Raw genomic sequence first — 71,841 nt, forward strand, 5'->3', positions numbered from 1 at the left:
TTGACTTAACAGAAAAAATAAGCAATAAAATCAAAATGAGAGTTTTGTGACCAAATATATGCTTTTATAATGTTCAGTCAGAGCATCTATATTGATGACTTATGTAGCACCGCACAGATTTTTGTCCAATCAAATGTTCTCTGCAGCTAATATTTTGATGTTGCAAACTTTATATAATATATTTGCAATAAACTTTTGATGTATTGACATAATCAACAACTTTTAAGGAATAGTTTTATATTTTGATTGTCATTTGCAATGCTTCATGGAGCTTTAGTTCTTTCCCTATCTAAAATCGTTAAGTTCACAGTTAAGTTCTTACCTTTGTGTTTTTGATACATTTTCAAATACTTTTTTTGCTTCAAATAAAAGTTTGTAATGTTGTGATTCACCTCATAACTGGTTGGTTTGGTTCATGGCTTATAATGCTTTTTTTTTATTATTATTATGTTCCCGTGAATGTATTATTTTATAAAGGTTGTATTGCATACTGTATTCCCTATGGGGAAAATGAATGGAAAAAATACTTCCGGAACCAATGCCATTGAAAAAGCATTGTATAAAAGCATTGTATCCAAGTCTTGTGCTGGGTACGCCCACTGGCCCAAAATCCTGCCTATGATAAAGTGCTGCAGGGATGACATATTTTTATAGGCCAAAACCCAGAAATGACTTAGCAATTTAGCACTTCTAGGTTCATTGTCCAGAAGTCAATTTTTGAATGGGTTTTTGGTTATGCCAGAAATAAGGTGGTTAACACAAGCTCAAGGTATATTCACGTTTTATTCTACAACATAAAATTCATCAGTAATACCCTCTTGTGATGTGTTTTTTTTTTTTAAAGCTTTATCTTGTCTTGAAAAAGACAGTTGCTAAATGGGACTAGAGAGGTTGTCGGGGACATTAAATGCCATCAGCCGAACAGGTAAACTCATCGGCAGCATCCAAAATCGCACACTTGAATACTGAATTCACAGTACTCATAATAGAGCAGGCACAAAGTACCCAAATGACTAACTACTTCTAGCGAGATTCTGAAGTGTGCATACAATGGACATTTTACTATTCCATGAGGCCACGGGAGAGGATTTGTGAATGGTTTTATTGGCGGTCGCCAAGTAATTTCTTGTTCAAAATAACTCAAGGGAGTATGTGATTTCAGACACAGCCATCTACTCACCAGTCCGCTTTCAAAGCCTCGTTGTCTTTAAAATCATGCTCTTGCAACCTATTATAGCTCGAACTGTGAAGTTGAAGTCATGCAGAGTAATTTGTTTATAGCCTACGTTTGGCCTTTGCCGATTGCATTTAGGTTTCAAAATTCATAAAAAAAATATTATTTGGGAAGATTATCATCAACATGAACAAAACATGTAAGAATCATTAACTATTGTTAGCCACAGAACTTATTTTCTGCAATAATCCAAAAGCCAATGGAAAAATCCTACTGGGTTTTTGTCAAGGGAACCAGGGTGATGCTAACTTCTGGGTTGGCCTACAAAAATACATAATCCCTTCAGTACTCTATTGTATGTTAAACATCAAATATGTTCTAATCCACTGCTTCACACTGCACATTGCTTTCACATTTCGTGTATAGACGGGCGAATTGCGTATCACTGGAAACTTGTTTAATCGTGAAAAGCTCATTCCCACAAAACCTGTTGTGTCACACGCAATGCCAACAATTTTAGGCCTACAGACCATGCATCTTTAACCTGAACGAAACGCAAAAGTGTTTGAGTTCACTTTTTCTTTCTCTTAGTTTCTGGCTAGTTCACCCCCTTTAGCATCACTGAGGCTGTCAAACTGACTGAGGGAGAGGAATGATGAAAGAGATGCGGGGGGAGGAGGGGCGGGAGAGAGAAAGAAATAAAAGCAACGCCAGGAGAGACACACAGGTGTCTGTGTCAGATCATTGGGCCCAGTGAGGGCTGGCAGAGGAGAGGAGGGGGGAGAGAGGCTGGTGTTAAATTACAGTGGGCCTGTGTGGAGGGATGATCTGGGTCACAGGGTTCCCAGCATCTCCACTGACACACACAAGGGAGGGAAGCTCATCACCACCATCCTGCTGTTCATTCTCGGTAGACAGAAATACAGGAGAAAATAGAGGAAACAGCACTGGCACGCAGGTACGGAATGAATAGAGCTCGCTCACAAAGCCATAAATATATTTGAAAAACATCTATAGTGACATAAGTGAGAAATTAAATGGAAAATTGCAGTACAGTCACTAATAGGCTAAAATGCATGTAGCTCAAAGTATAAAAACGTCCAATCTCTTTTGGAAATCTGTAAAATAGTGCAACCCTTCCATGTGCTGGAAATAACTACCGGTAATCCCTGTCTGTTCAAATCAAACAACAGTCACATTTATTACCATCTGAGAGGGAAAACAGCCTCCGTAAGCAATAGCCAGGACATTAATCCAGCCAGGGTCACAGATAAAAAGCAGAGATCTATTAAGTATTAATGACAGACTGAGTATTGCCAAATCCCTTCTTCCCAAAATGAGGCAAAAGCAACTGGCATTCTTCTATTTTCAACTGAAGCTTTAGTATTCATTGAGTCTTAAAGTCAATGTGAAATCAAAATGGACTCTATTTGCATTTTTAATATATGATTCATCTTTGCATGTTTTTTTCATTATATTTCATCAAAATTTAATAACTCGCTCCACCTCTGAAACGACTTTCCTTGGCCCTGTACCAAACGCGGTTCTCAGCCTGGTCCTCCTTCGAGTCCACACTTATTTGACGTAATGCTGTTGGGTAGCAGTCGGTTGTGGAGCCCTCATATTGTACAGGCAAGGAAAAAATATGTATTTTTAGGGATGTCAAAGTTAATGCTTAAAACAATAATACAATACTGTATGTTTAACAGTGTTATTAACATTCACATGATTGGTCAAAATCATAAGATTAATTGCAATTATGACAGCGCTATTTTGATTTTTAAAAATGTGCATATGGATTTGACAAAATGTTATGAAAAGTAAATGTTTTCATAATAATATTTAGTTGTTATTGTTAAAACAAAACGATTACAAATAATTTTCGTTAATTGAAATAAATGTGAAATGAAATAAAATATAAATATTAGATGAAAATTTTGGAAAACAATAAAATTGACAACTTGCAGAAATAAAATAACTTTTAAATGAAAGCTAAATAGAAATATAAAAAAAATCCTTAATTAAACCCTGCATTATAAAATTATAGTGCAATTACATTATAAAAGTTATTTTGGAAACAATTATTTATTTTGTTGTCTTTGTAATTGAATATATATATATATATATATATATATATATATATATATATATATATATATATATATATATATATACAGTGCTATGCATAAGTTTAGACACCCATGCTAAAGTTGACTAAAAAGAGGAATAAAAAATCATCTTTTGGAAATTGAACTTAATGCCTTAATTAAATTTTTTTGGAAAAATCCAACCTTTAAGGACACCAATTTTCTTTGTGAATGAATAATGTATCGTAAATAAATAAATGTTCTTCCTTAAAATACAGGGTGCATAAGTTTGGACACCCCTATGTTAAATTCCCATAGAGGCAGGCAGATTTTTTTTTTTAAAGGCCAGTTACTTCATGGATCCAGGATACTATGCATCCTGATAAAGTTCCCTTGGCCTTTGGAATTAAAATAGCCCCACATCATCACATAGCCTTCACCATACCTAGAGACTGGCATGGAGTATTTTCCATAAGATCATCTCTCAATGCAAATCAAACCAGCTATTAGGCTAACTGAAATAAAACCATGCCAGTCTCTAGGTATGGTGAAGGCTATGTGATGATGTGGGGCTATTTTAATTCCAAAGGCCAAGGGAACTTTATCAGGATGCATAGTATCCTGGATCCATGAAGTAACTGGCCTTTAAAAATAAAAATCTACCTGCCTCTATGGGAATTTAACATAGGGGTGTCCAGGGTATACATTATGGAAATAAAATGGCTTGTGAATGCTGGGTTCATCAAACAGTCAAAATGGTGAACTGAGTTTCATCTTCCATTCCTTGCGGCTGTTGGCCCCCTCCCTGCAGTAATGTTCAGCATTTTAACATTGCAGTATCATCACTGCACATTTATGACGAACCAAAAGCATCTTTTTGATTAATGTCGTTACCACTTCTATTAAAAAATGTCTTAAATCATTAGCTTCAATGGCTTAGACATCTGTCCTGGAGCTAGCAAATCACCAGTTAAGACATCTGGCAAACTCACTTTCATCAGATCCGCTGTCACGTCTGTGAGACATCAGAGCGGCTTTCTCAGCCTCTCTTGTCATGACAACCATCTCCCCCGTCATTCTTCCAGACTCCCATCAACACATTCCCAGCATAAGTGGGCAGACGGCAGACGTGGTGGCATGACAAGTTTGATCGTTCAGAAGGAAGCAACCAGCCTCTAACTAGCTTTTTTTTTCTGGAGACAAAACATTGACATGCACATTGATTCATTCATATGGAGAAACGCCCTGAGGTCGTAAAAATATATTTTGCTAATGTCCTTGCACACATATGCACTCAGACACACTGCAAGCAACTCACTGCAGGGGCTATAGGGGAATAATTTCACGGTGCCAGGAGAGACAGATTCCTCTGAAATATGACCAAAGGCATTTCAACAAGATATGACACACACTCCCTCCTTCAGCGCCGTTGAGGGCGCAAAAAGGGCACACAATGAAGAGGACTGTCTTGAGGCAGGAATCAGCAAAAAAAAGGCACACGCTGGAGGCCAGGGTCCACACGTCAACCTGAGCTCAGCTGGACTTTCAGGAAAACAACCTGTGCCTGCACTTTGAGACACTGTGAAAATAGCCCAGTGCACAAAGATATTCTTGGCTTTGTGGGTAAAGTTTCCTCCTGTAAAATTGTTTCAGGATTGTTTCTTTCTCGTAAGCACAGCTAAGGGAGCTTACAAGAACACTGAGAGCCAACACACACAAAAAATCACAGTGGCAGTGGACTGCTGAGATATTTTGGACTGTGAAAACCGGTTTAGAGAGAAAAGAGGGTATTATTGCCTAAGAGCAAAACTTTCCATTAATCTAATAGACATTCAGCTTCCTCTGAGACCTTCTAATAGAAGGTCTGGTTACAATAAGCCTCAAAAGCAGCTACTGAATATAAAACCATGAAACCATATGATAACTCTTACCAAAAGAGCGCAATGTCACTTGAGGCATTAAAACTGTTTGTGAAATATTTCAGAGTGCCACACCCAGGGAAAAAAGCTGTAGCCTATGATTAATCACTGCTAAGGGCCGTTCTTCACTCCAAGGATGATGACTATAACGATAACTATAAAGTTTTAATATTCATTCCAATTATGAACTCCACACCACAGCTATAATGATGACGACAAAGAAGAAAGAAATTAATGGAATTACCTTCAGAATTTTTTTTTTCCAGCTGGCAAACGATGAATCCACCCGATGTTGAAGAGCTTGAGCTTTTAAAGTGGCAGAAGACATAACTGCAGCTCCAGTTTATCAAAAAGAGGATGTTGTCGTGTGTTGGTTTGGAAGCTAATATAGTTATAAAATGATCAAATTAGCAACGATTTTTTTTTCTCCAGCTGATGTACGATTTAACACTCACAGCCAATCAGAATCCACCCAATCTCTAGAATTTAAAGTGGCAGACAACATTACTGTTGGTGTGAACAGGCCTTTGAAAAGTACATTCTAGTATGTACTTCTTAAGGCCTGTTTAAACCAAGAACGATAACTATAAGGATTTAACTGAGCTTTCAGTCACACTGACAACATAAAAAGGAGTTTTTTTTTTTTTTTAACTGTAGCTTCTTAAAGGATTAGTTCACCTCAAAATGAAAATTTCCTGATAATTTAGTCACCCCAATGCCATCCAAGATGTTCATGTCTTTCTTTCTTCAGTGGAAAAGAAATTAAGTTTTTTGAGGAAAACATTTCAGGATTTTTCTCCACACAATGGACTTCAACGGTAACCAAATTGTTGAAGTCCAAATCAATGCAGTTTCAAAGCATTGAGACAACGCACCAGGCATTACGTAATCACGTTGGGAAGGTCACGCTGGACATAGGCGGAAGTACCGCCCCATTGTTTACAAAGCGAACGTGTGAAGACTAATACAAACGCCCTTTAACAAAAAAAGGTAAAATAATGATGTCGGCCGATTTTGAAGTTGGAGGAGAAAATGAGATGTCACCTTTCCAACGTGATTACGCAATGCCTGGTGCGTCGCAGACCAGCACAAGACGTACAATTGTGGTTAAAAAGTATATACATTTTTATTTTTTTAGAAAATGACCGTTTGTTTCGCTAGATAAGACCCTATTCCTCAGCTGGGATCATGCAGAGCCCTTTGAAGCACTTCAAAGCCCTTTGAAACTGCATTGATTTGGACTTCAACAATTTGGTTACCGTTGAAGTCCATTGTGTGGAGAAAAATCCTGAAATGTTTTCCTCAAAAAACTTAATTTCTTTTCCACTGAAGAAAGACATGAACATCTTGGATGGCATTGGGGTGACTAAATTATCAGGAAATTTTCATTTTGAGGTGAACTAATCCTTTAAGATACAAGCTAAGTTACGGAAAGTTTGGTCAAGCTAACCATTTGAAAAATAAATACACTACAAGCTAGGCTACTAAAGAAAAGAAACTACACTGAAGCTATTTAACAACACTATCATAATAAATAGCAACATTGCTTTATGCATGTCATCTTAACTATGTAAATATAACAGTTAACATATTTTTAAATTGTCACTTATCATAGCCTACAAGTTATACATGGTCAAATTAAACATTTGTCATTTGCTAAAATCAGATCTATATAACATACTACTCTTAATATTTCTGCCATGTAAAAATATGGTAAGAGTAGTATGCTGTCCCGAACACAGTTTTCTTTCAGCCTATATTAACAAATATTAGCCAACCTTTACACAATATTAGCCGATTAGCCTGCTTGCTATGTTAACATACTAGGTGCATCCTAATTGACGTACTTATTCACTGTGCCATTTTGCATAGTGCGAGTAGTGTGTTCACAGTGAAAATACAAAAACATTCTGGGAGTTAATTATCAAAAAAAAAAAAAAAAAAAAAAAACGAAGTGTGGAATGTTGGACACTGTGAATTTATTTCAGATGCAGGACGACATCCGGATAACCTTAGAAACCTCACTCACTAGATGGTAGAGCACATATTGTGTAGTTTAAGTGCATAGTGTATAGTATGTAATTTGAAACACTGCTTATCACTTAGCCTGTTAGCTACAATTGCTATAAACGTCTTTTTTTGATCATCTACAATGATATAAAAACCTGAGAACTGTTACTATTACTGTTACTAACAGCTACACACCTATTTTTTGGATAAAAGTATTTTGTTACTGGACAAATATTTTGAAAACAGCTGTACTACTGTCATGCTGATAAAAATACAGCTAAATTAGAATAATAGGGCTACTTTTTGCTAATTGCTCCCCCTAAACTGATCAAATGTCATGATTATGCTATCGCTAACACTCACCAACACACTTGCATTAGATTGAGAAGTTCTGCATCGGTCTGACAGCTTTGGTCTTTGCGAGTAGCTAACAAAGTTATCTACAGTTTTTTCCAATAAGGAAATGAGGCAGTTTTGTGCAGTGCACTGATAAATTGTGCAGCCTTCAGAGAAGCCAGATGTTTTCTTATTCTTTTTTTTGTTTGTCTATTCTGTGCTTCAGCCTACAAATATATCTGCCTTTCTTTTTTGTTTGCCTTGTGATGCACTAAAAATGCTGAGCTGCTATTTAGAGTCAGGCATCTGACATTCTTTCAAGAAAGAAAAGCAGAGGAGGGGGAGACGGAATCCTGCTCACTCTCGGGTTATACAAACATCACCGAAGACTCATTCTTGCAGATACACACACACATACGCAGAGCACCTTGTTCCACATGTAGCCACATGCGAGCGGCAGGCATCCAATTCAGATTGCTCGGCTTTAGTCACACAGATTATTAATAAATCTTTGGTTTTTGTTCATGCACACACACACACACACACACACACACACACACACACACACACACACACACACACACACACCAGACTGAACAAGAGGCCTTCATTTTTGTCAGTTGCAACTTGCAAGATATACATGAATTATTTCCACTGGTTTAGCAGAATCAGCAAATGTCAGCATATGCAGATTACACCCATGCTTTTCACTATTTGCCTCACTATATATATTTCACAAGCCATTGTGAACACCCTGAAAGTGTGGCAGTGTCTATATTATGCTAAAGCTTGTGAATTTGCATAAAATCTCACATTTAGCATACAAAGCATAGCAAAAACATTAATAGGAAGAAAAAAAGGCTCTTATTGAAGTGCTCAAGTCATATCAAGACTGAGTGGGTCACTGTCAGTTGAGAGATGAAAACAATGAGAATCTAACCACCGTTGACCTAAATTTCTTGTCTAGAAATCAGTAAATGAGGCAAAGGGCATTTTCACAGAACATTTGCATGTTTCCACTTTCGTTTTGTTTGATTGGTTATAGATTTAACCCATAGATCCTATTCACCACAACCTCTGTGCATTGAAAATGGCTTGACTCTCTTTTTTTAAACAAACAAACAAAATGTGCATGTTTCTCAAAGTGTTTCTCAAATGTTTCTTAAGTCTGGTCTAGGCTGAGTGTTCACGTGTATGATTTGGTTTACACAGACAAGAATTGAGTGTTAAATTTAAGTGTCACCATAGTGATGTTTGCAGTATGGTCTATTTTAATGCTACATGAAGAAATAACCCCCGGTTTCACAGACAAGGGTTAAAACTAGTCTCAGACTAAAATGCATGTTTGAGCCATTTAAATTGAAAGTACCTTGCACTGACAAATCTTAAAATATGTCAAATGCCATTGTTTTGTCTCAAGATGCACACCAGTAATGTTTTTTTCTAAGGCTTCTTAAATGTCCTAATTGCACCAAGGCCTAATCCTGGCTTAGTCGAAGACCTGTCTGTGAAACCAGACCTTAAGATTGAGATTTTTATGATACAGCCTAAATAAAAGAAACAACAGAAAGAAAAACTTCTTAAACTTGAAATTAGCATTTATTTGAACAAGGTTCTTTCCAAATTACAAGTCTGTATTTTTCATTTCACAAAATATTTACAACAGAAAATCCCTCCATTTTATCCCAAGTGTTCAGTTAGTTTCGTAACGTTCATTGGTCAATGTTTCTTTTACTTAAGTAGTTCAAAAAAAAAAAAAAAGGAAAATAAAATAAAATAATAATAAAACAAACCAAAAACTTCATTCCCTGTTTCAAAAGTCATTTTTTAACTGCTAGAAGTTTTATTATTTTTCTACGAGTGCTCATAAACTCTTTTCCACATGCACTCAGTAACAAACAGGAAGCCAGAGGCTCCGTTGCTTGGAGCCGGAAATGGCATGAAACACAAGGAAGAACAATTACAGCATGACAGTAAATGCAGAGGCATCAAGTGCACCATGACCCTCTGAACACAGGCCATTTAGTCTTCGGCTGACACTTTGCGCAAAAGCCACCGTTGAGTAAGATATAATGAGAGGCCACGGTAAACACGAAAGAATGTGAAACCAATGCACCCTGCGTTTAACATACAGGATGTAAAGGGTGCGTTTCTGTGGCTTTGAAGGGCGTGAGAGAGAGAGAAAGACAGCGCCGTCTGGATGGGGACCAGACTGAAGGTTGTGGGTGGAGGCACGTTCTCGGTTAGCCTAAGGAGAGGACTGCGAACCAAGGTGAAGGACATTTCCATTAAAAGCTGCATTCAGTAGGGAAGGTCAAGCCAAATGAACAATGGCGGCGATGACAATGCTGTGCTGTTCCAGTTTCCGGGGTCTGTTAAAAACTGAGCTAACATGTGCTTGTGCTATTTGTGATGAATAATAAGACCACAGACTCCAATTTAAACTAAATGAAAGCTTAAATATGGAGGCTGGGAAAACTATACAGAGTTTTTGCACATGGGTGTTTTAACAAACAACAACCATGTGAAGTTAATAAAACTTTGTGGGCTACAATTCTCTCAACAGTAATTCGCCTTAAGTTTCATTAACAGCTGACTTAATGGTTTTACTGCTGACGTCCATCGTTTCGCCCGATGAGTCAACGGTAATTGCGCAAAATTTGGATCTTACAAAGAAAGTGCAACATTATTGATGATTCAACAAATGACAGCGTTCTCCGTTATTTCTGCGTCTCTTGCAAACAGTGAGTGTTATTTTTAGAAGAGCAACTTGCGTTCATGGTACATAATCACAACACCATTAGTGCCTAAATAATGTGCAAAGCTATGCTTGACTGTGATATTAACATTTTTTTTCCTCACTGCTCTCGGACATCAGCAGTTCATTCTAAATGATTGATAAGATCTGCATACAAAAGTGCCCCACATGCATCTCTTTAAGACATCTCTAAGTGGAAAAAGACGCCCCAACTGGTGACTGGCAGCAGTCACTGGAGCAAAGGTTAACTGGTGACGTAATGCTTGGTGGAAGACTGGCCGTAGAGGCTGTAGAAGTCAGTGTGCCTGTGCGACTGAGAGGCGTCGATCCAGTCGCGCATGGACAGGCTCTGGAGAGACTGGGACATGGCCGGTGCCGAGGGCAGAGGGGCGTGGGAGTACTCCTGCGAGCTCACCGGCCAGGGGAAGGAGCTGGAGCGAGGGTAGGGTGGATGTCCACGGTGGTTGGACACGGAGGGCACCCCTGAGCAGTAACAGTTATCGACCGTGCACATCAGGATCTTCCGCGCACCGTACTGGGGCAGCTGGGAGGCGCTGCCGTTTGGGTAATGGGAGTGCGGGAATACCGAGGCGGAGTGCGGTAGGGGTTGCGAGCCGGAAGCTGAGCTGCTGCTTCCTACGTGCTGGGTGGAGCCACACGGCCCTAGAGCTTGCTGGGAGGACTGACCTTCGCCTGGGGCAGAGCCCTGAGTGAGACTCAGGCATGGCTGCTTGGCAGCACCAGGACCTGATGAGGTGGAAGAGTCCATGAAGCTAGCGCCCGCTCGGCTGCTCCCGCTACCTTCGGGGAATGCCACGGAGTGCCTGCGCTTCTCGCACAGATACGCCGGAATACTCTGAAAAAAGTTTGCGGGAGCACTGAACGGAGCTGAAAATGAGAGGGAATGAGATCCAAGTATTAAAAACTGATTATGGAAATGGTTAATTATTAAAGAAAAGAGCATACAACATCAGAAGGTTTTATATAATTAACACTTGAATATGTGCAATTTTTTATACATACCTTCCAGCATCTTGCAGAGGTTTTTCTCTCTTTTCGAGATTTCAGACAGAAAGAGTTTGGAGTTGAGGCTGCCCACTTTGTACGGTGACAACGTGATGCCCACATACGACTGAGACCTAGAGTTCAAAACCAAGTTAATGTTTACACTTAACACAATAGCAGGACAGGAATGATGACTAATGAAGCTTATGATAATGATTCATGTATGAAAACACAGTGACTCACCTGTCCATTAGTATTTTCACAGATTTTGTGTTCTAAACAGAAAAAAAAGAAAGAAATTGTATATAAGTATATCAAATTGTGTATCGGGGGGGGGGAATAAAAAAGAAAAGAAAAACCAAAGTAACTATGTAAATGTCAGAGAACAAGCCTGGAATGTAGTTTTGCATTGTTTCCATTCTCATTGTTATAATAATAATAATAATACATAAAAAAATGCCATTATAAAAGTAAAAGTTACAAGTCAAGATGCAAATAATATATTAAAAGCCTTCGCCTAGAAAAAAATAAATCTATGGAAATGGAAGTTTGTGTATCAGCTTTATAGTGGCATATAAAAAAATTGATAAATAAAAGATGCAGACAGCAAGCTGGCCCAACCCACCAGTGTTGTGTGAGGGTTTTTGCACAACAAAGTTGTTGTGTGGGTTTTGGCACTCAAAATAAAGCCAAAAAAAAAAAAATCCCATAACAGATTGAACGTAAGAAGCTAAAATAAGACTGCAGTGAATACAAGCGATTCAAGGACAAGATGATAAGAGATGCATGTGGAACGTGCATGTCTGCAACAGACTTTTATTCAGTTTGTGAATAGCAAAAAAAACTTCTAAGAGTGTTTTCCTTTGAGAAGATGGCCAAATCTATATTTCTTGATTTTTCCAATAGAAATAGAAATTATGCTAACCGGTATTTGTTCAACCCCATGCTAAACATCTGATGTCTCGTTTGATGAATATCTCTAAAATCACACTGTTTACCTCAAGGACAACAAATATCTGAATCTGATTTAAAAAATGTCACTTTATATTTCCTGGATTCCAGATAGGTGACCTATGTATCTAGCACATGAAAAATGGATGCCTATTCGGCACGGGGCTAAAAATAATAATTTCCTGGCACCTGTTATAGTTTGCTATAAATCGAGTTCACCAATAGCAGCCTGGCACAAAAAAAAAAACCTTCATCATCCTCATCATGATAAAAGGCAAAGGCACTTTAAAACACTGCTAAATGTCACCATTTATAACAAACACAGGCCATGTAATATTGACAATGGCAATGAAAGTCAGGTCACCTTCATAAAACCGATTTCCTCTGCCTTATCGAAAACCATCTGAATGGAGCTGAGCAGTTTCTTTGCCTCTTGCTGTTTCTGGTGAAGCTGCAGGGCCTGTGCCGAGTTCTCCTGGCAGAACTTGGAATGGGCCTTATCCAGAACCTCCAGGGTCTTCCCCAGATCTTCCTCCAGGAGCTGCTGCATTTTCTGATACTGCAGCTGCACCTCCTCCTTCAGGTGTTGCACTTTATCCTGAGGTTCCACAGAGAAGCACAAAACCATAAATTATTATGCAAGTCCTGCGGTGTCTTAACAATGGGGGTTATGCAGAGACTGCATCTGATGTGGATGATTAGGAAGAGCCACTGAGGAACTGGATTTGTTATGGTACAAGAACCAGGCATAACCTTTATCACAAACCTGTATGAATGTACTAATGTGGTCATTAATCACATTAATAGGAAGAGCGTCCTGTATTAAAAAGCTAAGTGTTTAGTTCCAAAGCAAAGGATGCAGTTGTTCTGCTAATAATAATGTGATTTAGCTCATAAATGTTTGAACATATCACACTTACTTCCATGAGACATTTGTCAGATTCTAATTTGTAGAGTTGCTCTTCTATGTCCTGAACACGGTCCTCGATCCGATCCTGCTGTTTAATCAGCATTTGCTGCAATACAAAAAGAACTGATTAGGTCAACATTGTTTTTTGTTTTTTTTTTATTCTAATATATGTTTGGCTAAATTTGACTAAATCAGAATATCTGGCAATGTTGAGACAATCAAAATCATGTGATAACCGTACTGTAACTCATTATAAATATAGTAAAAAATAAAGTAAACCATTTTTTACCACAACCAACCAAATTTGCTCCTAGTTTTCAAAGAATATTGTCAGTTAAGACCATACTTGAGATGAAATAAGGTTAAAAAAAAATAAAAAACCATCACTTGTGAGCAGAATATGTACAGCATCTGCAAAGCAATTTGTATGCAATTATGCAAAATTATGCAAAAACTATAAACATATTATTTGTATATTAATGACACATAATGCAAGCTAAGATATTACCCAAGCCAATTTTATTCCTTGCTTTAAAAATTTATTTTTTTCCACCACCGTCATTTGTCACATGACCTGAGGTGGAGTGGAAATGACACTTTGGTGAAAATGATCATGGCATTCAGAACAAAAAGAAATTCTCCTGTGTGCATGATGTGTTGGACTTTGTTAATAAAGCAAGGAAGAATCACAAAGCTACTGTAATGACATGTTTCTAAGGAAACTTAAAATGTGCATTTAATACATCCTAATAACAATGTCGCTGAATTATACATGAGCAATAAAATTCATGAATATTCAATATTTATCTCAGTCCAAAGATCAAATATAAATGACAATGAGTAGAATGCAAGCTATATGCTATAAATAAAAGACGACAAGATCCATGTTCTACATCAGTAATGTTGGAATATAAATTCCTTTTGATCTATAAACTAAGAATTCTTCACAGTATAAAATCATTTTCAGTCTCGTTTTATTTCTAGACAATCTAGTATTTATATTATTAACTAGCATATTCTTTCTAAAATAGTTCTTTTAAAAACTACATAAAGAATATGAGAATGTGGCACTGAGACAAAAAGACTGGTTCTGTTGTGATGGGACAAATGTAACTTTGCTAACTTCCTGTTTCTTTCTTTTCAATGAATGCAATTGTCAAGGCCCCGCAGAGAAGGACCGGTGGCTGAAGAGGAATTTCAATTATTTTCCTTTCATATTCAATGGCAAACAAAGGGGAAAAAAACCCACAATCAACAAACGACTTGCGACGCCTGACAGAAGTTCAGTGGTACCTAAGGAACAAACCAAATTAGTTTTAATTAAACAAACGCCGCGTGCGAGAGGCAGTCACCAAAAAGAAGGTGGGGGGTGCTGTCATGGCAACAAAGCTCTTTTTTTCATATCTGTATATTCAGAGGGGAATATGAGGGAGGAAAAAGGAGGAGGAGAAGGAAAGACAGCATAGAGGAGAGCAAAGAGAAAGAACGAAGGCTCATTTCACACTGTCTTTCCCCATTTTGTCTTTGTCTGCGTCCGAGGCAGAGACAAATCGTGTTGACCCTGTGAGTGTGTATTTTGGAGCAAAGCTCCGTAATGAATGCAGGCTAGCTCACAGATAAAACTGCTTCCTGTAGAAAGAGGACAAACCTCAACCACATCAAGCCACTTATGCTCAAAAGCTTACAGGCGAAAAACAGGACTTGCGCTGCCAAAGTTGACTGAGAGCATGTCTAATTCAGTAGCGTGACGTCAGATTTTAATAACCTCACATGCGGGATGAAAGCTTAAACAAAACAGGTATTCTTCATAGAAGCAAAGAAGAAATCAATTTTGGTATTTTTCTTCATACTTAACACTCTTATATAATTCTGATTCATCTCAGCTACAAAGAGTAAAAAACAAAGGGAATCAATGTCAGTCTTCAGAATGCAGCAGTACAGGACAAACGCAAGACCCAGAGAGGGATGCGCTGCAAACTAATGATCTTCAATCACACCGTCTGACAGACGCTTATAACAGCTGACTGTACCCTCTGTGCCAAATGAACTACATCAATCACTGCCGATGATGCGCGCAGCCAAACCTTTTCCTTTCAACAGATTTTGTTTGCGGAGCGCATGACAAATTGGATCCACAATCACATGGTACTGGGTAAACTGACTTCTTTTTGCGCATCTCGCTTGTCCATCAACTTGATTTTCTTTCAATTTAAGATGTGGATCCAAGGAATTGTATTGGGCTGTGAATCAGACTCCACTAACCTCTCGACATTACCAAATACACCATATATTTACAGCAAGACATGCAATATTCATTTCAGTCCAGTCAGAGATTTACCTCATATAAAGTTTTACAGGGATGATACTTTATTAAAAGCCATATGGAGCCGTTTTCAACCTATACAGCTGCTTAATACAGTCATTTAAATGGATAGTTCACCAAAAATGAAAATGTGGTCATCATATTTACTTACCTTCATGTCCTGCATGAAAACCTGTATGACTTTCTTTCTTTTGTGGAACAAAACAAAAAATTTGAATGCATTTTTGTCCATACAATGAAAGTCAATGGGGTCCAGTTTTGCTTTGGACTCCATTGACTTTCATTGTAGAGACAAAAATGTTCTTCTAAATATCTTCTTTTTGTTCTGCAGAAGAAAGAAATGACAGGAGGGTGAAGAATTTTCAACAATTTTAATTTCGGATGAACTACCCTTTGAAACACTGTGAATTTGGCGGGTGGTGACGCGCGTCAAAATGGCCAACAATACATGATTGGTTTCTGAAAACACAAGTTCGCCATCTTCTCCTTTACAGATTGAATTGGTGTTTATATATTCTACATCAACAATCAGGACCAGAAGAAAGGTCAAGAAGCAGAAAACCGCATGGAGACAGAGAATGTCTTTGAAGCTCTAGGATCTAAGACCATGGCCTAATTGTAGTGACTGATGAGCTCGGGCTGCCGGCAGAAGCCTGGAGGCTGGAACCTAATACCTCATGGCAGCGGTGCTGGCTTGCCATCCAGGACGGACCTCTCTCAAGGGGGAATGGGGGTAGGGTGCTCAAAATCACTGTCATTTCAAACCAGCGTCTCCTCCGCCAAGGTCAGAGTGAACGAGGCAATAGCAACCTTGCCCTGAGCTACAGCCCCAGACAGAGCAATTTTGCCTTGTAGCAGATGAATGTGGAAAGACAAACGGTGTCCATCAAAGGCGGTAAACATTAGATTCACAAACACGTGCTACCTGCAAAAAAGAACTCTGGAAATCCCAAAACATCCCAAACATGGTTTCAGTTTCAAATAGCTTGGGCAACACAACAACTAGAGTTCATTTTGTAGATTGATTGGTCATTGCCTGCATGTCCTGTCACAGAAATGCCTGAGATAACTGATGGCATTTGATTTATATAATCAACATAAATGGAAATTATGCTGACAGCAAGCACATGAATCAAATTAGAGGCACCCGCTTGACCTTTTATAAACATAAAGCTACTGTAAAGGAAAAAAGCATAGGCTAATATGTAACTCTCAGCCACATCCAGTATTAACTAAAGATGTATGTTTTAAACATTAGGAGCAAATATAATATTGAAGTACCACTCTGGCTGTGACTCTGAATTTTATTTGGTTTTAGGTTCATGAATTGCCTATAAAAGAATAAAAAAAAACATCTATTGCATTGTGCATTGCTGATTATTTAAAACAAGAAAATCCAGGTTGTTTTGTTGCAGCGTGCCTTGAAAATGCAAGGGGTTGTTAAGGGTAAATTAAATCCAAATCTGGCCTTTTCGCTCATCTGTGCCACAGAAAATAAGACTCATCATTAAATTCTCCAGTCGCAGTCCTCCCCCTCCCCAAAACGCCACGCAAGGATGCACCTGTGCTGGGAAGATAAGCCCAGAGGAGAGCTTCGGTATTGTTTGCAGCTCTACCCAATTGTTTATCATTCAAATGGAAAAAAAGGGGGAAGGGGACTGAATAGTTAGCAACTACATCGATAAACCTCACCGTCTCACCCACCAAATCCAGAAGTGGACCACAACCTAGAGCCTGGAAGTAAAAAACATAGCATGTTAAGAAGTAGTGGCCACTTACTCTGATATCGTTTCGTCTGACTTCTATATCGCACACCGCATGGCCGTGGTTGGTGGCACATCTGGAGAAGCAGCAGTACTGGCAGACGGCCACATGCTCGGTTTCACAATGATACAGTCTGTATTCGTCATGCTGTGGACAGCTCCAGGCCCGCACGTCCTCGGCATCCACCAGTAAGTGTCCAGCGTTGGAAGAGGGCTGTTGGAGATGGGTTTGTACGTGGGAATGGCAGCAGGGAGCATTGCACCTGAGGCAAACCTTCTGGGCTTGAAGCGGAGGACCACGCCGGCACAGAATGCAGTGCAAGACTGCTGGCGTCTTCTCAACGTTTAACGCGTTGAACTTCTCCACAATGTTGGACAGCTTGTGGTTCTTCTCCAGAGCTGGTTTTTGGCTGTAGGCATGGTTGCATTCGGGACAGCGGACCATTCCTGCATCTTTAGACCAGGCCTCATTGATACACATGCGACAGAAGTTGTGTTTACAAGGGAGCTGAACTGGCTCCGAGAACACATTCAAGCAAATCGGGCATATGAGCTCTTCCTCGAGACAGTTCTTCCAGTTCTCAGCCATTTTTAATGCTCACAAGTCAAGGTAAAAACTGCATAAAATAGGCCTTCCTCTGGCGATACCTGAAATGGGTGGAGTAGAAACCACAAGGACCTTGTTTTACCCCACAAACCTCAACTTTGTGCCAATGAGAGTATGAATACTCCAGCTGAGAATACTTTTAGCTCAAGGAAACATCATTACACCACCCACTTCTTCATTCGTTTGTGTCAACTGTAGGCGTCTCGAGAATTTGGTGTTGCCACAGCACTAAAGTGGACTTTTCTGTCTTGTGACTTTAAATGCCAACACACTTGTTCATATCCTACATGTGTGGCTCTGATTCGCCCACTAGTTATCTATTACGACTATGAATAATCCAGTCTGCTGACGACCAGCTTGACAGCTTCTCGTTTACAAGGTAAAGACACGTTGATAGGCCGTTTTTCGAGAACAGCCTCGAGCGAGAGACTAATAAAAGCTTTTGAAAAGTAAATTATAATTCTCACGACAAGGCTTTTGTTGTTTTTTACCGCTGCTATTTTGACATAGCATTACACTGACATGGATTTTATCCCCAAAGAGGATTATAATGGTTCTCCAAACAGACGTGCATTACACTTTACATTAAAATATTCATATCTCACATCCACGTAGCGTGTTTTATAGTTGAATTTCATAGAAAATAACGATCTTAACCAGACCAATCGGTTAATTCTTACACATATGTGTAGACTACGCGCATACTAGACTTCCCCCTCATTATAACAAAGGAACATAGAGAGAACATACACTGGTATGTAACCAAGTCAAGAGAAAACTGGACTGCCAAGTGCCTTCACTTTGATCTCTTCAGGCGAGAAATAAATTAAGTCTTATTCCGATACACCTCCAAAAATAAACAGACAGCGAAACGGAGTGGTTCTTGCTACTGGAGTCTGTCATCTGCCATCTTGCGTCCCTCTTTAAAAATGAAAAAGAAAACGTCTCTGTTTGGCCCCCATCAAGCCTCTCTCGCTTTAGTGCTTAAAAGAAATTAAAAGTGGATTACAGGCGTGCGTTTCTTCGCTGGTTCCGAATCCTATCGTGGCTGATTCCTGAGAACGTGCATCCATGGGTCGATCCTCAAAACGAGCCGATCTCACCATGGTATTATTTATGGTTTTTCCTCTTCTCTCGTCCAGGCTTTGATGAGGGTTGGAATGCAAGGACAGAAAAGAGAGTTTCAATACACACAGAGCTTCACACTCGCTCCTCCCCTCCCAACGACCACTCCGCCAATCACGTGACTCATCGCTGCTTTGACATGCAAAAAGGAGGTGCTTCGAGCCACTGGGCGGGGCTTTGTTTAAAAGGGCAACTGCGTCGGGGAATATTGATTCAGCCCAGTGACTCGAATCTTTTGAACAAATTCACTCAAACGAATCATACACTTTCAGTAATCAGTGTTTTATGCAAGATTTACCAGAAGTCGGCGACCAGCTGCGAGTGTCTTTTTGTGTATTATGATTTATGAGGCAAATTGTTCACAAGTCTTATCATTTATTACCATTTGCGTGTCTAGAGGGGGTTTCATAAGGAAGAGAAAATATGAGACACTGTTCGGAAGTGAATGAGAACGAATCATTCAAAAGATTCGATTAAAAAACAATGATTCGTTCACTAACAATAAACATCCCAGGCTAACTCTGTTCTGAGTGTGATGTGAAAATAGTTTTATATTTACACAAGTATGAACCCACCCCAAAAAATAAATAATTATGAACCCACCCTTATTAATTAGCCTACCAGCTAACATAATGGCGAAATGACAGGTCATTGTTATCTTGTTTTATTGATCAGAAAACCTGTCAGGCTGTCAATAATTTTATTTTTTTATTTATTTTATTCTTGAGAGACCTTAATTATCACAGAAAAGATCGATATTTTCAACCCATACCCAGCTTTACATTTCCATTCCATTGATTGAATAGCTTTCATTGACTGGGTTGCCCTTTTAAGAGGAGCTTCGTCATAACCAAAAACATGATCAGTTCAGGGAATTATGTGAAAGGGGGGGATAACGGGGATTTCTTACTCGAGCTGTAATGACACGAAGTTGTTAAATTCGCTGACATAATCCAGTCCTTCCCACATAGGAAACTACTCAAACATCCGACAGGTGACGTACACACAGTACAGGAAAAAGAGTCACATTCAGAATCTCTGAGTCCTGGTGTTTTTGAGGGGAGGACGACGAGCACTTGCTCTACTACTGTACATGTGAGCAACATAATCATAATTTGCAATTAACTATGCTATATCTCACGGTCTTCTAGACAAAGGGACAGAAAGCTGAAATCTCTAGAGGCTTATTTTCCGTATGTGTCCTCATGGGAACCAATTATACAAAAGTAATTTGAAACCTGCACCTACCTAGCCTCATTTTGGTGGATCATTCAGACATTCATATAGTATACACCAGGTGTATGCACATTGGTTTTGCTATTATAATTTATAATGTATGTAAAATGGCTAAATCAGGGTAACAATGGATGAACTGAATCTTTTAAAAGGTTTGGTTGTAGGCCTGTACAAATTATTATATTTTAGAGTTTAAATTGGTCAATGCTGAATCAGTAAACTACTTAAATACAAGAACATCACATAAAGACATTAATGTTATAAAACATTTATTTGCAAGCAAAATGATTTAAACAGTGAGCAAAAGCACTAAAACTCATATCCTAATAACTCACGTTTCCTAAAATAAATAATAACCATAAAATACAACAAAAATATCAGATGTGCCCGCTGTGCACCAACCAGTAGTTGATAAACAGAAAATGTAACCATCTAAGGACTAAAATATTAAGACGTGTCTTCTTGTTCAATTTTTTTGCAAATGCAATTTCACAAATATTTAATCTTTACTAAAAGTTACGAATATAAATTTGTCAGTAAAAAATTTAATTTGGAAAACCCTTATAAAAAACTATTTCGGTAACTTTTAAATTTTAACATCAAATTGGCCAAGGAATTAATTGCTTCTCATCAGTCAAATTGACATCTCTGCTTGTAAAACACAAAAATAAAGTGAATTTGGACATTTGGTACAAAAATAAGTTAGTTATACATGCTAGTACAACAAATTTACGTTCATGTGAACTATAATATACATACTTCTTCAGTAATGATAATCATCGATAGCAATGAGTAATTGAATGAATTTCAAAAAGTCATATAAAACAGATGTTACTAGCCACAAAAAAACTTTAACAGCTGGCCGAATTACAAAGACAATGTATTTTTGTTTCAAAGTCGTGAAAGTATTAAAAACACCACAAATCTCCATGCAATTCCATATCATGTATCCCTGGAATGCCGCTGAACACTTAGTGTAAACATGCCCTTTCTCAGAACACAGTGTTTTTTTTTCTTTACATATAGTTAAAACATACAGTCAAGGGAGATGTGATTAGATTTGGCTTGATTATCAACCCATATAACTATACACTGAAACTTCAGAACAGATAGTTTGGGTGGCAGTACTGTTCAATATGGTCCCAAACCACTAGATTGTTCGAACTGTCCTTTCATATTTGGTCACATACTCAATATAAATACCCATTCGTTAGCAAACGTAGCAAATTAAGGCAAGTTTCAATAAGATGGGACCTACATTCTCTCTCAAGTGTCTTTTGCAGTATTTGGCGTCACCATTCTCCATTCAGGGCCTGTTGGCAGAATGCCTGGGCTTGGGGAATGTCCATGACTCATCTCTCCTTCCTCTTCCCCTCCCTATAGGAGTATTAGATAGCCTTGACATCAATGAGGTGGCTGTGTTGGGCACCTTGCCTCAGGGACTTGATGTTTTGTAGCCTTCGCCCATGCAGAGTGAAGCGAGACCACGCCAGCAGCTGCAGAAGGGCACAGGTAATGGGCACAAACACAAGCAGGTAAAAGCAACCCTGACGCAGTGGCACAGGGAAAGAAGGAGCTGCAATCGGTGCTTCTGCCACTGAGTTCCTCTCGAAGATGTCATATCCTGGAAAAAGATAGTGGAAATGATGACAACTGAAGATTAAAAGTTTGAGTTTTTTAATCTTAGAAATGTATTTTATTCAGGATGCATTCAATTTATCCAAAGGTCAAATCAGTTAAGACATTTACAATGTTACAAAAGATTCAATTTTTTTTTATTCATGAACAATTATCATCATGGTTTCCACCAAAATATTAAGCAGCACAACGTATTTCAACTGATAATACTAAGAAATGATATTAGAATGATTTCTATAGGATCATCTAACACTGAAGACTGGAGTGAATCGCAATAATGTTATTTTTGCTGTTTTTTTGATCAAATAAATGCAGCCTGGGTGAGCCACTTGATTTAATATTTTGCCATCTAATTTAAAATGTACTGGGTCAAACAAGAACAATGCATGAGAGAGATTCTTTGTCGTCGCATCTGCCAAATGATTAAATGTGAATTATTAAATGTGATTGTTGCTTGCAATGCAGGTTTATTCACAGCACACACACCTGTGTAGAGACACAGCAACCAGGTACCAATGAGAGGGGCAAAGGTCTGACCAGGCTTGGTTACCAAGGCAACCATGCCAAAGAGCAGGGCAGAAGCTGCTTGTTGCCGGTGGTTCAACACAAAGTCCTCATCCACTAGGTCTGTGATCACCAGGTTCAGAAGTTTACAAGTGCCCTCGGTGAAGACGCGATTACTACGGAGAGATTCAAACAACACAATAAAATAATAAAAATAGATAAAAGACAATGCTGATGAAAGATTATTTGAATCTGTTCTCAGAGGCTAATGTGCATCTTTTTATTAATTAATCGGTGTTAATCTTGTCAACTTAATAAATGGAGAAAATGTTTGTTTTTTGTCAAAGATAAAGAATAGCACAAAAAAAGACAAAAAAGTGAAATGCACATTATCACAATTAAGATATTTTAATTAAATACTCTAAATAGCTAATACTTAATTTGCAATCTGCCAAGTGTTCCCTAAAAGGAGACCAAACTTAAGTCTGCACGTATTACTCCACTTCACAAGGGAGGTGATGTACTTGATCTTCATCATGTTCTATGTCTAAAGTTTCGGAAAAAATTCCGCATTACTTTCACATTATTTATGTATTAATAATATTTTATCACCATTTCAATCTGGTTTCAGGACCAATCATTCTACCACTACTGCTTTACTTAAGTTTACTAATGATGTGTTCTCAACTGCAGATGATGGTGAACTCACAGGTGCAATTTTTCTTGATTTATCTAAAGCTTTTGATTTAGTTGATCGATATTTACTTTTAGAAAAACTCCATGTTTTTGGCCTTTCTGAAAATTTAGTTATGCGGTTTAATTCATACCTGCATAATAGAAAACAATGTGTAGTATTAAATGGGAATAAATCAGATTTTCTGGTTCAACCAAGAGGTACCCCAAGGCTCAATATTGGGACCACTTCTTTTTTCCATTTATGTCAATAATTTACCTTTAATTTTAAAAAACTGAAATGTTCAACTTTATGCTGATGACACCGTTATAGATGTATATAATTCTGATATTTCACAAATTCAACTATCTCTTCAGTATGATTTTAATACTTTACAAGATTGGCTTTTGGATTAACGAGTGCTTAATAATAGTCTTGTATTATGATGTTTGGTTATAGACAGATTTGTTCTTGTGTAGTATCATGTAAAGACGGTACTCCTTTGCATAAAGTTGATATTTTTAAATACCTTGGTATATGGCTTGGTTCTGAACTTCCCTTTAAATTACATATTAATCATATTTTACATAAAATCTATTTTCGAATTAGTATTTTACATCGATCTCAAAATAGGAAGAAATTCATAAGAAACTTGTTTCTCAACTTATATGTCCAATCATTGATTGTGATTGTGATGTTGTTTATCAAACTGCATCAAAATTAGATCTTATTCCACTTAATACAGTATATAATAGACTTCACAGATTTGTTTTGGGATTATCTTTTTTTACTCATCACTGTACAATGTATGATGCACTTCAGTGGCCATCTCTGCATTTAATACGACATATTCATTGGAATTTATTTTCAAATGTATTTATTTTAAATATCCTAGTTATTTACAATATTTTGTACCTTTCTCTTTAAATTATCAAGTTAGACACACTGTCCAGACTTTTTTTTTTGTTCCTCGGGTAAAAAATGTTTTTTGGTAAAACAGCTTTTATGTTTAAAGACCCAATAGACTAGAATAATTTCCCTGCGGATATTCAATCTATTACATCATTTAGGATGTTTAAACAAACTTTATCATCTCATTTTGTGTTTCGACTGTACATGCTATCATTGAAGGTGTCACTTTTTATATTTCTTTATATATTTGTGGTTTATATTTTATGTTCATTTACAATTAGATTCATTGATGAGTATACTTTGTTGTATATTTTTTATCATTTAAACTGTGTGGTGTTATTTTTCAAATCATGTTTGTGCTGTTGTTTGGTTTGTTGTTTGTTGATTTATTGTTAATTTGTATTGTGTTTTTATATAGTGAATGTTTTACACTGTATGTTGGGACCCCCTCGAAAATGAGATGGTGCATCTCATGGGGTTAATCCTAATAAATACATTTAAAATATAAACTTTGAACTTCTGAAAATGGAAGGGCTTGTAAGAAGCTCATTTCTCACCTAGCAATAAAGATGCAGAGCAGGTACACCTGGTCCGCCCCGGCTAGAAGCATGGCTATGCTGAGGCCCAGTTTTAAGAGGAAGAGCCAGCGGACAACCTGGTAGACACCCAGTTTTTGGCACAGCGTCAAGAAGTAGAGATTGTTCAGATGAGGTGCAATGTAAGAAAAGCCTGTGTCACAGGAAAATAGAGAATAAGTTAAATACAAATACAAACGGAAATCATAACCTCACAATAGGTTCCCACAAGCAGGTATACATAGCCAGCATTGTTGATGTGCTGTGGCCATGTGAATGATTTCTTTCTCTCTTACCCAGCAGGAAGGAACCGGTGGAGGCAGAGATACGGTCTGACAGGAGGTGCTCCAAAAACAGAGGAAAGAAATTGTTGTTGAAATGGCAGTGGAATACCTGCAGATGGTAGAGGAATATATATATATATAAAAATCGGTTCCCTAATTGGATGATTTTAGACAATACCACTTTAACTTTTAAGTTTTTACATTTACCTGTACAAGGTTCATAGAGACAAACCACATAAAGTTCTTGTGACATGACAGCTGCTTTAGATATTCTCCAAGAGTGACTGGCTTCCCAGGTGAGGTAAAAGGAGCTTGACCGACACTCAGTCTATAAGAACGTCAAGGAGGATGGGCAATCCAACGGGAGGAAAAAAAAGAGAAAAAAAAAGTTAATTCTTACAATAAAAAAATACATATAATAAAAATATGACAAATTCTGATTGGATGAGCAATGAGCATCTATGTTAAAGTTGCAGTAAGCGATTTTTGAAAAACGCTGTTGAAATGTGGATCGGACCAAGCACCAAAACACACGTGTAGCCAATCAGCAGAAAGGGGCGTATACACTCATGATGGGGGAGGAGAGAGAGCTCAGTGCACACGACAGACATTAGCAGAACAACTATAGAAAGAGAGAGGTGGCAGAGAAAATACAAAAGAGGAAAAGGCCAGAGGAATGTAACTTTAAAAAGAAGGGTTACAATCAGGAAAGACCCACATTTAATATCAGAGAAGCTTTCCAGCACTGAAGAGCTTTCCAGTACTGAATTATCATAGTAACACAAATTGCTTTCACTTATTGATGACATACCCTCAGGCGCCAGGCACATCAGCAGATTCCGACATAGTCGTTGCCTGTGTGTGTTGCATGCATAGCGTGTACGTGAACGTAGGGGCGGATGCATCAAAATAGGGGTGCGATCCTTTAGGGTTGGGGCGTGTTTGTTTTAGTGATTTCAAATACCAGAAAATCGCTTACTGCACCTTTAATAAAACTCTCTACCTGCAACCATAAATAGTCTACAGCTAAGCTAATTGTCTATCTATAAACTTTGTTACAATGTTAGTTACAATGTTAGCATTTTCACAGTGCTGAAATTTGTAGTCCACATTTGTAGTAACTAAATAACTCCTTTTATGTTTCATCAAAGAAAATAATATAGGTTGGAAAAATTTGTGGTCGAGTAAATTATGCCAAAAATAATCATTTTAAAGAGTCAAATATTCCTTGAATAAAGAAGCTGGGAACAAATACTGCATGTTCATATCCAGCGCTATCAACATCCCTTCCTTGAGCGAAGCAGTTAACCCCAGGTTGCTCCACGGGGACCGGCTCTGCAATTAGTGTGGTGTAAATTGCCTCAGATGAAAGTAACTGCTAAACGACAAGTAATATTTAGCACTGAAAAACATTAACTCTTACTCAGCAAGTGCTTGGCTCTCGTTCTTGCGTAGAAGGATTTCGTTCTGAAACCGGTGCTGCAGGAGACGTGAAACAATGTAAAAGCCTAGCATTGAGAGAGCGGCTAGAGTCACACAGAAGAGCCTGAAGGAGTAAAAGTCTTCCTTGTTCCAGAAGGAGTAAGAGAGGAAAACGGACAGCGAGCCCATGGCACTAAACAAGGAACTGTGGAAGTTGAGGCGCGTGCGGTCATGTGCAGATACGGCCAGATCAGCCAGGAGGGCGTTGTGGTTGAGGTCGACCACCGTGAGGAAGCCATCGTAAAGGCACAGGCAGATGAGGAACTGAAGTCCAGGCCAGGTCCAGGACACCCAGAAGGCCAGGAACGAGAGGGCAAAGAGAGGCCCGCTACGAGAGAGTGCCTGCAGACGCTTCAAAACCACCTCTGGGGATGTGATCTGGGACCCAGACCTGAGCAATCAAACACAGAGAGAGATTCATTAGATATGTACTCGTCCTATCGAACTGTGGATTTCCAGTTCCAGTGAATAATCTTACTGTGGAGAGCTCAGGAATGAGCGGTCACTCAGCCAGCCAAAGAGAGGGTCGTTTAGGCTATTCCATATCAGAAACACAGTCTATGGAAAAAGAAACAACAAAATGAACAAAACAAAAACATAACTGGTCTCATATTCAGTTTCTAAAGACAGATTATATAAAGTATAAGTAACATATATAATATGTCAAAGGCTTCCGACAAATTAATTATTAAATGCTTTTTAGACAAATAATTAAAAAGTAATTCAAATAATTAGAATATACACTACTGTTATGCTCACCAAGAATGCATTTGTTTGATCAAATCCAGTAAAAACAGTAATATTGAAATATTATTAATTTTAAATTACAGTTTTCTATTTTAATACACTTTAAAATGTAATTTATTTCTGTGATGGGAAAGTGTCACATGATCCATCAGAAATCGTTCTAATATGCTGATTTGGTACTAAAGAAACATTTCTTATTATTATCATCAAGGTTGAAAATAGTTGTGCTGCTTAATATTTTTGTGAAAATGAATAGATTAGAATGTATTTATGCAAGGGATAATCCATGGCTAGCTGTGCATTATACGATTTTAATGCATGACGTGGAGGCAAAGAAGCATCCGATGTGAAGTGGAGTGCATTCAAATATTTTAATGCACAGCTAGTCATGGATTATCCCGCTTATACCATGGTCATTTTTCATCATTGACAAGTTAAAGCCATCATGTTTGCAGAGCAATATTTGACCGGAAGGATAAAAATGATGGTTATTTTCATTAATTATGGCTCGTTAAATCTAGCATTCTGCCCACTTTAAATCAGACAGAGATATAGTAGGGCAATAAGATTACATTTATTTGAATGAATGAATTATAGCATTTATTTGAATTATCAAGAGAGACAGAGATGCATGTGTGAATTACCTGCATCTGTGCATCATCTCTCTCTACTAACAATGAAGCTGTGAGTTTAATTCCTTCAAAAACAGCAATGCTACCCCCTAGTTGCTGAGAAATATAATGTAGGGATTCAGTAGCAAAGCTATTTTAGTAATAGGAGCATTGAAAACCAGTTTCTGTGCTCCTGAAAGTTTCTGTGTGCACACCGCAATCTCTGTGTGTTTGTAGGCTTCAGTGAAAGCAGCATATTTTAAAAATGCACACCAGGACAGACTAGGGTACAATTGAAATAGAAAGCATTTGCAACGTTACAAAAGTCTTAACGGTAACTTTTGATCAATTTAATGCAACCTTGCTGAATAAAAAAAAATATTTCTTACTGACACCAAACTTTTGAACTGTTTTATAATTATTTAGACACAACAATGTATGATTTTTTTTAAATTCAAGAATCTTAAAGGGATAGTTCACCCAAAAATGAAAATTCTGTCATCATTTACTCATCTTCACGTTGTTTCAAACCTGTATGATTTCCTTTCTTTCAAAATATCTTCTTTTGTGTTCAGCAGAAGAAAGAAAGTCATACAGGTTTGGAACAACATGAGGGAGAGTAAATGAGGACAGCATTTTCATTTTTGGGTGAACTATCCCTTTAAATAATTGACATACTATATAAAATAAACCTACCTCTCCCACCCAAAACGATAACTTGTCGATCTTGTAAACAGACACAAAGGTCTCCACGTAATACAGTAAGAAGACGTTGTGGAGAATGGAGACGAACAGAGCCAGGGAGCCATAGAGCATAGCTGTTGAGACGCCCTGGCAGAGGCCCCATACCCTCCTTCCCATCCTTTGCTTCTTCTCCTCCACGCAGCACTCTACACGTCCCACAGGCCGAGCAGGGTGGGGTCATCGCTCCATCCGCCCCTGCAAACAGACAGACACCAACACAAACCGACCAGTTCAAAACCATGCAGTCTATTATTCTGTGAAATATGAGGCTGGGTTTAGTTTGGAAATTACCATTATTTGAATTAGATTCAGAGAGCATAATTGGACAATGGCCAAGCCAATGAGAAAACGGAGCATCTGTACCACATAATCAAGTGGCTTTGGCTTCATTTGAATGATTCAGCAATTTGCTTGATATGAATCTGGAAAAACAGGCTAACACAAAACCTTCCTCTGAGCTAAAATATTAACAACGTGGGGGAAAGCTGAGAGAAGAACAGGACCAAAGATGAATCACAGCTTTTACAAAGTTAGTCACGGAAATTGTGGTTATTTTTGTATGAAATTATAATTATTTATTTCTTTCAATACAAGTTCATTCTCAAAGCAAAAAAGAATGGGAAAATACCACAGTGAAAAGATCTCTTAAAAAAGGGGCTTCCGTTATGTTTCCATGGAGAGTGTTATGGGGAATTAGCGATGAAAGCAGCCAATTTTCCATATCCATAATCACAAAAACAGCCTGGACTTCTTCACAGAGTGTCGTGTGAGCGGTTATTCAGTACTTTCCGGTCACACCTCCATATTGTGCCTGTAAAAATGATTTCTAACAGGAAAAATGATGATAAATCCCAGTGTGAAGTGTAATTGCACATGAACCTTAGATTTTAATGAGCTGGATGATCTCATCCCAGCTTCAAAGCTGACGATAACAAACACTGTTATTTAGTCCAGAGATTTCCCAGGGGTGAATGTGAGATGTAACCTGAGCACCATTAGTGTAGGCTGAGGCCTGTGTTTGCTATCAAATATTGAACGGTTTCCAATAGTGCGGAGAAGTCATGTGAATTTCCTTACACACAGGGAATCCGTCATTGCTTTAAAGCCAGACATCCGTGACAACCTTTCGCAAATATCACTAACCTTACTTTGGGACACATGGCATATCAAAAGGCAAATTAAATTGCTTTCTGGCTTCGTTCTGATAGGCAGCACACCTGATGTTCACATACTGTGCAAGCTCACACAAGTCCTGGAATTCTTTGAAAGCCACTGTTCTTATAGTTAAAGTAACATTAAAAATAACCTTGCCCCCAGCTCTTTGAGAGAACAATGGATTACAGTTCTGGGCGGTTAAACTACCCTAAACATATGATTTCTAAGCAGTGAAGCAAAACGCACCTCACTGGATCGAATTGCACACAGTGATTCTCTCATCTCTGAAGGACAGGTGGCTGCTTCCCAACAGATTCGATTCAGCAATCTTTGATCCAACACGAGATCAAGTGCCATGGAGCAAAACACCAACATTTTGGCAGTGCTGTGTTACAGTGACAGGTTGCCCACCTGTGTCTGTTCTCCAGAGCAACAGGATGCGTGGGAACTATTCTTATTTACAGACCGTAACATTCAGTTCACACTCTTTTAACACAAATGCTTTGACACACATAAAACCAACAGTCAAACAGCTAGGCTACTTTTCACAGAACTCTCTTTCTTGTATTCAGTCAGCACAAAGATGTTAATTTCCGTAGCCAATTTAAAATGGCCATAAGGGTAGAATAAGACATCTTACAAAACCCCAAAAGTTATGTATATTTATTAATTCATGGGCACAATAATTAGTTTAGAATGGAGGCAGAATATATTTATAGTTCATTTAAAGACAAACTTAAAATATATACTTTAAAACAAATTAAGGACGTAACAATGACTAAATTCAGATGGCACCATTCTACTCAATTATAGGTTGACAAAAAAGTGGTAACACTTTATTTTACAGTGTCCTTGTTACATATGTTACATGTACTTACAATAGTATTAACAGTTAATTATGCATAATTACATGCAACTAACCCTCAACCAAACCCTAATCCTACCCTAACTCTATAGCAAGTACATGCACTTAATTAATATTACTCAGTACTTAAATATATAATTACACTGTAACAATGACACCGTAAAATAAAGTGTAACCAAGAAAGTTAACATATGGAAATATTAAGTACTTATCAATTTATATAAATTGATAAGTACTTAATATCTCTATATATTAAAAAAATTTTGTTTTAAACAATTATAGGTTGTAATATATGGAAATATAAGTACGTAATATTTCAATATATTAAAACTTTTTTTGTTAACCTATTATTGAGTAGAATGGGGCCATCTGAATTTAGTCATTGTTGCGTCCTTAATTTGTTTTAAAAATATCTATTTTAAGTTTGTCTTTAATCACCATTTAAAAATAAAATAAAAATTAGTAGCCTATGTGTTCCATAATCATATGAATGCAACTTATAGTCATTTCTAAACATGTACTCCATCTTCCCCTATTATGAAACTTAATTAATTAGCTCTTTTAAACGAGACCATGATCACACTATCAGGTTCCTGACACCTGTAAGTACATACTAAATATCCATAAATATCCAAAATTAGTGACCACCGAAACACGGATACGTGACGTCAAAGGGGCAAATGAAAATGAAAATGCTGGAATGTTATGACAATGACTGCTTTACCTCGACGATTATGCTTTGATATTAGATTTAATATTTCTGAATAATTGTTTAGAACACATTCCATAACCGAATGTATTCGTCTTGACTGATATATTCTTACATTCGCTAGGGCATAATGATACAGTGTTTCACTAGTAACGTTAGATTACTAGGGCTAGCCGCTCACATTAGCGACTTCACTCATTGTAATTCACCACGCTGAGTTAAGATTGTTTGAATTTTATGAGCTGCAGGAAAATCACACATAGCCTACCTCGTCAAACTGAGACTTTGATATGAGACGTCAAACTTTAAACCTAAAATAAACTACTAATCCTGTTCTGAGTTAAGGTCGCTAGCAGGCTATCCGCTTTCATATCAAGCAATGCGACGTGTATCAAGTCACAGCCCGCAGACAGACACTTCACCAGTCTAGTTATCAGAGAGAGAGAACACAATAATATCAGTCGATCGTATGATTTTAGATCGTTAGGCTGTTGGACCCTTACCATGTGGAGTTGATGTCAAAGCTGCAGTCACCTGATGATCAAAACAGACGCTATAAACGTTTGTAGAGTTCACAGTTGTATCGAAACATGTGATGTGTTGGATGAGGAAGCCCGTGTCGTCACGACAATCCCTCCTCCTCCTCCCCATTACTCCAGCTGCCATCTGTACACGTAGCCTACGCACACACACACACACACACAGACAGGCACGCACTCATTTGGTAAATTTCACATTATTCTGACTAGCAGTAAAGTTTGTAACATAATTAAGGAGGAAATGCATGAATGCAAATTTCCAAAGCTCTGAAAGGCTGATACTGGCACGTTTTCTTCTTGTATGGACACGTGAGCAAGTGGCAACTAAAGCTGAGGTCTATTTCAAACAAAATAAAATTTAGATTATATATTGATGAATGACCATTCTCATAATATCCATTCAAACAATAAGAATTCATAGTCTTCAATCTGTATTGTAGAACAATGCTTATATAGTAAGAAGCTAAGCTACATATGCTCGACTAAAAAAAGCTATTGAACATATTAACATAGTCAATTCTATTATAACACTATTTGTTTTTATGGGAACCTTCTAAAAATTATTTGAAAAGAAAAATGAAGATATCATAAAAAAAATCCACAATTTAAATAGGCTAAATATTTAAAACGTATTATGCCACAATATCTCAAATGCATTACATAGCAAATTTTAAACAGTTTAAACTTTAAACATTTCTGAAATGGCAATACTGGAAATAATATTTACAAAAACATTGTTTTGGACAACAGTAATTGGAATTAGTTAAGTAGATACGACTTTTTGTTTAAAACGTATCTTCTGTAGATCGAGCACAAATATGATTTTGGAATTTTATTTTTATCAGACAAAATTCACAAAAAACTGTTCTAATTTAAGAGGGGTTTGAAACCAACATTCAGAAACCACTTCTAAAAAAAAAAAAAAAAAATGCATTTGTTTAAATGGAATTTTGATTCGTAACCTTATAGTTGCTGAAATACAGCTTTCTGAATTTCCATGTGACAACTAACCCCAGTGTCCCCTACATGTTGCATTTTTAATACTAACCTCTAGGTGGCAACCAATACAAATGAATCGACTCCATCCGTGTCACAACGGTCGCACATTTAACCCTCCATCCCCCATAAATGCACAAATCCATTGCATTCTCAAAAAACTGTAATAAATCTAAATTGCTGTAAATCTACCATTAGAGAAGTGACGCTGCGACACAAAGTAGAGGAGGCGTGGCCGCTCATGAATATTACCCAGAGAGGCGTGGTTTGGCTTCACCTGAGTCTGCTCTGAGGAACCGCATGTGCGTGCAACGCAGTACACAGTCAGATCTCCAGAGCAGAGGCATCATTAGCAGCACAACGGTGAATCCTATGGAAACACAGGGTGACTGATGCTTACTTTTTCTGAAACAACTGAGGTAATGTAACTACAGAGTGTATGATTTTGCATGTGCTTTTTATTACATTTGTGCAGTTATTGGTAGGCTATGTATCTTTGCGCATAATATGTTCCTCTAATGTATGCGGAGCCTGCTGGGATCTCTACACGCAGGTGAAGGTGACTGGGAATGAGTGCCAGAAGTGTCCTTAAAATACCGCAGTGGTGTGCAATCTGATGTAGACCACACGCCGTAACAAACTAAAACACTTTTTTTAAATATAATGATCTTAAAAGTCGGGTATCTATCTATCTATCTATCTATCTATCTATCTATCTATCTATCTATCTATCTATCTATCTATCTATCTATCTATCTATCTATCTGCCATGAGACATGATTTAAATGAGGTGCGACGTTTCTGAGTAATTTATCATATTTCAGATCATGTCAGTTATTTTGGTTGATCTCCCTTTTATTCTGAAAGTTGTATGTAAAATCAAAATTTGCTTCAATTTAGCATTTCAAGTCTATTCATAAATGTAAAATGAATTAATTCTACCCTGCTCAAATAATAGTAATTACTAATAAAACTTAACTACTAAATTGTTAGCATGCATTTGATCTGTGCAGTATTTATTTGGGCCAGAGGTTGGAGTGTTTATGTCCTTCATTTTCCATACTGGAATAAATTAATAATTTTGAATAATTTTTCTAATAATACAAGTAAAATTGCATCTCTGTGCCAGAGGAAGAAAGAGCGGAGCAGGTTACTTCTGTAACTAAAAGATGTGTTAAGAAATTTCAGACAGAAAATCTGCTTTGAGTCACTAATGAAAATTTGAATCAACATTCCCCATTTTGACTGTTTTGTTCTCATGGGGAATGTCTTAACTCTTACGGGCTTTCACAGACCTCCCCTCAGTTGAGTTAACGGATGTTTGCACAAAACCTTCCTAAGCTGGTCCATGACATTTCTTTGACAAGCAAGCCATAAAAACATCTTCAGAAACAGTGCCCTTGTCTTTTGATTTAATTAACCCATTAAGTAGACAGATAATGCACTCATTAATGCCATCAAAGTAACTTTGTCTCTTAATCTTGTCTAGTGCATTCTTGAATAGTTCATTCTTTCCATTACATCAAATCAAACATGTTATTTTACATACAGTATCTCAGCCTGAATGAGAAACCTACTGCTTTTACAGGGGGATTACTTAGTGATAATGGAATGGATGCTTGAACTATTTTGACATGCATAATTATAAGTAACGATAAATTATAAATTAAAACCAATGTAAGGCATTTTGGCATGCAGTAATCAATATTTTTTGAGAGATATTGAAATTAGACTTGAAAAGCTTCAAAATATCACGACTCTCTCAGTGCAGCTAAACTAGATTAAGTGCAGATGGCGAATTAGTGAGAAACACCATAAAATCCTACATTTGGGTGATTGGAGGTATTTCTTCACCATCTGTGGAAATGTCAGACTCGAAATATAGTATTTATATTGTTTGCCTGACAGATGGCTATATCAGAAATGATTCCTTATTTTATGACCTTCTATGCTTGATGCTTCTGTACTAACAGAATGTAGGCCTGGTTTCACACACAGGGCTTAGATTAAGCCAGGAATCTTAAAACTAATCTTGGAATAGTTTAAGCCTTGTCTGTGAAACTGGGGATATAGTGTACTAAATGCAAGCAGGCGAATCAGGGTTGATTAGAAAACTGTAGCCAGTACTAGCCACGGGTTTAAGGGTTGACATATTGCATAAATTATATTTTACCTGAATGCTTCATTCTACCAATGTTAAAACTTCTAGATATTAAGTTTTGTGAAGGAGGGCCACTGGTAGGGAGGCTTTGAGCTGTGTTTATGATCGCTACAGTGCTTTTCAGTTTGCATAACAGTGGCTTTAAAATATGCATTTAGGCATGTGAATGGCATATTTTCATGTGGATGTGGTCATTGGGCTACTTTTGGGCTATTATTGATTGGACATTGGGCTAGTTTTGTTACGCGTACCTGGCAATCCTGAGGCAAATGTACTTTTCCAGCATGTAATGTGTTTACAGTAATGTCTCACTTGTCCATGCTACCCTGACCAAGGTGCCTATTGTAACAGGAGAGGTGTTAACACATATGTGTTAATATGTCGGAATAGAAGGAACCGTGTGAAATGCATTAACCAAGCAGCTTTCCAGCAAGGTACAAGAAATTGGAGCAAAGCAAAGCCATTAATATGCACTTCAATGTGCTCTATATTGTATCTACTGTATATCCACTGCATCCATATCCATTTCCATGCCACATAATGGTGCTTCTAGACAACAAACACATTTAAGCAATTCATCATAATATGCAAAACATTTCCGTGACTCGAAATGTTTCAAAATGAAGTTTACTCACTAGAAATTGAATCAAAAGCTACAAAAGTTTTGAGGCAGCTCTCCAGAGCCAAAAATTGTGCATCCTCCACATCCAGAGTCCATGCCAGAAAACGATTTTAAAATGACTGCCTGGACACAGTGTGACCATGAAAAAGATTTGTATTGTTTTTATTGTCGTTCCTTCAGAATTTAACCATTATATTGCCGTCTTATATGCATCGTGTACTTGGAAAGTGAAGAAAATGGGTTTGTTGCTCTAAAGTGCATCACATGCATCAGTTGCGTGATGTTCTTTCAATCCACATTTGTAAGTTTGCATTTAAACAGGATGTGTGTTTCCAGAGAAACATCCATGGGCTTTTTCTTGCTTGCACCATGCTGTACCAGCTACAGCAACGTTAATTTATTTGCACATTTTTATGTGATTGCCTGAGACTTTTTCATATCTCTGTAGAGTTGGATAAAAGCATTTGATGCATTGCACAATGGAATGTTAAGTGGATGCATTTGGGTATGATGTGTTTTCTCATCAACCCAACTGCTCTTTATATGTATAAAGGAATGTATGTATGAAAGGAAAATAATACTTACTCATTTTCTTCTTGCCAGTGCAGCAGGAAACCTTTGACAGAGCAAGGATGAGTTAGCAGCCCATGACTGCACTGCTGGAAGCGGGAGCCTGTTCTAGTGAATCAGCATCAATTACACAACATTATCTTCAGCAGAGTTGCTGGAAGGATCTCAGCAGAACCTCAGTGCATCCTGTTGATCATGAAGCAGACCAAACCGCCGAACTTCATGCTGGTGGTGCTCGGATGCCTAATACCTGTCATTTGGGGTTTTCCATTTGGACCTGTCCTTGATATGGATGTCACCCCCAGGACAACTGTACATGTCAATGGTAAGGCTCTTTACATGTAATTCTGTGTTGTGCATCATTCAGAACAGAATTGAAGTATTGCAGTTCAGTAAATTCCTCTTCTTGTCACTCCAAAGTCCAACTCATGAATTGAAAGGGAGCCAATTCTTCAGGTCTGAATTCAATTACCTTGATATCAGATTTTAGTGTTACACTATGCACTTGGTATGGTTTAATAGCTTATTTTCTTATTAAATAAGATTTGTTTAAATATTATACATTATGATAGATTTTACTTTAGTTTCCAAAGTCAATAGCTGGTGTGTTTTGCTACATTCATGGGCTGCGCTGAATGTGTTTGACATTGTTTTGCCTGTAGTGCTGGAGGCAGTATCAGTTCTCTGGATATAATTAAACGGCCTTTCTCACTTGTCCTGACCAGTTCATGAGATTCACACAGCAGATGCTGTGAGAATATAAAGTGAGGTTAGGTCACACTCACTCCTGTGAAGTTTGTTGTCATGTAGTGTGTGTACATAATAGTGAATGTATCTCATTTGCAGTATATACACTGGGGTCAGTAAGATTTTTTTTTAGTTTTTTGAAAGAAATTAATATTTTTATTCAGCAAGGATGCATTAAATTGATCAAAAGAGAAAGACCCTTAGTGGTACAAATTTTTTACATTTTAAACAAATGCTGATCTTTTGAACTTTCTATTCATCAAAGAATCCTGAAAAAAATGTATCCACAAAAATACTAGGCAGCACAACATTTCAACATTGATAATAATAAGAAATGTTTCCAGAGTGCCAAATTATATCAGAATGATTTCTGAAGGATCATGTGACATGACTGGAGTAATGATGCTAAAAATGTCATCATAGGAATACATTACATTGTAAATATAGTTACATAGATATAAGTTATTTTAAATTGCAATATGTCACAATATCACTGTCTTTACTGTATTTTTGATCGCAAGACTGCAAATTAATACATTTTTCATAAACATGAACACTAAACTAGAACTATAGTGTATCCTGGAGGCATAGTGGCCATTACATACCAAAGATGTGTGGTTTACCAAAGAGGTCAATAACTACCTAGTAAAATGGTTTGTGTGGAAGAACTAAGAAGCCTAGACAAGTAATTGATTGGCCTCCCTGATGCTCCTAAATCTATCACAGATTGTAGTCTTTTTGCTTAATGATAAATGTGTATTCATCACCACAGACTCACACCACCATTTAAGCCAATTTAGCTATTTCTGGCCAGTCGGGGTGCTTGAACAAACAGATTGATGTTTTGATAGTGCTCACAGAGCCAGTGTTCACATTTTTAGGTGGAATCAATCAGCCTAGGAATGACTTCTAGTTGTCTATCTGAATAAAAAGCCTTTTTAACCATCTTAAAATTATGTACGTCACTTTTTTACTTCATTGCATGTAAGATAATTGACTGACTTGTAAATGATTGAGCATGTTGACATCTTTCATACATCTTTACCCACTCAGCTACTGTACGTTGCGTTTTTACTTCATTGCATGTAAGATAATTGACATACTTATAAAACGATGAGCATGTTATGACATCTTTCATACATCTTTACCCACTCAGCTACTTAAACTGAAGTGTTGCTAAAGATTGCTGCTTCTTAATAGCTTATACAATCCATTTTTGCTGATAATTTGTGCTCAGACACTGCAGATCTTGTTCGTGTAATTTTGTCTCCATTATTGTATTTTTCTCCTTGCCCTGGTTGACTCTAGTCCTTGACCTATATTTGGGCTCTCTTGGGATGAGAAGGAGAGCTAGAGCATACAGAGAGAGAAGGGAGAGTAGACATAAATGTAGGAGTATTATTTCTCTGCTAAATCAAACTTGTGTTTCATGGTATGTCTATACAGAGAACGTTAACATTTTTAATTAAAAAGCACATTTGAGGGTGTAACAAAAGGTGCTGACTTGCTTTAATGGTTTGCTGTAGTGGTTTTGAGTACATTTAGTGTTTTCTTTTTATCTTCAGGTCATTGGGTTCATGGTTGTCTGGTTTTGTAGTGCTTAGCAGACCTGAAGTAATGCTGATATGAAATATGTATACACGTGTAATTCGTCCGGGGTAGCAGATCAAGGGGAAAAGTGCATCTGGGATCTTTAGAGATAAAGTCTATCTCTGACTTTGTGTGTCTGTCTATTGAATGTCTAAAGACCTTGAGATGTTAAACAGTAATAATTTTAATCATGGAAATTCCATGCGTGTGCAAAAATATATCCTTTATCCAGCCATCACGAGAGACATGGAAAAAGTCATGGAAATTCGTTGGTCAAAAGGTGTGGGTAGTTTCTGCTGAACGTCTGATAAAAAGAATCACAGTGTGAGAGTTATTGTGTAAGGTCAGGAAGCTTGTAGAAAAGAGCTATATCTGTATTTACTGTTCAGCGAGCAAGGTAACATTTCTTGAAAACACTGAGGATCACAGAAAAGTGATACGAAATAATGTTCGCTTTTTGTTTTCGACATGCTATAGGAGTAATAGCTCTCCTCTGAGACCAATAAAAAGGTAGTCTTGATTCTTGATAATCCAAACCCACAGAATCCAGCCCTCGGATGGAGGGGGTTTATCTGCGTGGGGGTTGCTGTTGTCTTGGTGACAGGATTTGAGCAGTGCGTGGCATCTACTTCCTTCTTTTAGTAGAGAAATAATATCAATAATAAACACAGATTTGTTTACATTGCATTATGCAACAAATTATATCTTACATTATGCAAAAATGGTTTGGTGTGTCTCAGATTTATTTGATTGTTCTAGTAGAGGATTGCTTGGGTTTGTTTTCCACCACATATGCTTCCTCAACATTGAGGCCATTTTTAAAACCAGTTTTGATTACCTCTCCAACCAAAAACTAAATTTCCTTGCCTAGAAACAATGTTTAAAACTCATGACTCATGATTTTTTTTTGTATTTTACATTGTGTCATAAAATAACACAGCTTTTTTTTCTTATTGTTTCTTGTTCCAATATTTCTTAGGTAAGTTCTGTTTATTTGCATGCTAACACCAAATGACACTGTCAAGTTATTTTTAAAACTCATCTGGAGACCCCTGCATTCTGTTGTTATTATTATCTTATTTTTTATGTCTGTTGCATCTCACCTGGTAGCTCCGCCCACTGTGAAAGCTCATTGGTGCAGAATTCCAGATTGCCTGTGATTGACAGCATTTTCACTTTCAGAGGAGACAGTCTGATTACTAATCATTGGGAACTTGGTTCATGTTTGGTTTGGACTCTGAACTCTCAGTGGTTGCCACATGGTTGATGATCAGTTCAATGCCAAGAACTGGAACCAGTCAATGACGATTATTGATTTTTGGGAAAGATGTTTATCAAAAGGTTTCTGGAGCAGAACTGAAGTTAGTTCACTTAAATTATTTGAAGTGAAAAAACTATTAAATGTCAAGTTACATTTAATCAAGTTTGTATAGCCTTAACGTTTTTTTTTAATATATATATAAAACTCAAATTTGTTTTGATTAATGTCAATTTAACAGCCTGTGCAAAATTTCTAGGCTCATATTACATGGTTTTGGTACATAATACAATGCAGATCTCTATTAGTGTTAGTGTGTGCATTATTAAAGCAGTATTTTGTGGAACTGTGAGATGTGCTGCTAATGGGATTTAATATATTTTGTAATCCTGGCGAAGCTTGACCGTGGCTGTTTAATGTTGATCACGTCTGCAGCTGACTGTTCTCACCCGGCAGTGTCAGTATTTATTTAGTCAGAGCTTGCCCCCTAGCAAACACGATTCCGATTGGACACATGACCACCACAGCTGCCCGCCCAAGTTTGTTTGGACCAGGGTTGGCGTGAGTCAACAGTCGAGTCACACACAAGAAAATGCTACGAAAATAGATTGGTTTTTAGCATGATGTGAGAGCTACAATACTTACCTCTTGTAGTGTGTCCTTGGGCAGTTTACACAGCCACCCACACACACACATGTCATATATTCATACTTGCATAAAGCGGCGGCTCGCCTGTAAGGGCAGTTGGGGCAGAGCCCCACCAAAGTGTTCATCCAAGACAAAGACTGAATATATACTAAATCAATAATTGTAAATGTGTTCAGCATTCTGCAACAAATATTGGTTTTGGATTTTTTATATACAGTTTTAAGTCGTAAAGAGAGCTGGATGTATTCAAATTTAGCTCATGGCTTCGGAAGGCAGCATGCATTATGATACTAAGCGGGACAGAGGGTGCCTGAAGCCCTGAGCCCTCTCGAGCTCTACAGCTCCCCACAATTTACCAATGTAAATCTGTGGTGGAAAATGGAACTGCAGCACGCTCTAATTCAGACTCGTTCCAGTCCAGACTGTTATCATTTGCTCACCCTCAAGTTTTTCCAAACCTGCATGGATTTCTTTCTTCTGCTAAACACAAAAGAAGATATGTGTAACCAAACAGTTGATGGGCCCCATTGACTTCCATATTAGGAAAATAAAAATACTATGGAAGTCAATGGGGTTTGGAACAGACAGGTTTGGAGCAATCTAAAGGGTGAATAAATGATGACAGAATTTTCATTTTTGGGTGAACTATCCCTTTAAAACCTGTCAGTCAACATTAGAGCGCCACCCTCAGGCTGAATAACAGCCTCTGCCAACAGTGTGTCTGCATGTGTTAGAGATTAGAATAAAAAAACGTACAAAATGTTAATTATAAACTACTGCCCTCCATAAATTTACGGTCAGGAGCCGCTACTGCTCAAATATTCTCTAATATAAGAAGATTATGCTCTTAGTTCATACAGACACACACAGCCTGTGTGCACAATTTGCATATTAGAGGCTTGGCACAAAGTTTGTGTGGTTGAAACTTAGTTCCAGTCCTATAGGGAACAGTAAACAAACCACACACACACACACACACACACACACACACACACACACACACACACACACACACACACACACACACACACTGCTAGAACATAACAGGAGGCCTTGGGCGCTGTGTTGACTCTGCTCATGGATTTGTTCCCTCAGTGATGCAGTATGTTTTTATAGACTGGTGCAGTAGGGCATTTAGTGCAAGATTCTAGCAGCCAACGGGCTATTTTTCATTAGACCCAATTGCGATAATGTTGTTATTCCATAACAGTTCCAAAAGAAAGTGTTGATTAAAAATTGTGATCGTTGAGTGTTACAAATAATTTGATGAAAATGTATTTAATTGATGCACAGTGTGCATGTCATGTTATTGCAATTTCTTTTGTTAAGCCTATGTGTGAACCCTCTTCCTGGTCCCCTAATTTTAAACATAAATAATGCAAATAGCCTAAAAATAAATATCATAAATGGATTGTTTATTTAAGTGATTTACACATAAAAAGAAATTTCTTAACACAAAATAATGACAGCAATAGCAAGCTATTATTGTCATGGACACAATATACTGTACATTGCAAGCTAATTTGCTGCAATGTCATTCCAATGTTTTATTTTTAGCTTTAAACGGGGACTTTAGAACATCTGGACTTTTTTATTTATTAATTATAATACATTTTATTTGTATAGCACAAGAAATGTAGCTTAAAGTACTTCACAATAAAAAAGCATTACAATAAGCACGAAAACAAGTCAAAATACTGTAATATCAGATTAAATATGAAACCCATAATGATAATAAAAGAGTATAAAATTAGCATACATGTGCATAACAAAAAATGGAAATGAAAGCCAAGTAATAATAAAAGAACACATAATACAAATAATGCTAAAACATTTGCTAGTTAAAAGTCAAAGTAACATTTTCTTCCTTACTATCTATTGGTAATGTGCTCTATAACTTGGCCATAATTGACAAAGACAGCATCCCTCATTTTCTTTTGATTGTTAACCTTTTTTAACAGTTTTGTACTCCCCAAATAATAAAATAATTACTACGAGGCCATTTTTACTACTATTCTAACTTGCACTGATATGAAAAAAATATGAAAGTAACAGCCATGTATTGGTTTAGCAGTCATTATACAAAATTCTTTGACTACTCAGTGCCACAATTGACTAATTAAAATCAAATATTCAAGAGACAAACGTGTCAGATGCACTCTCTGATAATTGACAGGCATGTACGTCTCAATGAATACTCTGTTGGCCTTCCTTTTCCCGTAAATCCTGATATGTTGTTATTAAAGACTAAAGAGCAATATTGGTATGGCTGCGGATGTGTGTGTATGAGTGTCCGTGTGCGTAAATGGTCCAAGGACACACAATGTGCTTTGAGCTCAAAGGCTTTTGTGTGATATTTCAGTTTATCAGCTCGGCACTCATCACTGTGTTACAGTCACTATCTTTCTCTATCTACACAGTGAGAAACAAGGATTAACTACACACACAGAATGTCGTCACTTTGCCTGAGGTCTTAAATCGTGTTTACATAACTTAATATTTTCTTTCCTGTTATGAGTAATATTAACCTCTGGCCCTCCCACGCGCACAGCAACCCGTAGGTCTGTTCCGACCTTTCTTTGATTGACAGTTTAGATCCGCATGGCCTTGACTTTTAGGGTAATACTGCCAATCATTCTCACACTAGCTCAAACACTAGACCAGTGTTGCTTGTTTTGCTCTGCGAAGAGCTAATAATTCTAAAGTACTACTGACACAACTCATAATGTGTATCTATAAGCATTGTCATATGAACAACCAGTCAGTAACTAAACTGATGTAAGTCTCAGATGTACTTGTTTGATTTTCTAAAAAGAACCGGATCACAAGAGTCATTCGTTAGGAAAGCGGACTACACCTGTATGTTTTTAATTCACTAAAATGAATTGTTTCACAAGAAGCATTTGTTCTGGAATTGTATTATGCATTTGACTCACTAACATGAACCAGCTCACAAGAGTCATTAATTCAGGAATCAGACTGGTTGTGCTGTGTGTTTTTGATTTGCAAAAAAATCAGATTTCATTATGCATTTGATTCACTAAAATAAACCAGCTCACAAGAGTCACTCGTTTGGGAATTGGACTACACTGGTTGGACTGTGTGCTTTTGATTCACCAAAAATAACCGACTCACAAGAGTCATTTGTTCTGGAATCGGACTACACTGTTTGCTTTTAGTTCTTTAAAAAGAATTGCTTCATAAGAGTCATTCTCTCAGGAATTGGGATAAACTAGTCGCTCTGTATGCTTTTGATTCACCAAAAAGAACCGGCTCATAAGAGTCATTCATTGTGTTGAAAATTCACTAGTGGTGTATTTTAGTAGGTGCTTCATCCGCATCGGCAAAACAATGCAGAACCATAACCGGAAATAGCTCTCAGTTTCCAACACTAATGAGGTTGCTAAGATATTCTGAATGTTTTAACAAATTGCTATGCATTTGCAAGTGTGTGTTTGCTTACTGACTTGATTGGATGGACCAATTCATGATTTCTTCCACAGCGTTTTAAACACTTTTAAACTACAATTGAATTTTAACAAAGACATTTTTTACTTGTCTCAAAAATATGATCAGACTATGGCACAAATCACTTTCAATTTCTGATTCCAAATCCTTTATATTCCATGCTTGGATACTGTATATACTGTATATTGTTGCCAATGTAGACTTTAGCACCGTGTATGGGGGGCTGGGTGTTTTGAGAGGTAGGGGAAGGGCATTTGAGGGGTTGATATTTGGCCTAATACTGCCAAGTCTCATCAGTGTAGCCCACCCATCTCTCAGTATGGGGCAGGAAATCTCAGCTTGCAGTGTTGTAGACGGGCAAAACAAATCCTTTTCTCTTCAGAATGTGCTTGGGTTTACTTTATGCCCTTAATTTGAGGAGGCAGACCACCCAAATAAGTCAATGGTGTTTTAATATTTTAGAGGGACACTTAATCATTGTACATAAAAACAGAAAGTGCTTAATCCACTACTCTTAAAACACCAATTTGCTTTCTCTTTCCCTCACTCTTTTTATTGTGCCAACATTTCTTTTTTACAGTGAAGTTAGATCTTAGATTAATGTGACTAGGCAAGTGACGGTATCAAATTTTCATGTTGCGATAATTGCTGAAGCTTTTATCAAGGTATATGGTATTATATCATGATATTGAAATAAGCTGCAAAAAAGTGTTGCCATACTATAACAGGTTTAATAACTTTTTTTCTTATAATGCATAAAGTAAACAAATGTTTCAAACAGATTAAAGCGCGAAAGAATTATAGGTAAAACTTTACAATAAGGTCTCATTAGTTAACGTTAGTTAATGTATTATGAGCAAAAGCTACATTTGTTACATAAGTTATTATTCTTTGTTAATGTTAGTTTAAAAAATACAACTTTTAGTTCATGTTAGCTCAGGTCCATTAAATAATACAGTTATAGCTTCTGATTTTAATAAGGTGTTATTAAATGTTGAAATTAACTAAAATTAATAAAAAAAATGTCTCCGTAGGAAAGAAAAATACTATGGTAGTCAATGGGGCCCGAGATCTGCTTGGTTACAAACATTCTCCCAAAAATCTTCCTTTGTGTACAGAAGAACAGATATTGATACAGGTTTGGAACAACTTGAGGGGGGAGTAAATGATAACAGAATTTTCATTTCTAGCTTTTTCAAACTTCATTAAAACTGGAACTAACCAGACTGGGTAGAGAGGTGCTATAATAATGTAAAATATGTGAAAAATAATATGTTTTTTGAACAATCTAGCATGAAAGTATATTCAAGTACACCCCAAAAAACAAATCAAGAGTTTGTAAAAGGGCATAAAATACTGGATCCTTTTAAATACTGTTCAGAAATAGAAAGTAGCACAGCTGCTTTGTTTATTGGGGTTTATGGGTTTATCTGCTGTCAGAGAGTGCATATGCATTTTCATTCATTGTCTCTTTCACTCATTCCTCGCTTCTCATCCATATTGAGCTTGTTTACATCAGAGTGCATACTGTGTACAGTATACTGCGTACAGCATACTGTGAAGTTGAGCATTTTAACCAGTTGATGGGAAAAATATTCTTAAAATGCATTTAAAATAATCGGAATAATTCATATTGAATTCACTGTGTTTTGAAGTGCCCATGATAACAATATCGTGCATGTTTATTATCGTGACATATCGCATTACTGTATACCGGCACATGTCTAAATGTGAAATAGTTTTGCCTAATTAATGCAAATCATACCATGTATTCTCTTGCTCCTCTTCTTCTCTCACCCACAAAGATTTGTTTAATTATTCTATTTTCATGGTCATTTTTTCTTTGTTGCCTTTCAGTTTATTCTTAGTTTATGTTGAGAATTCAGCTCTCCATCCATTAAATTCAGTTAAAAAGTTTTCCAATAAATGACAGAAGAGTGTATAGAGCTATGGCTGAGTCTCTCTGCTGTTGACACAATTTAGTCATGTTTGTCCCTGTTTTTTCTAACTGGGTCTCTCTCTGTGTTTGCAGGGCTGCTGGGTTGTAATCATTTCACTGGAGCTGCAGTCAACTACAGCTCTCTGTTACTGGAGGATGGGCCTGGGTTGCTGTATGTTGGGGCCAGAGAGGCCATTTACAAACTGGACACCGCCAACATCTCTGACACCAATATCTCTTTTTCGGTGAGTTCTGTCTCAGTCACATTAAGTTTCTATATGTTTCCATATGCACCTGGGCTCCTAATAGTTGTTGTCCATATCTGTCTAACAGCTGGAATGGGCAGCATCTGCTGAACAGAAGAGGCAGTGCCTGAGCAAAGGAAAGAACAATCAGGTATTGCCATTCTTGATGTGTAGAATATCCTCCCCTTAATCCCATAGCTCAAATTAAGTTATGTGCTGATTCCCAGGGAACAAGCACTGGTAAAATCTAATGTTTGAGTTTCTTCCAAATGTATACAGTATAAAAATATATACTTTAGTTTTTTGTGAAATACAGATATAGGCGTGTCGGAAACCACGCATCACATGTTCAAAAGTTGAGTGTTAATTCTTGTGTGCAGACAAAACTAAACAAGATGCACATTGATTTTCATGACAAAGTCAAAATGGGTGGCATGAATATAATAAAAAATGCTGTTTAAGAGTGTAAGCTGGAATGTAAGAGTTTTGCCCACAAAAGATTTTTTTATTATAATATTTAATTGACATTATAGTATTATTGAAATACAATAATTTAATAAATATTGTCTCAATATTGTCTTTTTTTATACGTCTGCTTATGTTACTGCATAATGTACCTGTATTTTTGGAATAATTAATAATTTTACTATAATTTCTTGCTTGTTCCGTCAAAGACTGAATGCTACAATCACGTGCGATTCCTGGACAGATACAACGACACTCACCTGTACACCTGCGGGACGCATGCCTTCAGACCACGCTGTGCTTACATAGTGAGATGTTTACTGCTCTCATTCTGTCCGTCATATTGCAAAGGAATTATTATTGTAAATGTTTTATGTTCTGCTATAAGATAGCACATGGTACATAAATATCTCTGTTTTTGTCAGGATGTGGCACGCTTCACCTTTGTGCGTTTTGAGGAGGGAAAGGAGAAATGTCCTTATGACCCTACAAAGAGCTACACTGGATTTATAATAGGTACATAATTTGGATTCATAACCTTATTTCATAACGTGCATGTTTCTTCTTCTGTTTTTTTCTCTCAGTTGACTATAATTTGCCTTTACAGATGGTGAGATGTACTCTGCATCTCAGTATGAGTTTCGTGACATCCCTGATATACGACGCAACTTTCCTTTCCCAAATTTGCGGACAGACGATTCTCCGACAAGATGGCTGCTGGGTTAGTTGAACATTTTTTCAACTAGTTTTCCTGTGCAATCATGTTGCTGGGGCATCCCTATTGGGTTGCTGAGGTGTTCTGAGTGGTTGCACATTGCTATTTGGTTGCTAGGGTATTCTGGTTGGTTGTTTACTGGCCTAAGTCAAATCTGTTAAAGGGAGGGTTCACCCTAAAATGGCGTATGCACTTTTTTTCTTTTTTGGACCACAAAATGTGAAATGTCAAAACAAATGTCCTGCTCACTCTCATCCACATAATGGAAGTGAATAGTGAACAGCATTAAGCTTTAAAAAAGATGCAAAAGATCACAGAATCTTGAGGGTCCAACCCTTGGTTGTGCACTGTCCATTCCTACATCAAAAGAGTACGAAGGAAGTCTGAAACAACCTCGTCACATGAACTTTGTCTCTAAGGTTGATATGTTATACATTTGTTTTTACATGGGGATTTTCTTACCCTGTGTAATTTTAGATTGGGCTATTTTGCTTAGGGTATTTACATTGAAGGTCTTTCAAATTAGTTTATTGGGTAGAATTAGGGTTTGGTAGCCTGGTTAAAACCAGACCATTCTCAGTAGTAACTGAGTTATGGTCTGGCAAAGCTTCATTAATAACTCATTTCCAAAGGGGCGTCACCAACAGACGTCGCACAAATGCCTCCGGGTGCAATTGGATAGACCTAAAACCAATCAGAGCGATCGTCATCGTGTAAAGCCATATGCTGCGTCCCAATTCCCAACACCTAAGTTACACTACGCCATAAAAGTATGTACTCTTTTTGTGAAGAAAAGATATTTACTTTTGAATGTGTAGCAAAAAAGTAGGCAAGCTTTGGGACACACTACTTCGCCATCTTTATCGGACGGATCTGTCGCATCCTGTCACGTAAACTGCCCTGTCAATCATCTTGTCACAGTTAAAATCCTCTATTAAATCTAATTTAACTTCCTACCGTTTCGGAGAGAAATGTAGTAGCACGTTCATCTGCCAGTGGGACTTTCATGGAGACTGTCCTCATGTGTTTGCAATTTGAATATAATAATGCATTTAAAAGTTGGTGGCTTCACCAACGGACGTCGCTCAAATGCCTCTGGGCGCAATTGGATAGACCTAAAACCAATCAGAACGATCGTCATCGTGTAAAACCCGCCCCAACATTTCTGATTGGTGCCGCAATTTCGACGGATTAGAAATGGGCTTGAATGAGCTCTTTGCCAGACTACTTGCAGAGCAAATCTAAATTTGCCGGAAGTTGTCTGGGTTTTCCCAGGCTAAGGGTTTGGTGAAAAACGAATTGAAATTTATTGTATTATTTAACGAAAATCACGACCTTTACCGCTGGTCTTCTGTGCACGGTTCGTCCAACATTTCTGATTGGTGCCGCAATTTCGACGGATTAGAAATGGGCTTGAATGAGCTCTTTGCCAGACTACTTGCAGAGCAAATCTAAATTTGCCGGAAGTTGTCTGGGTTTTCCCAGGCTAAGGGTTTGGTGAAAAACGAATTGAAATTTATTGTATTATTTAACGAAAATCACGACCTTTACCGCTGGTCTTCTGTGCACGGTTCGTGAGACTCTTATTAGCACCGCAGTTTACTCCGTATCACCCAGAACAAGCACACAAGTTATGAAAAAATAAAGACTAATAAAAATGCGACATCAAATAAAGCGCCTGGAAATCCCAAAATATTATCAGTGTATTTTCTTCACAGAGTCAAATATCTCCAGACCATTGTCAGATGACATTTGACAGATGTGAACGCAATAACTTCTTGTTGTGACAAATACAATGGATAAATTCCCCTCAGAGAAGAAAGTACTTACCCTTTAATGGAAAAATTAACTCGCTGTATCATCTGCCAGAATCAAAAAGTCTGATTGCTTAGAGTAGTAATAGCACTCCTGCCCTAGAAAGCATCACTAATAATTCAATACTTTTAGGGAAACATTTTCTATTGAATAAAACAAGTAAGAAATATGATTAAAAGGAACAGTAGATCCCAAAAGAATCACTATTTTTGAATCAATAAAGACTGTACTTTAAAACTTCTCACTGACACAATAAGATCTGTAAGGCTTATAATTGGTCCATTGTGGTGTGGGCAGCAGCTAATGATGATGTTTTTTCTCGTAGAGTCAGATTTTGTCGGCTCAGCTTTACTCAGAGAGAGCATCAACAGCTCCATTGGGGATGATGACAAACTCTACTTCTTCTTCACGGAGAGGAACACAGAACCGACGGCTTACTCCAGCCAGACCAAAGTGGCCAGGGTGGCCCGTGTGTGTAAAGTAAGAGCTGGGTTCGGGATTTATCTTGAGTTGAGCTTAACTGTTGATCTGTATTTTTCAAATCTGGTGTTAAAACTTACATTAACAAAACATTTTCACTCCTATGTACAGACTTCTAAGTACAGTCCATGACAGCGCCAGCCTGACCTCATCTCTCCACACGTTTCTGGAGGTTCTATGGCTTTGCTACTGTTGCCGGGCAGATAAAGCCCCACTACCCAAACTAGCTCTCTCACTCGCTTTCTTTCTCCCACACATGCTCTCCCACCTGCATTATTCTCATCTCATTTAGCATCTTCATTGTGCTCGGATAAACCACCAAACAGTTTCCCCTCACCGTTATATCTTCATTTATTTCACGCCTGCATTCACCTAACACTTCACAGCTCTGGGAAGCAGGTCAGGTCCCTTACTGTTTGACTTACTGAGTTAGGAGGGAAAGAAGCTCCAGTCCAAAGTAGGCCACACTACACACACACACACACACACACACACACACACACACACACACACACACACGCTCATACGCACCATTAAACACATGTACTTGTACACATACAGGTTTATACACTACTGTTCAGAAGTTTGAGGTCGGAAATATTTTTGAAAGTCTCTTATGCTCACCAAGACTGCATTTATTTGATCACAAATACAGTAAAAAAAAAGAAAAAAACAGTAATATTGTGAAATATTATAACAATTTAAAATAAAAAAATTCAGTTTTCTTGCTGATTTTCTGCTCAAGAAACATTTCTTATTATTATCAATGTTGAAAACCGTTATTCTGATTAACATTTTTATGAAAACTGAGATACATTTTTTCAGGATAGAAAGTTCAAAAGAACAGCATTTACTTGAAATAAAAATTGTAACTTTATACATGTCTTTACTGTCACTTTTACTGTCACTGAATAAAAGTATTATCTTTTTAGTATTATTAAGTCTTACTGACCCCAAACTTTTAAACAGTAACACATAAGAATATTCAAGATAACTTATTCAAAATGATTTAGTAACTTGTTCGACAGTCAGTCTTTTTAAGTTAAGCAACTCAATAAAATTCATGTTCTTACTAAAAACTTTAAATAGATGGGTTACTTTGAATAGATGGCTTACTTAAGACTTTAAACAGATTGGGTTAAATACTCCAACCCCGATAAACAAGTTTTGGTCTAAGTTCACCAATTTTCTAGATGTTGTTCAATATTAGTCAAATTTGTCTTCTAAGTGTTACAACTCTTACTTATTAAACTATAAAAAATCTTGTTGCTTTCAGTGGGTGAGAAATTATTTTAATTAAGCAGGGTCTAAGTTTACCAAGGGAACACTAATCACCCTAACAGTGATTTTGCACAAAACAACAATAAAAGTTCATCAAAAGCACTAATTACTTCTGCAAGCTCTATTAATACTAAGTAGTGTCACCATAAGTCACCATGCTTTGAAAACAAATACAACATTAAAATGTTAATTCGCAAGATTATGGATGTTTCATCAGCCACAAACCACAGTAGCAGATACATGAAGTTTATAGTGCTTATCCAGAGAAAATTCACAAAATTAATATTTGCAGAAGTACATGTTGTCCACAATAGCACTTATGCATAAGATACCCTATAGTAAACATTGCGTTGCAGTGATTATACATCATAAATGCATTCCATATTAATTAAGAAAATATTTCCCTCCAAATTAACAAGCCATGCCTTTCTGTGATAATGGCATTAACGAGCGGGGGGGATATTTTGCCTCAGAAGTCCTCCTCAGGACAGCGTATTTATTGGTGATCAAACTGAGCATGCTCAGGCGCCTTCATAAGCAAACTTAACATTGTACATTCTCTCTGTTGTTTCTCTTCATTTCAACTACAATATAGTTTGTATACCAAATTGGAAGTTGCATTTCTTTTTCTAAAGGCAGTGTACGCAAGTCCACTAGAAGTAAAAAGAATAAAAGTAAAACATTTCAAAACCATGACTGTATTATCATGTGACAGCATTGCTGATAACTTTTATTATGGAGAAACCATACTAAAGTATCTATTTTCTTTTCCTCTATGCCATTTATTTGAGCCATCTCAAGATCCTCGTGTTACTTCTAGAGCCTGATGCACATTCAGGACAGCTTTTTGTGCCCACAACTGTGTCATTTCAAGCTAAATGTTTAATTCAGGAGTTTAACATAACAGATCTTGGTGCATTTGGCTGTGAACTACTCTCAGTAGCAGTATATGTGAATAATGCAAAAAGCCAAGGGCTAGGTTTGTAGAAATCTAGAAAAGATTATGAAAATATGATTTTTCATTTCAATGTACCTCTGATTTGACATTTACAGTGTGATGCAGAGCTACATAATCATAATTTGTCATTTAAACTCAATTGTCACACACCATTAGATTATAAGATGGGGTGATATTATGTTTGTTATTTGTTAATATTTTTACAGCTACTTTAGTGTGACTCATGCCCCTGAGGAAACTGTCTTCAAAGAACTACAGACTACGCATAATACATATGTATATTGTGTCATTCCAACTGCTCTGTTGAGTTAATAAAAATGAGCAATACTTTTTTGTGTCATTTATGATTTTCATATCCGTTGTTTTTTTGTTTCTCGTTCACAGGGGGACATTGGAGGGCAGAGGACTCTTCAGAGGAAGTGGACGTCCTTTCTCAAGGCCAGGCTGGTGTGCGCCATCCCTGATTATGAGCTTCAATTCAACGTCCTACGAAGCGTTTTTGTCGTTGAGGGAAGCAATGTACACGACAGTGTCTTCTATGGCATTTTTGGACTTGAGTGGTGAGAAATTCACTTAGATAGAATGTAAGATTTGATTGTGAAGGGAATTGAGAACAGAATTCAGTTCCTAAATTTAAATTAGGGTAGCAAACAGGATGTATAATTGTAATTTAAATTTAAACGCAAAGAAATACAATTTAAAATAAACTGAAATTCAAATGCAATTTTATCATAGATAGATAGATAGATAGGTGACAATTTCTACTCAATTGTATGCATTTCGTAGTTTCAACTTGTTTTTCTTCATCAGTAACTTTGGCACCACATTGATTTTATATCAAATTTAAGACTGCAGTTAAACATAAGCCTTCAGTTTTAAAGGGTTGAAATGTTTTAGTCTGTGAGAGGGGTGCTGCAGTCTCATTAAATGTGATTTGAACAGGAGCGGCATTAATCTTCTAGCATGTGACCCTGTTATCTTCATTCTCAGAGGTTTTTTGACTGAAGGATTTTAGCATGAGAGCACATCTCTAAATATTCCCATGTGCTTTGCTCGCTATAGCAGGGATACTCACAATAGGACACAGGGCACTGGGCCAGTATTTGAATTGGCAGAATCGAAAGAGAGAGAGATTGCATGCAGAGTCATGCTATATTAAATTGTCCTTTAAATGTCCACAGACTATTTCCAGGTAGTAAAAAGGACTGAGTGGCAACCCTTTATCGTCCTAAAAGGATTAATAACATCAGTATTTCATTTTGAGGCTTTCTAGTGTTATGTCCCACAGTTGGACAAAATCGCAACATGATTTTGTGTTTTAGAAGCTCTGCCTTTCTCCATAAAGGTACAGGTTCAAGTCATTTGTAAGTTTAGACAACACAGCTAGAAAAATGACAGGTCGGTTTCTTCTTCATCTTTTACACACAAACAACTTAGTAAATAATTCACAAAATTTGCCCAACAGCATTTAGAATTGGTCTTTCACCAATGTTTGCAATGATGGTGTCACTGGTACTTAGGATAACAACCTTAGTGTTTATTTACAGTAGAATTATTGCTGATTAATGCTGATGATTTACCACAGAGAACAATTTTGACTAAAAACATTTGTGCGTAAGCTAATGTTTGTACAATGGAAGTGAATGAGGAAAGGCATTAGACTAGAATTAGACTAGACTAGAACATTAAAATACACATTGATTTGAAATTCTATACACAACACTTAAACATTAAATATGTTACTAATGTGATAAAATTTAACAGTAATATGAAATTATGTATTTATAACCTGGTTTCCTTCTTTGTTGGCATTGTCTTTGATTACCACAAACTATTAAATTAAACCGTTCCTTCTTACAAACATGAAGTAATACACAAATCATTAGAAATCCTTCAAAGATTATAAATGCAGTGGAAAAATATATTTTACTAGTAAATTACTACAAAAATCTGATGTATAAAATGTTAGAAAGAATAAAAATAAAATAAAAACTTAATATAATTTCCTTATTCAGGGATAATATAAGCACTTTAATAAATATATAAGCTTCACTCGCTTTTAACCCTTCGGAATGCCTTGCCCCATAGACATTATAAGTGTATGGCTGTAAAGATGATTTTTATAAATTGAGGCACAAATCAAAATGATTTTCTCTGGTAATTCACATTTACTTTACATTTATACATTCAGCAGATGCTTTTAGTTTTATCCAAAGTGACTTAAAAATGAGGACTACAATAAGTGATTCTTAAGCAGTAAGATGCAGTAAACCGAAATTCCTTCAATCTCTCCCTTTTTCTTTCTCTTTCTCATTGCCAGGAGAAATGTTAAGATGTCTGCAGTGTGTCGGTATTCACTCAGAGATGTTCAGACAGCTTTTGATGGGCCTTACATGGAACTACAGGACTCCAAATGGAGAGAGTACACTGGGAAAGTTCCGGATCCGAGGCCTGGCTCGGTGAGATGCACTAAATCAAAATAGTCCCATAAACTGCCCCATTCTAGTATACCAGTTATACTAAATCAGTAGGACAGCTCTTTGGGTATATTGGAGCACTTGTATCACTCTTATGTGAAATGTTATATAACAGTGCCCTTCTTTCTCTTTAGTGTATAACTGATCAGCATCGTGCCCTGCTCATAAATTCCTCCCGGGATCTCCCTGACAACACACTGAATTTTGCTCGGAGACACCCTTTAATGTCCAAACAAATCCAGCCAGTGGGAGGACATCCTCTGTTGCTCCAGAGGAGCGCGGACTACACCAAGATCGCTGTACAACAGGTTGTGGGTTTGGATGGACTCATCTATGACATGCTCTTTATTGGAACAGGTGCGTAAGGGTTTCTTTTTCTTTTTAAGTATTGTTGTGATATCAAGATTAAAAAGGTTATTTTGATTTTGATATTAAGATTATCAAAGTTTGAGGTTGGTAAGATTTTTTTTTTATGTTTTTGAAAGGAGTCTCTTATGCTCACCAATGCTGCATTTATTTGATAAAAATACTTAATATATTTTAAAATGTAATTCATTCCTGTGAAGTCAAAGCTGAATTTTCAGCATCGTTACTCCAGCCTTCAGTGTCACATGATACTTCTGAAATCATTCTAATATGCCAATTTGCTGCTCAAGAAACATTTCTTATTATTATCAATGTTGAAAATACTTGTGGTGCTTGATATTTTTGTGGAAACTTTTTTTCAGGATTTCAACATTTATGTTTTTTTACTGTCATGCTTGCTGAATAAAAGCATTATTTATTTAATAAAACAAAATCTTACTGACCCCCAAACTCTGAAGGGTAGTGTATATTTGATTGAAACTTGGTTGCGTGCTTCTCTCTAGATGAGGGCTGGTTACACAGGGCTGTAAAGATCAGAGACCGTGTGCATATCATTGAGGAGCTTCAGTTGTTCGAGGAGAAACAGCCAATCAATAACATTGTGATATCACAAAAACAGGTAGCCCGTTATACACCTAGCAACTGTTAAAAACCAGCATTAAATCCAAGTGTACAATACAAACACTTGTGTATCCCCCCCCCAAAAAAAATCTCAGGATGTGCTTTTTTTTTTCAACAGAACAGTATCTATGTGAGCGCCCCCTCTGGACTGGTGCAAGTACCCCTGTCATCCTGTGAGCGCTACACATCCTGTTATGATTGTGTGTTTGCACGAGATCCACTCTGTGGTTGGGATGGAAGAACATGTGTTGAGATAACATCTTACGATAACAGGTAAAAGCAGACATTATGTGTTTTCAATAACACAATGTATGTATTATATATGTTTCCCAAAAGTACTTTCCTTTGCTATACCTAATGGCAGGGGATTTAAGAAACATTGCTAGAATGGACGATATAACAGCACCTTATCAGATACCAGCCTTTTTTATATATTCAGTATTAGATTTTTTTAGGTTGATATTGGATATATAATTAATCTCTGCTTGCAATTATAATTCAAACAGTGTACATTTTGCTATAGCAGATTTCAAAATGAATATTTATCTTTATTGATATTATTGGATTTTATGCTGTGAAATGTTGTTATGCCTAAATTAACTAGCTTGCAAACTATTTGTTTTTTACATGATTATTTTTGCATTTATTTTATTATTACCCAGTATTACCCAGACTTTTAATATCAGTTGTGCATTAGTGCATTCCTAAAAAATAATAGTAATGAAATTAAATATTTCTAATATAATGCAAATATAATAATATATCATAAATACTTCTTACCAGCCATGAAACTGTATTTTTTTTTTATGAAAATGGATTTTTCTGTTATTGTGTTGCATATGTATGATAAACATTGCAGGTCATCCATCTCTTAATGAAAAGTTTGTTTGAGTCACATGAGGAATATTGAGAAATAAGCAACTTTGGGTGTCTCAGATAAACCTCTGATAGTAAATTTTCCTCTAATGTAAAAGTTTTTAGAAGACGGGCATCAGCGAGGGTCAGATTATTGTTCTTACAATGTGATTTAAACCATTTAATGTTAAAGTTCCTAATAAGGAGGAAAGTATTTTCTTTTCTGGCTAAAACCAATTTTAACTCCCATTTGGCTCTTGGGGAGTGTTGATTTTTGGACCCAGTGTCCAAAACACATTTGCAGTATGTTCTGCATGCTTCGATTAATGGCTTTAATAAGTGCAACTGTGAATATGTGTTTCTTGTAGGTCCAGTCTCGTCCAGGACGTCCAGATGGGAAGCAGAGGCTGTACTAATATTACAAATGATGGTGTGTTTGCATGGGAATTATTTCTGAGCAGCCTAGTCAGGTGACATTTAAGAATAGAGCAATAATGTATCTTACGTTTGCCAGGTTTCGTCATGCACCGGACACGTGGAGTGATGGCAGGGGATGATGTGCTGTTACAGTGTGAGATTCGTTCTAACCTGGCCACCCCTTCCTGGACGCTGAACGGTCAGCAGCTGCAGGGTTACGGCGTAGAGTTTGGCTACCGCACGGGCAACGACGGCCTCCTCATCATCGGCGCTCAGAACCAGCAAAGTGGACACTACCGCTGTTACGCCGTGGAGAACGGCGTCTGGGTTCCCGTTCGCAGTTACGTGGTTAGAGTGCAACCCGTTCCGCCTCCTGCATCACATCTCTCGGGAAGCCCGACTGCTCTACCGGAAAGTCTCTTCACCACCAAAACCGTGCCAACTCCGAGTCCTTCCAGTGGTCCTGTTGAGCAGATCCTGTCACCCCCACCGGCCCCGTTGCCTTCTGGGCCGGAGTTCCAGACCTACAGGCACATGGAGGCCATGTATATCTCTCTGGTGGCTGTACTCGGCGGGCTTTGTCTGGTACTAACGGTGGTCCTGCTGTACGTTAGCTTCTGTGCACACAACTCTCCCAGTGCCAGGAAGTACTCCCAGCAAGCTCTGTCTATAACCACGGCAAGCGAAAGAAAGAGGAGCTCGCACTTTGAGCTCAAAACCATCTCCAGCCACTGCAATGGCCGAATGGAGGGGCGTAGCAGAGCGACGTCAAGAGACGGAGAGTTTCTACAGATCGTTCAAATGGACATCCAGACCACGCCGAGTGAGGAGCCTCCGCCCGCACCACCACTTCCTATGCCACCGCCCCTGCCCGCCTCGGAATACGCCAACGGACTGTCGGCCACGTTGCCCAGTGTGCTGAGAAAGATGAACGGGAACAGCTACGTGCTCTTGGGGCAGTCGGACTCAGAAACGACGTCTCCACTTTACCACTCCTTCACCGAGGAGCTCAACAGGATTCTAGAAAAGAGGAAACACACACAGTTGGACATCCAACCAGATGAGAGCTCGGTGTAGCATGATCTCACACCATTACTATATCGCCCTCTTGTGGTGTGGAGGCTTACATTTTGTATAAGACTTCTATAAGAGAACTGTGTTGTGAAGTTCTTCATAGTATCTCCGATATACAACTTCAACTTATTTGGCTTGGCGCCTTTGTGAATCCTCTCATGATTTATTTGAAAATATGTTAGTGAAAATATTTCTGAGTTTGGTCAAATTTACTTCTGGCCAATATTTACTTCTGTCAACTGTAGCTAAAGACTCCTAGACTGTGAACTTTGAAGTGTAAAAAACACAAAATGAGCTTCAATCAAGAGCACGCAAGACTGAGTTTAGTTAAGTTTCAATTTAAAGGAGAATTAAGAGACTTCAAAACACTGTCCAAAGACTTTCTCAGCAAAGCAATGCATATTTGTACATAATCAACTTGGTATTATTGCTTAAATGCAGACGTTTACAGAATTATTATTTTTTTTTTTTGCCTAATTGCACCTGATGTAAATAATAATCATTTTAATATCAAAGAACTAATAGTCACAGCATTTTCAAAACTACTTTGCTCGTTCATTGAAAATTCAAGAAGGAGTTTGGGTTTTGAGACTATTGGCAACAATTCATGAGTGTGAGGGCACATGTTCTTGAGCTTTGGACTTTTTAACAACACAATTTCACACTAGATTGCAGTCAGATTGCAGGAGCAGGGAGCGTTAGCACATGCATCGTTGACATCTGCAGATACAGAGGTGGTCATTTTCAGATCCACTCAGCTGTAGAACTCGACGCTACTTTCAGGGATGAGTTGTGCTTTTCTTTGGCAGTGTGTCAGATGGAGTGAATGGATTTCAGAATGGAAGAATCACTCTGTCTGATGCATGATTTCCCTGTCAAATGCTGTCTAGCTTTGAGGGCATATGCTTTTTAATGTTTAAATGAAGCAAGAGATTGGAAGATAATGAGTTTGCATTCAGTTAATTTACTGCATTAATCATGATCAAATATGCCTGGTTAATTCGGTGCTTTAAACTCCAGACATAAATGTATTTATCTTTGGGCTGTCAATTTAATGTTGTAATTCATTGAAAAATATCTGATACATTATCATTCAAAAGTTTGGTCTCAAGTCTCTTTGGCTCATCAAGGCTGCATTTATTTGATAAAAAACAGTTACAATTTAAAATAACTTTTTTATCTTAACATATTTTAATTTATTCCTGTGATGGCAAATCAGATTTTTTATTTGCATCATTCCTCCAGTCTTCACATGATCCTTCAGAAATCATTCTAATATGCTGATCTGCTGCTCAAGAAACATTTCTTATTATAAATTTTGAAAAAAGTTGTGTTGCCTAATATTTTTGCGGAAACCATGATACATTTTTTCAGGATTCTTTGATAAATAGAAATTCAAAAGAACAGCATTGATTTGAAATAGATTTTTTTTCTAACAATGTAAAAGTCACTTTTGATCAATTTAATGCGTTCTCTAATAAAAGTATAAATAACTCTTTCTGACCCCAAACTTTTAAACAGTTTTTAATATTAATGAAAATTTTAACAATTAATTATGCCACCTGACCAAACATAAAAAGAAAAAAAATGTTTTGCTTGTAAATTAAACAACATATAAACTTTTTGTGATGTCTGTTTATTGATTTACTACTATAATGACTGGACTATTTTCATTTGGAAGCAATTGTGAGTAATTGAGATTAATTTGATTCAGCATATCATAATTAATTTAATTACATTTAAATTGACAGGCCTAAAATCCATATAGCTGTATATTTTATTTCTTCCGTGTGTTTTGTGACCCTGGTTTTGCGCTGGTTTGTAAACAGTGTTACACAGAGATGTTGAGTCAGCTCTTGTCATCGCTCCCCAGTGGCTTTCCCAGCTCGTGCTGCTCGGTTTGTCAGTGTTGCTGACGGGAACAGCACTGCTTTGCAAGGACTCCATCAAGATGCAGAGAGAGCAGTGGTGTCAGCAGGAAGAGGAGGAAGAGACGCATGATGTGCTTGTTTTTGGCCAGAAGTCATGATGCTAACATGAGTGCCATCGCACTGACTCAGTGTGCTTCAGCTCGTCTCTTGTTCACCATCTCTCACTTTCCCTTCTCATTTAGATGTTATTTTGCATCCCCAAACTTCAGCCACTTGTCTGATCTACATGACATTTTTAATCAGTCTTCGTTTAAACTAATTTTCGTTGCATGTACGAGTGTCAGTATGTTGATGTTACATAAAAAATGCATTTCACTGATATAAATACATTATACAAGTCAATATAAAACAAATTTTATTGGGTGTCTGGTAGTGCTGCCTAATCGATTAATCGCATCTAACAAAAGTTTTTGTTTATATAATATAGGTGTGTGTATATATATATATATATATATATATACACTTTATATATGTGTGTGTACACTGACACGTTTGTTGAGCATCAAATCAGAATATTAGAATGATTTCTGAAGGATAATGTGACACTGAAGACTGGAGTAATGATGCTGAAAATTCAGCTTTGACTTCACAGGAATAAATTACATTTTTAACCGTTATTTTAAATTGTAATGACTGTTTTTACTGTATTTTTGATCAAATAAATGCAACTTTGGTGAGCACAATTGTGCATAAAAGCATTAGGGACATCAGATGAAAAGGTGAAGTTATATTTTAGTAAGAGATTACGAAGATAAACTTTTTTCTTTGGAATAGCGTGCACTGATGAATTGTTCTCAGTATTAACATGTATTTAAGTGCTGTATGTCTATGGTGTACTTCTAGTCATAAACTGTGATTCATCATAATTTAAATATTAGAGGTTTGCTGTCATTGTGTTTGTGAATATCCACTGCCTTCCCTATAATCGCACAAAACCTTTTGCACTTAATATTTTCCCAAAGTTTTTTGCTATGCTTACATGTCAGTCACGGTGTGTATTCGGGTACATATTGTTTCAATATTTTAGAGCTTATTCTTACAAAACGATATCTGATGTTTACATCCTATTAAAGCATTTATTATCATTGTAACTGCTTCTGTATCTTGTGCGACTCAAAGGTTAAAGATCATTCTGCATGCAAGAAAGAAACCTCTGACTAACTGTCACAGTAGGAGATTTTAACCAGATCCCCATCTGTATCAGGCCTCTTATTATGTCCCCAATGTATCTGTTTCTTAGCAACACAGCTCTTAATTTAGAACTTTCTTTAATCCACATAATAGGTCAAGCTTGTTTTCACTGGGGAGAAAAGATGTGATCAGAACACTAGTCTCATCTGGTTGTAATAAATGGGACATAATAAATATACTTTTCTCTTGTGAACTGAATCATTAAAACGTGGCTTGCATTGATTAGATGCCCAGCCTCGGGCTATCTTAGTTACTACCCAGCAACCAATCCATCTCTGTTGCTACCTTGCTGTTCAAGCGGCAGGAAAAAAAAAACAAAGCCTGAATAAGTATTGTGTTCTGAATGTCTTCCTAGTAGTCACATTTTGTTAGCGGAGTTTAACGTGCTGTTAAAAAAACTGTTAATGCTGATTACAGCCAACATATTCTAATGTTCCCACCCCCAACATGATCAACGTCTGTGTGGCATACTGCGTGTATTGCTTTTTGCCAGTAATACGTGGGAGTGAGAAAAGCTTTTCTCTCGTGCACTCAAGCTTTGTGTCGCTGTCACTGTAGATTAAACGCACACAATGCATGTTGATTTCTCAGCTGCAGCAATCAAGTTAGAGACTGAGGGGGAAACACTTCTGGGTCATTCCGTGTCAACTCAACCAGAGGTCCCCGGCTCAAAATTAAAAAAAAAAAAAAAATCTTAAAGGGGTCATATAATGTCATTTTTGTACAAGCTAATATGATTATTTAGGGTCTAAATTAAAAGTTTGTAATATACTTAAAGGTGAACTAAGTAACTTTTTTTACCTTAACTGAACAGCTTCGGAGTCATTGGAATGGTTATATTACTTATTTCGGGTTGAATGGTGGTCGTTTCGCAGCCCCCTGGTGCCCGTGAGCGGAAAATACGCACCTGCAACTTTGAGCCGGCGGGCCGTCGGCCGCCGCGTCAGGAAGTCTCGCGTGATATCAGGTCTCGCGATGTAAACAATTGCTTTACGGCCAAAATAAATCTGCTAAAATGCTGTCATTATTGCGCTCCCTCACGCTGTCCGAACCCGAATGAAGAAGACGTTTTAAAGAATGTTCCATCTGCTTTGATGTCGTTGATCTATAGCAAAGTCCTTTTAGGCAAGTCGTGCCACTCGGCCGCCATCTTGGCAACGCCTCCGGGCAGCTATTTCGGACTAACAAGACCAGGCTCCTATCTAAATGAATGGGCAGAGAGTCAGAACTGCACTTTCACTGGTCACCGGGACATAAAAACTGCATGTATAGAAACAGCAGTAAAATATGATAAAAATCGCTGAAAAAGTTTGATGACTTTGCCCCAAAATAAGTTTTAAAACGCCTTTTTCCCCACAGGTTATACTTTTACTACGCATGCGCAAGGATTCACGTTCACGACACCAACTTCATTCACGTCTCTATCCGGAATGCCGGTGTTGTGCCAAGCACTTAAACAATTATATGTATTTAAATGTCTGAAGCCTAAAATAAACATTATGTGGTTAAAAACACTGAACAGTTGTGATATAGCCTATGACAAGCGCTGAGTGCGTCCGTCTTTGGCTCAGCGCCAGCCACAGCGCGCAAGCACAGGTTGAATATGGCAGTTATGTCACGTCACTGTACATTCGCTCCTTAGTGGTCAGCTGCTGACTGTTAAAAGCAGATGATTGGCTTTCCAGCGGGAGGGGCGGGACATGTGCATACAACCGCCATCTTTGCCGTTACGGGTTTTCCTTATATAGTTGTATTGAGGATTGAGGAAGTGGCATGTCTCATATAAATTGTCTCTGTCTATAGCCTCTGGTGTCTGAGAATCACCAACGAGTTTTTACAACAGTGTTGTCAAATATCTATTCCGAAGCTGTGGGGGGAGCTCTAGAGAGAAACCTGCGAGCAAAAAGCGAGAATACAGCGAAGAAATCCCAAAGCTACTGAGTGCTGCTTTAAATTAAAAATTCTCATTAGTAGGCTATTGTAAGAAAACACTCATTTTACCTGGTCAAAAACAGCTGTTTTCAGCACGCCGTTTAAGTGCATGTGTCTTTAAATGATAATGAGCTTTGCTCACCCCGGTGACCCCGCCCCTCTGTTCTGTGCGTAGCCTACACCGTTTGTATAACGCGTCGTTCATTATAACCGTGGGATTATGAATTATATTGAGAACGTTGTACATAGAAAACATGCCGAATGTACCTGAGTGTCAGCATTGTAAGGCCTACAAAATCATTCAATTGATTTAAAAAAATAATAATAATTCACATTTCACGCACATTTATTTGTACAGCGCTTCATGGTTCCATGAAGATCCTTTAACATCCAAGGAAACTTTTTATTGCACTAAATAGTAGAAAAAGGTTCTTATAAAAATGTAAGCCTACAATAAGAAAAACATATATTTTAAGAACTTTTCACTTAATTCAATATCGATTAATTTGACTAAATATCAGGTACAGTTTAGGGCCTATATGTTAATTAACATGTTAAGGAAACAAATATCTCTCAACTAATGCTGTAAACATACATACCTGTCAGCTCGTATTATTAAAGATTAAATTAATAACTCATTCCTACAGTATTGATATAATGCAGTTTTATAACAATGTTATACCTTTTTTGTTTAGGGTCCAATTATCACTATTAACTACCAGTAATTACGCATTAGCATGCATATTATTAGGAAATTGGCTGTTTATTAGTACTTATAAAACACATAATAATGCTTTATTCTGCATGACCATATTCTACATCCCTTAATCCAACCCACTACCTAACTTAACAGCTACCTTACCAACTATTAATAAGCAGTAATTAGGAGTTTATTGAGGCTAAAGTCATAGTTAATAGTGAGAATTGGACTCTGATCTAAAGTGTGACCATAGTTTTTTAACGATATGATGAGTAAAATATAATAAATATGTAATATGGTGCATATATTTAGCAAAATTCTCCTCTCTTGAGGTCATTTTCCTAACATGCTAGTCATTGGCTTTACGAAAGCTGTTTTATTGACTCTTCCTGCTTTTGAAATACTCATTAAACAATTACATGAGACATAATACATTTCATTAAGATGTACTGAATCTTTTAACATGCTTTCTTTTGTTCATTCATGTTTATTTGGTGCTATAACTAGTAATAAACAGGAAGACAGATCTGTCCAGTCTGTTTTGCCACGCTAAACACGTCGAATATGCACTATAAACGCGATATTTTAAAAGTAGGCTTTTATTAAGCTCATAAAGGAGTGGAAAAATTACTCACCCTCTGCATTTAAACATTTTAGGTTAAAAAATTCCCAATGGAAACAGTTGGATGGGCATATTATAAAGAATTTAATTGTTATATAAACTTTATCAAGCCAAAAAAGATCAAACAGAAAAGTATGATTTTAACAGTCTAGTAACAGTTTACTGCTTAAAACATCTAAATTATCATAGTACTGTTGAATTTGTGCTGATTTTCGTGCTGTGGCAGAGGAAGTTCACAGCTCACCCAACAGGTCAGCACATAAATCAGGGAATAAATACAAAGCAAATTGCTTATTTTGTCCGTTGGCCCACTGGCTCGATGCTAGGGGGTCGATTTGTAAAGGGGTGCCACTGGCCCTGGATACTGGGACTGTCCGTGTGGAAGGGTTTTCGAATGCGGATGATGTCCAGTCCTGACTGGTTGGACATCTTGGTTATAAGTTCGGCGATCTGCTGAGATGTTTTGTTGGTGACCATCTCCTCCTTCACATTACCGTTCACTGCATAGATCAAATCAAAACAGTGAGCACACTGGTATTTAATATATATCTGACAACTTCAAAATGTATAAACATTTAGTCATTACTGCTAGAAACAACAATATGGTGTACCTGTAAGCCAGCAGAGCAGATTAAATCATTTTGATAAAATATCAGGAAAGGTCATACTTACAATATTCCGCTACTATTTTAGGAATTCTGCAGGATTGAGGGGAGATGTAAACCACAGTTCCTGGGTTATTTTTGGCAAAGTCCACCACACCTTTCTCAATGAAATCTCTGGAGGAATATTTATCATTAGAATTAAATGATTTACAATAAGCGACACAAATAATACACAATGTTAAAGGATCTCACTGAAACGTGCCACTCAAATTAAATTACCCCACAAATATTTGCAACGTGAACTGTATTACATATACTATACTACACCACAGCAAAATAATAATAAAAAATTCTTTATACAAATTTAACAGATTTAAAAATGAAATTTAATATATTAAAATAAATATTCATATTTTACTATCATAAAGCCCTAGACAATTTAGGTTACTTCTTGAAAATTATGACTTTATATAATCTATTATGTTATATTATCTCGGATACACAAACAACACTAAAAAATACAAATAATCAGATATTCACTCTCCATACAGACTACGGAGTGATCATTCTATGGGTAGTTTATGTACAGTGTTATTATACATGATCAACACAGTTGATGTAAACCCACCTGACTCCTAAAGAGCCCTGTCCTTTCTTTGAGAAGACCAGAGAGATTCGCTTTAGCTGACAAACATAGCGGCCCACTCCATTGTGAAGAACGCTCTGTAAAAAACGACTCGGTGTTCCTCGAGCAGTCATGTCCACCTCTTCAGAGATGCAACATTCAGTTCAACTTACTACTTGATTGTTGTCAGAATTGGTTAGAATAATATCAAGCACGTTGAATAATTAGATTTAGAGGACAGCCGTCAGAAGACATGTGTAATGTCAAGTACGTTTCAAATTGTCGTCCGGGTGGAAATAGAAGCTGCGCATCAGAAGTGATTGAAATACAGTTACGTAACAAACAGAAAGTTCCCAATAACTTTATTACAGGGAAAGTAACCATGACAGCTTACTTATTTTCTAACTTTATGTTTATTACGATTTAAAGCTTCACAGACTAATTCGCTTTGTCTTAACACACTACAACAAGAGTTTCATGTTTCACACGGAAGTATTTTGGAGCTCGGACCTCATGTTCAGTGGGACATGCATACACATGATGCAGTTTGGCGCGCTTCCTAAGGTTTAGTAAGTTTATGTCAAATATTTATGGGATATGCGTTTCTTACACATATTTCCCTCCAAAGTTTCTCTTCACTAGCTTCATTACTTTTATAGATACACGTATATAATACATTGTTGAGTAAAGACGTTAGGGGTCATGCATATACTGTATACAGTTATTTTTGCTAACGCTTCATAATAACTTTAATTAATAAATCCGTTGCAAGCATTATAATAGTTCATGTGCATTCATATATGAAAATATATTTTCATGACATTTGCAGCTATTTTAATGCACATCTACTAATGACCTGTTATACATGAATGGATTAATGATTGTTAATGTTATGATTGATATGTTATTGCTGTTGTGGAGTACATATTCATGATCTCATCTAAATGTCTTAATATACTGGAATTCACAGTTTAAATATTGAAGTTATTTTATCACAATATCACAGGAAAGTTTTTTTTTTCTTGTTCTGTTTCAGCCACATTTTTTAAATGCATATTGTAATTGAGCAAATTGTCTATAATCAATGCAGGTCTGATGTTCTGAATTAACAGCAAATGTGGAGGCGCAGGTTTCTCAAGGGGGCTGGCTGTCTCTTGCAGGGGATGAGCTGTAGTCCCTGTAAACCCTCTCATCTTTCTCTCTGGAGATATCTATCTTTTTGCCGGCCCTGCCTCAATCCAGTCCTGCCGCACTCTTTAAGGGCGCCAACCTTGTATTGTTTTGCAAACCGATTAAGACCCGCTGTTGCCTTATATTTCTGCAGAACGTTAAGAAAAGATGCAAAGTCTATAATCGATTTCCCTGTCCAGCCCCTGACAGTGACTGATATCAAACAGTATCTTCGTTCTAAAGATATCCCTTTCCATGATGGCTACAGCTGCTTACATGCTCCTAGTATTTTTCTGGAACTGGCCCCTGAGGGATCTGGAAGAGAAAACCACTCGCTGTTTATCGATAAAACCACCGGACAGTTTCTGTGTAAAGAGACTTTAGTGGAGGGGAGCTGGGAGGACCTCCAGGATTGCATTGAGGTGATGTTGAATGATGGTCAGAAGTCCATCAGCCCTAATGTGCTGCTGGGGTTTCCTGAGAGCTTGGAGGAGCAAGAAGAAACAGAGATGGAGATGAAGGAGGTGCAACGAATTTGGAGCAGCTCTGTGCCATTTTCCGACCTCCTGGAAGAGGAAGTGCAGCTTGTTAAAGCCATGTTCCAGATCGGTAAACTCACCAATGCCACACTGAAGAAATTTGGGGTCAGGCTCTTCAAACCCACTAAGAGTCTGGTGTTCCCCTGGTTTAGTGGACGTGACTCGGGCCTCCGGGGTGTTAAATTGCTTTCTGCTGCCGTGAAAGATGATGGACGGGTGGTCTACACTGAAGCCACAGTACCAAAAGTCTCCAGCTACCACAATCTCTTCGGCCTGCCTTTGATGGGATGGAAAGACGGTGAGGTTGTGCTCACGGGACGTGAGGTGGACAGCATGGCAGTGAGTCAGGCTACCGGTCTTCCGTCTTTGGCCTTGCCGCGGGGTGTAAGCTGTCTGCCCCCGATCCTCCTGCCTTATCTGGAGCAATTCAAGAAAGTCACACTGTGGCTTGGGGGAGATATGCGCTCCTGGGAAGCCTCAAAAATATTCTCCAGGAAACTTGGACTGAAACGCTGCTCTCTGATCCGGCCAGGGGAGTTTCAGCCGTGCCCCAGTGAGGCTTTGGCCCAGGGCAAGAACTTGGTGCGAATTGTCAAGGCTTCCATCCCTGCTGCCCACAAGTCCATTGTGTCCTTCAAACAGCTACGGGAGGATGTGTACGGGGAACTGGCTAATGTGGAGCAGGTGGCTGGGATACAGTGGTCTCGATTCCTTGAGCTTAATCGAATCCTTAAAGGTCATCGCAAGGGGGAGCTGACGGTGTTTACAGGTACAGTCAACACAGGATTGTTATGTTTTGCTTAATTGCACTCTAACCATTTTTCTTCAAAGGTTTTAATTATTTATTAAATAATATAAATGTAAAATACTAATATTATATATATATATATATATATATATATATATATATATATATATATATATATATATATATATATATATATATATATATATATATTAAAGGAACCGTATGTAAGAAATGTATTTCAATTAATCATAAAATGGCCCTGATATGTCACTAGACATTAAGAAATCATGTTCATTTCAAATACTTATATCACTGACAACAGTAGTCCGGCCAGGATATTATCATTTAAAAGTGAAGTTGCAGCCCTCAACTGATGTTGATGTTGTCATGTTGTGTTTTGGCCTGATGCCCCACCCTCCACCTATCTACTAATCACGAAGTCAGTAGTGTTTCGGCATCCGGGTTGCCAGCTCTGCTCTAGTTACCACAACTGCAGCTACAAACGTGTCGGATAAAAAATGTCTTAACGTTACAAAACCTAAAAGACCTCGTTATGAATCCGAAATACGCAAAACATCTCTCATGAAGCATAAACATAATTAACAGAAATAAACTTACTGTGTAGGACTCGTCACTTGCCATTGGAAGCTCCTTGTAGCAGCCTACGTTCCTGCTGGATCCTGCAGCCTAGCTGGCAACCTCGAGTCAGGGGGGTGGGGGAGGGGATACACCGCTCTACAGTAATTTGAAAGTGATTGCAGTACCAGTTTTGGCCACAATCTTACATACGGTTCCTTTAATATTTATTTAATATAAATATAAATATAAAAAGTATAAATATGTGCATAAATATTATATAAACAATAAATATGTTGTGTATATTTGTATATGCAGGTCCCACGGGCAGTGGAAAGACCACCTTCATCAGCGAGTGCGCCCTAGATCTGTGCATGCAGGGTGTCAACACATTATGGGGCAGCTTTGAAATCAACAATGTGCGCCTGGCCAAAATTATGCTGACCCAGTTTGCCAAGCAAAGGCTGGAGGAAAACCTGGACCAATATGACATGTGGGCCGATAAGTTTGAGGATCTGCCTCTCTACTTTATGACTTTCCATGGACAGCAGAACATCAAGTAAATCATTGTCATTCTTTTATTAAAATTGAATACATAGTTTGATAGGTATTGTATTGCAAGTCATATGGATTTGTAATGTAGGCTCTTACATAATTTTTATATTTTCCTTTTGCAGAGGACCAGCTTCTTCTCATGATATTTAAATATGAAATGCCATTTTTGTCCCTGTACAGGTCTGTCTTGGATACCATGCAGCATGCTGTTTACCTGTATGACATCAGTCATGTGATCATTGACAACCTGCAGTTTATGATGGGCCAAGAGAACCTGTCTCTGGACAAGTGAGGCAACAATTTTAATATGCTATTTATTCAGAGTTCCCATGGTCCTGAAAAAAATGGAAATATAGAGGAATTTCAAAAGTTTGGAAAAATCATGGAAATTAATGGAAAATTAAATAGTCATGGAAATTCTATAGTGCTCATTGCTTAGATATCAAGTGTTTCTTCAGCTTGAATTTTTTCTTTCTGACTCAGACTTCTATAAAATATATATTTTTTAAATCCTTACCAATTAATCAAATAATTACAATTGTCCCAAACTTTATTCACTATTTCTAATGATAATGTATTCTTACAAATGTTTTTTCTCAGATTTGCAGTACAAGACCACATAATTGGAGCATTCAGGAAGTTTGCCACAAACAGCTGCTGTCACGTGACTTTAATTATCCACCCACGGAAAGAAGAGGATGATAAAGAACTGCAGACAGCATCCATCTTTGGCACAGCCAAGGTTGGTGGATAAAGGCCATCTCTGCATGTTTATTCCTCTGCAATTTCAGTTGAGCTGTAAACTTGGTATCCAGATTTTAAATAGATAGTTCTTTATTGTCATTGTACAATTTACATACACCAAAATTTGACATGCTTAGTTTCCATGTGTTGGAAACTTTATTCCTTCATCGAAGCAAGACCAGGAGACTTGGGTTGTATCTTTTAAGCAGAAGAGATTTATTCTTTCTGACTAAGGGAACGTTCTCTTACAATTTATATACATTTAGGGGCAGGAACCAAAACTTTGTGACGAGACAGGTTTAGGAACCTGTTCTAGACTGAGAGTTTTTCCAATCCTAATCCACTCAGCATATCTATTCAAATGCTGAGACTCGAGTACAGGACTGGCAAGACTCTCTTGCTAAAACACAAGCTCCAAGAGCCATTAAGAGTTTCAGTAAAACAGGACTGGCCGGAGTCTCTTGCTAGAAACTCTGATAATCATCATTTATACATAACCTTAACATGCTAAATTCAATGTAAACCTAAATTAAACATTTAATAAATTTGTAATACAACATCATGTATAATACATTTTTATGTAGTTAGCTCACTTAAAGGGATAGTTCACCCAAAAATGAAAATTAGCCCATGATTTACTTACCCTCAAGTTATCCTAGGTGTATATGACATTCTTCTTTCAGACGAATACATTATACATTATAATGGCAGTGAATGGCTGTGAATGGCTGTATATTCCTATATAGTCCATTAAAGTGCATCCATCCATGATAAAAATGCTTCACGCCGCTCTGGGGGTTAATAAAGGCCTTCTGTAGAGAAGCGATGTGTTCGTGTAATGAAAAATGTCCATATTTAAAACTTTATCGACTAAAATAACTAGCTTCCGGCAGACGGCCATACGCATCGATTTACGGCGAAAGAGTAACCCTTGACGCACAACGTAATGACGAACGCGGGAGTGCAAAGGATAGAGTAAAACAAAACACCAGCCACGAATTAGAAGTCTAAAATGAGAATTTTTAAAGAGAAATATCGGTGGAGCTTGAGTTTGTTGCCCAGCTCTGTTTGTTTGAACCGCGAGAGGCATCAAAGCTTACGCTACTCCTACATCCTACGTCATACATGCGCCACTGGTTACTCTTTTGGCATAAGCCGACTTGCGTAAGGCCGTCTGCCGGAAGCTAGTTATTTTAGTCGATAAAGTTTTAAATATGGATATTTTTCTTACACGAACACATCGCTTCACTTCAGAAGGGCTTTATTAACCCCCAGAGCCGTGTGAAGCACTTTTATCATGGATGGACGCACTATACAGGAATATACAGCCATTCACTTCCATTATAAAGCTTGGAAGAGCCAGGACATTTTTTAATATAACTCTGAATGTCATATACACCTAGGATGACTTGAGGGTGAGTAAATCATGAGCTTATTTTCGTTTTTGGGTGAACTATCCCTTTAAGGACTTGTTTAGTAATATTTTACCAAAAAAAAGTTTTTTGTATTTTTATCATATGTAAATGTAAAACATCTTATATAATCTTAACTACTGTACTTTTCTTTTTGTTTGGTTTTTATTTTTATTGTATTTATGCAACCCTTATATTTTTTGCCATGAAGATAACCTCAGATGCTGATATGGCATTAAAACCTATACTACTACTACAGTATAATAAAATCTACCAGGTCTAATGTATAGTTTTCCTCATATCAGGCCAGTCAGGAGGCAGATAACGTGCTCATTCTCCAGGAGAAGAAGTTGGTGACGTGTCCTGGCCGAAGGTCCCTTCAGGTGGCCAAGAACCGCTTTGATGGGGACGTGGGGATCTTTCCCTTAGAATTTAATAAAGCCTCGCTTACCTTCACTGCTCCTGTGAAAGGAAAGCAGAAACTTCGTAAGGTGGACAAGAATAACAGCACAGAGGAAACAGAGGAGATTGAACTCAAAGAAACAAGTGAGAAACCTGTCAAGTCTGCAAAAGCCAAGACCAAGACAGTTAAGGGCTCAGCAGCAGGAAAGGGTCCCACAGACGGAGAACGAAAAACTCAGTAGCTCAGAGAAATCATTGTTTGCATGAATTCAAATAAAATGTGTAATACATGAAAATGTAATGTTACGATGTTAACACACTTTATTGTTTGTTTATAGAGGTGGTTCTGGATGGATAGTTTGTATTTTTAGACCCCCTTAAATTTTATGCAATGTTTTATACATACAATGTTTTATATGCACCAAAATGAAACAAATTATTTTTGTTTAAAAATTGTTATTTGGTGGTTTAAAGAAGAAAAAAAGCACTTAAAATATGAGACAAGACCCATAAAGCTGCATTTGTAGGGATTCAGTCATACATTTCATTATTGTAAATCCATTTTATGTAATGTGAAACATGTAATGTGCAATGTGTTTCATTGTCACACATAAGCTATTTAAAGAAGGCTGTGAAAACTGTAAATAAAGTGTTTTGTAGACAGTTCTGAAAGATGAAT

At 37.4% G+C, this 71,841-nt stretch overlaps 5 protein-coding genes across 7 annotated transcripts in view; 2 read left to right on the top strand and 3 right to left on the bottom strand.

The window, feature by feature from the left end:
• Positions 1–9,103: 9,103 nt before the first annotated feature.
• On the bottom strand, positions 9,104–19,077 carry trim8b (tripartite motif containing 8b). Its single transcript, XM_081393698.1, has 6 exons — positions 17,253–19,077; positions 13,161–13,256; positions 12,605–12,838; positions 11,533–11,564; positions 11,308–11,423; positions 9,104–11,172 (listed from the first exon to the last, which is right to left on the bottom strand). Exons 1-6 carry the CDS (start codon positions 17,823–17,825, stop codon positions 10,529–10,531), a joined length of 1,695 nt encoding a protein of 564 aa, XP_081249824.1. The 5' UTR covers positions 17,826–19,077; the 3' UTR covers positions 9,104–10,528.
• Positions 19,078–20,458: 1,381 nt separating this feature from the next.
• Positions 20,459–31,945, bottom strand: mfsd13a (major facilitator superfamily domain containing 13A). The gene is made up of 9 exons (XM_081392220.1): positions 31,607–31,945; positions 28,327–28,569; positions 26,751–26,830; positions 26,214–26,663; positions 24,998–25,118; positions 24,803–24,899; positions 24,489–24,660; positions 22,329–22,522; positions 20,459–21,828 (listed from the first exon to the last, which is right to left on the bottom strand). The coding sequence occupies exons 2-9, from the start codon at positions 28,489–28,491 to the stop codon at positions 21,593–21,595; spliced, it is 1,515 nt and encodes a 504-aa protein (XP_081248346.1). The 5' UTR covers positions 28,492–28,569; positions 31,607–31,945; the 3' UTR covers positions 20,459–21,592.
• Positions 31,946–32,913: 968 nt separating this feature from the next.
• Positions 32,914–59,034, top strand: sema4gb (sema domain, immunoglobulin domain (Ig), transmembrane domain (TM) and short cytoplasmic domain, (semaphorin) 4Gb). The gene is made up of 15 exons (XM_081392081.1): positions 32,914–33,057; positions 36,030–36,316; positions 45,735–45,886; positions 45,975–46,037; positions 46,561–46,659; positions 46,777–46,867; positions 46,959–47,072; positions 49,207–49,361; positions 51,985–52,160; positions 53,921–54,059; positions 54,212–54,434; positions 54,947–55,062; positions 55,183–55,337; positions 56,288–56,349; positions 56,434–59,034. Exons 2-15 carry the CDS (start codon positions 36,187–36,189, stop codon positions 57,411–57,413), a joined length of 2,655 nt encoding a protein of 884 aa, XP_081248207.1. The 5' UTR covers positions 32,914–33,057; positions 36,030–36,186; the 3' UTR covers positions 57,414–59,034.
• A 4,812-nt stretch (positions 59,035–63,846) lies between these two features.
• mrpl43 (mitochondrial ribosomal protein L43) lies at positions 63,847–65,522 on the bottom strand. The gene is made up of 3 exons (XM_081392033.1): positions 65,020–65,522; positions 64,459–64,565; positions 63,847–64,286 (listed from the first exon to the last, which is right to left on the bottom strand). The coding sequence occupies exons 1-3, from the start codon at positions 65,148–65,150 to the stop codon at positions 64,078–64,080; spliced, it is 447 nt and encodes a 148-aa protein (XP_081248159.1). The 5' UTR covers positions 65,151–65,522; the 3' UTR covers positions 63,847–64,077.
• The window catches only part of twnk (twinkle mtDNA helicase), a 6,720-nt gene continuing 200 nt past the window's right edge, over positions 65,322–71,841 (top strand). Inside the window, exons 1-6 of one of the 3 annotated variants that reach the window (XM_081392030.1) lie at positions 65,322–65,585; positions 66,107–67,494; positions 68,368–68,608; positions 68,785–68,892; positions 69,205–69,346; positions 71,066–71,841. The exon at positions 71,066–71,841 is cut by the window's right edge and continues 200 nt beyond it. In XM_081392030.1, the coding sequence (XP_081248156.1) occupies positions 66,132–67,494; positions 68,368–68,608; positions 68,785–68,892; positions 69,205–69,346; positions 71,066–71,404 (2,193 nt within the window). In that variant the 5' untranslated portion in view covers positions 65,322–65,585; positions 66,107–66,131 and the 3' untranslated portion in view covers positions 71,405–71,841. The remainder of the gene's footprint in view (positions 65,586–66,106; positions 67,495–68,367; positions 68,609–68,784; positions 68,893–69,204; positions 69,347–71,065) is intronic. The other 2 variants (XM_081392031.1, XM_081392032.1) reach the window with 2 other exon arrangements.

Source organism: Scardinius erythrophthalmus (assembly GCF_964197995.2).
Source record: "Scardinius erythrophthalmus genome assembly, chromosome: 18".
NCBI lineage: Eukaryota > Metazoa > Chordata > Actinopteri > Cypriniformes > Leuciscidae > Scardinius > Scardinius erythrophthalmus.

Excerpts from the sequence above, each read along its gene's own strand:
- trim8b (XM_081393698.1), bottom strand. The coding sequence starts at position 17,825 with ATGGCTGAGAACTGGAAGAACTGTCTCGAGGAAGAGCTCATATGCCCG. Across the intron at positions 11,565-12,604 it reads AGGAAATCGGTTTTATGAAG|AACACAAAATCTGTGAAAAT; the intron begins GTGACCTGACTT and ends TTTTCTGTTTAG. Across the intron at positions 11,173-11,307 it reads CCTCTGCAAGATGCTGGAAG|CTCCGTTCAGTGCTCCCGCA; the intron begins GTATGTATAAAA and ends TCTCATTTTCAG.
- mrpl43 (XM_081392033.1), bottom strand. The coding sequence starts at position 65,150 with ATGACTGCTCGAGGAACACCGAGTCGTTTTTTACAGAGCGTTCTTCAC. Across the intron at positions 64,566-65,019 it reads CAGGGCTCTTTAGGAGTCAG|AGATTTCATTGAGAAAGGTG; the intron begins GTGGGTTTACAT and ends ATATTCCTCCAG. Across the intron at positions 64,287-64,458 it reads TAAAATAGTAGCGGAATATT|TGAACGGTAATGTGAAGGAG; the intron begins GTAAGTATGACC and ends TGATCTATGCAG.
- sema4gb (XM_081392081.1), top strand. The coding sequence starts at position 36,187 with ATGAAGCAGACCAAACCGCCGAACTTCATGCTGGTGGTGCTCGGATGC. Across the intron at positions 46,038-46,560 it reads GCAAAGGAAAGAACAATCAG|ACTGAATGCTACAATCACGT; the intron begins GTATTGCCATTC and ends GTTCCGTCAAAG. Across the intron at positions 54,435-54,946 it reads CATGCTCTTTATTGGAACAG|ATGAGGGCTGGTTACACAGG; the intron begins GTGCGTAAGGGT and ends GCTTCTCTCTAG.
- mfsd13a (XM_081392220.1), bottom strand. The coding sequence starts at position 28,491 with ATGGGAAGGAGGGTATGGGGCCTCTGCCAGGGCGTCTCAACAGCTATG. Across the intron at positions 26,831-28,326 it reads TATCGTTTTGGGTGGGAGAG|ACTGTGTTTCTGATATGGAA; the intron begins GTAGGTTTATTT and ends CTTTTTCCATAG. Across the intron at positions 22,523-24,488 it reads CTCTGCATCTTTATTGCTAG|TAATCGCGTCTTCACCGAGG; the intron begins GTGAGAAATGAG and ends ATCTCTCCGTAG.